The sequence below is a fragment of the Odocoileus virginianus genome, chromosome 25, assembly GCF_023699985.2.
Source record: "Odocoileus virginianus isolate 20LAN1187 ecotype Illinois chromosome 25, Ovbor_1.2, whole genome shotgun sequence".
NCBI lineage: Eukaryota > Metazoa > Chordata > Mammalia > Artiodactyla > Cervidae > Odocoileus > Odocoileus virginianus.
Window position 1 is genome coordinate 19,992,701 of NC_069698.1, and position 72,089 is coordinate 20,064,789.

Here is a 72,089-nt window from a genome sequence, read left to right on the forward strand (position 1 = left end):
TGGTGTGGTTGGCAGGATTGCATTTCTTCTAGAGACCCCTGGGGAGCCTACTTCATGCCTTTTCCAGCTTTTAGAGGCCGTGTACTTCTTGGTTCATGTTTCTTTTCCATCTTCCAAGTCAAAGATGGTCTGGAGAGTCTTTCTCACTTCCTGTCAATAGGACACTGAGTCTTCTGCCTCCTGCCTATCTTCTTAAAAAGACCCTTGTGATTACTTACACTGGGCTCACCCAGATAACCTGGGTTTTTCTATCTTAAAATCTATTCATTAGTAGCCTAAATTCCACTGCAATCTTAACTCTTTTGCTGTATAAGATAAACATATCCATAGGAATTATTCTGCCTAGAACACCTATGTTTTTGTACTCAAGGGTTGACAGCTTCCTGAGTAGATGAACCAAGTGTACTTCCTCAGAGCCATACTTTCTAGAGCAGGCTGCATTATCAGTGGGCTCAGCTGAGGCCAGAGGGCTGGCTGAGAATCAACTCTTTATACCCTAGGAAGAATGTTTGGATACACATGCTGAGTCATCCAACACTTGCACTGCAGATCTCATTTGTTTTTCCACACTAAGACTCTAAGCTAAAGACAAGCCTAGTTGTCATCCTTCTAAAAGAAAAGGCAGCTCCCACTTTGCCCTATCTTACCCCAAGAGATATTGGGGAAATCCACTTCGTGTTACCCCTCCAAATGAAACTGATTTGCGGAGTTCACCTCATTAAATTCCAGCTGGAAAATTTGGAAATATTCTGGGAAACTTGGTGGGTGGTTTCAAAACTATAGTGACTGTAAATCCCTGACTCAGAGAGTTGGAAACATTGAAAGTCATCTAAGTATTCTATAGGTGGTTTCCCCGGTGGTACAGTGGTAAAGAACATGCCTGCCAATGCAGGAGATAAAAGAGATGTGGGTTCGTTCCCTGGGTTGGGAGGATCCTCTGGGGTAGGAAATGGCAATCTGCTCCAACATTCTTGCTTGGAAAGTTCCATAGCCAGAGGAGCCTGGTGGGCTACGTCCATGGGGTTGCAAAGAGTCACATACAGCTGAGCATACACACATACAAGTATTACATTAGAACCACAGTGGCTGGGATATAGAACAGTAGGAGTATAAGCACCAGGTAGGTTTGAGTTTCACATCACTCAACCAGAAGAGGAGTGGAGCAGACTGAAAGAAGAAAATAAAGATAAATGAGTAATTTTTGAGGAACTTGAACTCAGAAATGCAAATCATCAAATTCCATCCCATTACTATGTTATTCCAAATAATTGTGACACCTCTGCATGACAGATATGAAAATGAGTACATCATTGGTCAGATTGAAATCTCTGGTCTGGATGACTCACTACTGTCAAATGCAATCAGCCTACATTCCCCCCAACCCACTCCTTTTTCACAACTCGAAGTTCACCAAAAGATGATTTCATCTAAAACCTCTGCTTATATGCATAAATGAATATGCATGAACAGGTACATGTATGCACACCCACATATATATGTGTGCATGTAAATATGTATGTGCATGTAAATATATATGCATGTGTGTGTGTGTGTGTGCATGCATGTGTATTGTGGGTGGTAGAAAACTGAACTAAGACTCCAGAGACCAGGAGGCTTTGATTTTAGTTCTGCCTCCATTTCCTTTGTTGTTGTTTGGTCGTTCAGTCATGTCTGACTCTTTGTGACCCCATGGACTGTAGCACATCAGGCTTCCCTGTCCTTCACCATCTCCCAGAGCTTGCTCAAGCTCATGTCCATTGAGTCGGTGATGCCATCCAGCCATCCCATCCTCTGTCCCCCACTTCTATCTGCCTTCAATCTTTCCCAGCATCAGGGTCTTTTCTAATGAGGAGGCTATTCCCATCAGGTGGCCAAAAGAATTGGAATTTCAGATGAGCATCAGTCCTTCTGATGAATATTCAGGATGGATTTCCTTTAGGATTGACTGGTTTGATCTCTTTGCAGTCCAAGGGACTCTCAATAGTCTTTTCCAACACCACAGTTCAGAAACATCAATTCTTCGGCATTCAGCCTTCTTTGTGGTCCAACTCTCACATCCATACATGACCACTGGAAAAACCATAGCTTTGGCCAGATGGACCTTTGTTGGCAAAGTAATGTCTCTGCTTTTTAATATGCTGTCTAGGTTGGTCATAGCTTTTCTTCCAAGAAGCAAGTGTCTTTTAATTTCATGGCTGTAGTCACCATCTGCAGTGATTTGGGAGCCCAAGAAAATAAAGTCTCTCACTGTTTCCATTGTTTCCCCATCTATTTGCCATGAAGTGAAGTGACTGGATGACAGGATCTTTTTTTGAATGTTGGGTTTTAAACCAGCTTTTTCACTCTCCTCTTTCACTTTTATCAAGAGGCTCTTTAGTTCTTCTTTGCTTTCTGCCATAAGGGTGGTGTCCTCTGAATATCTGAGATTATTGATATTCCTCCACGCAATCTTGATTCCAGTTTGTGCTTTGTCTAGTCCAGCATTTCGCATGATGTACTCTGCATATAAGTTAAATAAACAGGGTGACAATATACAGCCTTGATGTACTCCTTTCCCAATTTTGAACCAGTCCGTTGTTCCATGTCTGGTTCTAACTGTTGCTTCTTGCCCTGCATACAGGTTTCTCAAGAGGCAGGTAAGGTGATCTGGTATTTCCATCTCTTGAAGAATTTTCCACAGTTTGTTGTAATCCACACAAAGGCTTTAGCATAGTTAATGAACCAGAAGTAGATGCTTTTCTGGAATTCTCTTACTTTAGATCACTTGTTTGCTTATCTTTGAAAGAATATGTTGTAGACTAGGTGATCTTTCTTATTCTTTTCTATTCTAAAACCCTAAATTTATACCTAGGGAAAGTCAGACATATCTCCTTTCCTATGAGAACTCCAACTTAGCTTTCCTTAATAGGAATTATCCTACTTCTCTGTCTGGGCATAATTTATCTTCATTTTCTCCTATCAGTGCAGGATAGGGAGGAAGAAAGACACCAAAACATATATTTTTCATTATAGAAAATTTTGCCAAATACCTCCAGACTTTTGAGTCTATGACATTAGTGTCCGAGAACTACATCTTTGTCATACATTAAATATTTGCAACATACTAAACAGAGGCTCTATGGGGCACGAGGAAGATGCAGAAATTGGAGCATGAACAAGTTTGAGCTAGTTCTGCCTTTATTTTCTAAGTCAACAAATAGAACCTGAAAACCTTCTAAATGTTAGATATACGGGATATACATGATTCAGCAGTAGTCTAGTGGAGAAGACATATCGCACACATAATTGTACAAAAATAATCAGTTATAGATATATTATCTGAAGATAAAGTTAGAAGTGTTAAGTGACTACACTTCTTCCTAGAAAGGGAGGTCTCAATTCAGATGACTGAATGGACAGTTGCAGGAGATGGTGACATAGGTAAGAGCTAAAATTTGAATGTTAAAGAGTTGAGACTGCAGACTGTCAAGAGCTCCTGGGGAAATTTTTCTAAAAGGAAGGGTAAGCATCATTACTTTGTTGGATTTGCAGTGACTGAAATGGAAGAGAATAGGACAAATGGATCAGAAGAGGTTTGAACTTGGGGCCTGGAAATCAGTTAGGTGCCTCTTACAGGATTCTGGGTGAGAGATCTCCTAGTGAACTAAGGATTATAGCGTCATAGATAAAGAGATTAGGGGAGAGAGTCAGTAGAAAGGTATAAGTGGGGATGAAATGAGCTCCAAGACCATATGTGGAGCCTGTGATGTTAGATGAGTCCCAGATTTCCAGCTCAGTAACTGGTGATGGACAGGGAGGCCTGGCATGCTGCTATTCATGGGGTCGCAAAGAGTTGGACACGACTGAGTGACTGAACTGAACTGAACTGAACTAGGATGGGAGTTTCAATACCTGAAATGGATATCAAAAGAGGAAAATCATGTCAGGGCTATGGGGACAATATTAGTGCTATTATGACTGAGGTACTATAGAACATCTGTGTGGAGCCACCCAGACAGAAGCTGAAAAGATGAAATCTGGAACAGAGAAGATGGGCATGACCAGTGGTTTTCAACTTGAGAAAAAGCAGTAATAAGTATTTTAAATAAAGTTATATATGTCTTACTTACTTACTTAAATATGTCACCCTATTTATTTAACTTATAGACAGACCACATCATGAGAAAGGCCCGGCTGGATGAGTTACAAGCTAGAATCAAGATTGCCAAGAGAAATATTGCCAACAGCCTCAGATATGCGGATGACACCACTCTAATGGTAGAAAGCAAAGAGTAACCGAAGAACCTGTTGATGAGGGTGAAGGAGAGTGAAACTAAATATTAAAAAAAACTAAGATCATGGCATCCAGCCCCATCGCTTTGTGGCAACTTGTTGCTGTTTTTCAGTCACTGTCATGTCCAACTCTTTGCGACCCCCATGGACTGCAGCCCCTCAGACTTCCATCCCTCCCTGTCTCCCAGAGATTATACAAATTCATGTCATGGAGTCAGTGATGCCATCCAACCATCTTGTCCTCTGTTGTCCCCTTCTCCTCCTGCCTTCAATCTTTCCCAGCATCAGGGTCTTTTCCAGTGAGTTGGCTCTTCGCATCAGGTGGCTGAAGTATTGGAGCTTCAGCTTCAGCATCAGTCCTTCCAGTGAATATTCAGCATAGATTTCCTTTAGGATTGACTGGTTTGATCTCCTTGCCGGCCAAGGAACTCTCAAGAGTCTTCTCCAACAACACAGTTCAAAAGGATCAATTCTTTGGCGTTCAGCCATCCAACTCTCACACCCATACATGACTACTGGAAAGACCATAGTGTTGACTATAGGGACCTTATATTTCATGGCAAATAGAAAGAAGAAAGGTGGAAGCAGTGCAGATTTCCTCTTCTTGGACTCTGAAATCACCGCAGATGTTGACAGCAGCCACGATACAAGAATATGATTGCTTGACGGCAGGAAAGCTATGAGAAACCTAGACAGTATGTTAAAAAGGAAAGGCATCACTTTGCTGATCAAGGTCCATATTGTCAAGACTATGGTCTTTCCAGTAGTCACGTATGATTGTGAAAGGTAGACCATAAAGAAGGCAGAGCACCAGAGAACTGGTGCTTTTGAACTGTGGTGCTGGAGAAGACTCTTGAGAGTCCCTTGGACAGCAAGGAGATCAAACCAGACAATCTTAAAGGAAATCAGCCCTGAATACTCATTGGATGGACTGATGCTCAAGCTCCAATCTTTTGGTCACCTGATGTGAACAGCTGATTCATTGAGAAAGACCCTGATGTTGGAAAAGATTGAAGGCAGAAGAAGAAGAAGGGGACAGAGAATGAGATGGTTGGTTGGTATCACCGATGTGATGGACATGAACTTGAGCAAACTCCCGGACATGGTGAGGAACAGGGAGATCTGGCATGCTGCAATCCATGGGGTTGCAAAGAGTCAGACATGAGTAGGCGACTGAAGAACAACAACAACTGATAGGAACATATCCTCTGTTACAGAGAGCACAAAGTCTAAGTGGTGATAGCCTTAATAAATATATTTTTAATATTCAATTAATCAGAGAATGAGCAAGTGAATAGGAGCTACTATGAGTAGCTACCAATTCTTATCCAGTTACCATAGTTTGTGTATTTGCATGTATGAGGGAGGGCATGTGTGAGGGTATATGTGTTGATATATTTGTGTGTCTGGCTAGTTATACATAACCATATACACATTTATATTTATAATTTTATAAAAATTAGTAATCTAAACAGTATATTAGTACTATACATCTGTATTAGTCTGCTAGGGCCTCCATAACAAAACGTCACAGACAGTGTGGCTTAAACATAGAAATTATTTTGTCACAGTTATGGAGGCTAAAAATTCAAAGTACCCACAGAGTTAGTTTCTGGTGAGGCTTCTCTTCCTGACTTGCTTCTCACTAGGTGTTACAAGCCTGCCAAAGCAGACAGACTCCTGGCATCTCTTCCTCTTCTTATAAACACAGTGATCCTAGCTTAGGACCCTGTCTTCATGACCTCTATTAACCTTAATAATCTCCTGATAGACTGTGTCTCCAAGTACAGTCTCATTGGGCATTAGGCTTCAGCATGTGAATTTTAGGAGGCCACGTCTGTCCGGAACATCAGTACATTTGACATCCAGATTAACTTCTCAAAGTCTAGTTCCTGCAAACACAAAGAGATTGTTCTGTGTTACATATAGAGGGAGGGATATACTTGGTCAGAGACTTTCCTTATTTACAAAATAAGTATAATTCTTTTCTACTAGACTTGATTATATTGAAATACAATTATATTGGAGAAGATTGTAAATCACTTGCAATTAAATCTTTAAACAGCTGGATGGGTTTAATCGCATGTCACTGTTTCTTATTTTATGGAAACCAGACTGAAAAGGCCAGAAGAGGTTGACATCCCACAGGAGGTCATATCATGAAGGTGTAAACTTAAAGCGGAGATTGTAGGGACCTGGGCTGCCTTCTTGGCATGTGAGCTCTTGCAACGAAGTTAGCACTTATGGTTATATTTAATGTAGGAGCTAATCCCACTTCATTTTGCGCCTGCTTTGTTTTACCTCTTAGTACACTTGGCCTTCATTTAGCCTCGGCCTCTACGTTGGTGTTCCTGTAAAATCTCGGGGCTGGGAAGCCCTCGCCCCGGCGGCCAGGTGACAGGAGATGGGCTGGGAACCCGCGGAGCTTTCCAAGGGCGTGGAGCCTCTCGCATACCATTCCCTCCCACCGCCACCCCACTGCCGGGAGGCGGAGAGGGCTTCCAACTTCGCTCCAATCCGCGGCCGGTCCTCCCCGGGGTCCCCCTGCTGGGCGACCGGCCCGCCGCCGGCCGAGTTGGAGGAACTTCGCCGAGCTCCGCGTCAGCCCCGGAGAGGAGAGCGCTCGCTGTCCTCCCGGGCCAGCCCCCTCCGTGCGCCCCCGCCTCCCGGTCCTCGCCCAGCCGGGAGCGCCGGTGATAGGACGAGCCCCGGGCGTGCATTGTGTATATGCAAAGCAGAGCCCGGCTCCCCACGTCTGCCCACCCCGGGCCGGCGCTCGGCAGCGGCTGGCGCGGCCGTGGGCGCCCGAACCCCGCGCTGTCATGTCCCCGCCGCGCGGCGGGCCATCGCGTCCCCGAGTCGCTATATAAGCGCAGGCCAGGGGACACCCGGAGGGGCTGAAGATGAGGGTGCCCGCGCATGGGCCCCCGCTAACTGCCAACGCCTCCCGAGCCGGCGCGGCGCGCGGAGCCCGCGGCCGCCAAGGACCCGCCTCGGCCGCAGTAGCAGCTGGAGCTGCGACAGAGGCGGCGGCGGCGCCCGTCGCTCCAGCGCGTAGAGCCGCGGCCGCAGCCCCGGGGCCGCCGCTGCCCCGGCTGCCATGAGTTGTGCGGAGGTGATGTATCACCCCCAGCCGTATGGAGCGCCCCAGTATCTGCCCAACCCCGTGGCAGCTGCAACCTGCCCCACAGCCTGTTACCACCCGGCGCCCCAACCTGGCCAGCAGGTGAGTCACCGACCGGGCAGCCTGCCGGGGGCGGGGGCGAGGGGCACGGGGAGTATCGGTCTGGGGCTCCCGCGACGACGTCCCTCTGGGATGGGTGGCGCGGAGGATGCTCCGAGAGTTGCGGGAGCGCCCTGGAACAGAAAGCCATCGGAAGAGAAGAGCAGAGCAGTTTCGGGAAGGAGGAGCAGCCAGGTGGACGGGTGGGGATTCCGAGTGAGACGTTACCTGGCTCGGGGCTTCAGCGAGCTGTGGTCATAGCCACCCTAGCTCTTAGGGCTCAGTTCTTTGAAGCTCTCCAAGGGCACCTGTTTTAAGAATATGTGAGTAAACTTCCTTTAAACCAAATATTTTGTTTCCTTTGAAGAGGTGGAGTGTACTAGGGTTTTCTTGATTAAAAGGATGAAATGTGTCACTGACATAGGGGAGGCTGTCCGGATAGTGAGCCCATGGAATGTCTCTTCTGGGACTTTTCTGGTGGAAGATGGGTCTAGTATGATATTCGTCAAATGTTATTAGAAGTTCTCGTAAAGTCTGTCTTCTTCCATGCTGTGACTTAGGGGGCAAGGATTGATCCCCAAATCCCTCATCTATTTTTAATCCCATCAAAGCACAGAGGTGCTATGGTTCAGTCTATTGGACAGAACCCTTTCCTTTCCCAGCCAAGAAGTAACCTTGGATCACTGGATGCTGGATCTCCTCCATGCCAAGAGTGACTGAATGTTGTTAGATAAGAAGGGTTCAGGAACTAGGGAGATGATAGCGTTCCTTTAGAAGGGCGAATAGGGTTCTGGGGAATTTAGCACTCGGTATCCCTGGATGTTCCTTTCTGGATGCCAACAGAGTGTCAAGGCTTAGTCAGCCTACATAAAGCACATATGTGAGCACGTGGCCAGGGTGTACCAAAATGGGGTCCTCAGACTCTGGGAGTTAGGGTGGGTTGATTTGGTGAGACTTAAAAAAATGTGATTTATGTACTCTGAGGTGGAGATACCTATCAGGGATCTAGGTACGTTTCTAATAATAACATCCACAGTTTTTATTGATTTTTAAAAAAAATTTCTTAAAAACCCTGTGTTTTATTGTGGTCTTCAGGGTTTGGCTCTTTAATTAATCTGGTCATTTAATTTATTTCCTCTACTTCTGTCTCTTTACTAGATTTATTGTGCTACTCTTTGGAAAGAAATGATAACTTCTGCGTATAATTTAGGGACTGAAATTCAGCTGATTCTGGAAGGGTACATGCTCTAGATTCATCTGCCGAACAGTGTGAGCTTAACCAGGACAGCTAGGGCAAAAGAGGAAGGAGCCTTACTCTGTGGCTTCTTATTTATTTATTTTTTTAATATTCATCAGCTTCAGCACTTAAAAGCAAGATTACTTTTAGGGAGGGGAATGGGAAAGCTTTGTAATTTGTGGTCAAGGGTAATAGGTTAAAACATTTTGCTTAGGCTCTTTGTTTACATTCTTTGGTTTTAATATAAAAGATACAAGTAATGGAGAAAACCATTTAAATCCAAGTCAGGCAAGTGATGCAAAGAGACATTGGATATGTTTTGTGTGTTTTATGAACACTCTGTTCCAGATGAACCACCCTCTTCTTCTTTCCTTTCTTCCATCTCAGACACTGTAGAGGCCTTCAGTTATCAATTGTAACATAGATGAGCAATAAACTCAAACTTTACTAAGCATTCATAAAAGTATTTTTCCCCATCAAAAATAACTTTAGCAGACTACTTTTGAATGAGATTTTATTTTCTAGAATTGTGGAAATAGTTGCATTAAAATATGAATATCTAGTGGGGATTAGAATTGGAATAATTTTTTGAGCTAGAAAAATAAAGTTTGGTACCAGAAAAACTGTAAATAACTAATCATGAAATATAGTTTTTAATAAAAAATGACTCCAATGCCTTATCTAACTTTTGCAGTAGCCCCGGAACTCAGTTCCTAAATTGCATTCTTTTGCTAAGACCATCAACAAATCAAAAAATGAGCTTTCTTTTTCACTTGAAATGTCTACCTTGAGGAGTATCACATATTAGTAAATAGTAATTTCTGCTACCCTTTGGGCTTCTGTAGATATTGTTTAAGTAGGTGTTAGGCTGAGTTGAGCTTAAGAACTTAGTTGAGAAGTGTGCTTGAAGTTTTCATGTTGCTTTTACTACATTGGCTTGTTTGAGATTATTTTGTTTTGTGGGGTAAAGAAACTATTTGACTATAACTGGCTAGCAAAATAAAAGACAGTAGTGTAGCTACTGTTCTTTTACTGTCAAGAGTTTATTTTGATGACCTATATTTTCTGTTGGAAAAAAGATTAAATCAGGAAATTGTTATCAAGCTGACAACAGTTTTAGACTATGTGGTGCGTGGGTGAAGTGGGACTAATATTGACTTGGCCTCAACGTAGTCATCTGAGAATACATATTTTGGTTGTTTTTGCATTCCATAAGGTTTTATCATTATTATCCATGAAGATTGTTTTCTCTGTACATGGGAAGTGACCCCTAGTAGCATCTTGCCTGAGAGACAAAAATAAGAGCTACAAGCCCTACTACATTTAAAAAATTGATTTGTTGAGGACAAGAAGCAGAAAAAGTGATAGAGTGACAAAATTTAATCATCATTTAGAAAATGTTAGAAAAGATAGCATTAAAGTTTTTCTGTCACTTCTGTATATTCAATTATTGTAGTGTATCTTTGAACTAATTTTTTTGTCCTCAAAGTCATATAGCTCTGAAGTCCTTGTAAATTATTATGTCATAATGGTTTATTACACTGGATTTTAAACTTAAGTATAGTTCCCTTTTAATGTGTGATTATATAGCAGAAAATTCATTTTGAAATAGTAGAACTTCATACTCCAGGCACATGTACTCTCAGCTTTTCCCCTAAAAGCTCAGTGTATATTTGAAATTTTAAGTTTTATTTTTTTTATTTGCACATACTGTACATTGTGGTGGGTAATAGGTTAGCACCTTATGTAAATATACCTGTAGGGTCAATTTTATAGTCCTTGGCGTTACTTCCTAGAAACTGCATGGGCTGTGCATAAATTTTACAGTGTGGTTTCTAGAGCCAGGATTTGTTGAGGGCTGCTAAGCTCTCTGGTCCCCGTGCCCACCATTTCTTCCTAGCTCAAAAGCATCAGCCCCTACTATCTCCTCAGGAGAACTCCTCTATCTCCTCAGTCTCTCAGCACATGCTCCAAAGGCATGATGACACTGCAGAACATGTACAAAAAGGAATGTATTTATATCCTAATAGTGAGAGTAGGAAAAAAGAAAAAAAAATTCAAGATATGTGTTAGGAAAAACTGAGGGAAATAATGTGAAATCATAAATTCCCTTCATACTCTGTGGATTCCTCATCTTAAATGCGGGCAATCTGCGGTTGTCTAAAATCTCCCACCCCCTCCCCCATACTTCCATAATGTTAACATTAGGGAGATTCTTAAAGCAGAGCTTTCAGAACTGGGTAGTTCATAGACGAGGCAGTAAAAACAGAGAATAACCCTTGTTCACTAATTGTGCATAGGGGTTTTTAACAGTCACACTTTGGGCTTCATGTATGAGTATTTAATCTCCCCTCTTCCAGGGTAACAGCTGGGTGACTATACATGCAAGCTTCCACTTAAGAGAATTAAAAGTCTTGGGAGACAGAACTCCAGTTATAAGTTTATAAGGGATTTTTCAAGCTCTTTTTCTGGCCTCTGCCACCTTGGTTAGGTCATAAAATCTCTCTGAGATTCTGTTTGTTAGGGAAAAACCCCTGGAAAAACACACTTCAACCCCTCCTTTTCCAGATAGAGAGATGCATGTTTATAGGGCTGAAATGCCTGAGTAAAGATTTCAAAGCTAATGGGTGACAAAATTAGGACCACAGAATCCCCTGCTCCCTAGTATAGCATCTTTCCACCATACCATGTGGTCCCCTAAGATTTTTTTTTTTTGCTATTGCACAATAGGCTTATTTTTGTCTTTAGTGCTCCAAATCAACTTTTTGATAAAGAAGATTAATATGCAGTAGATTCTTTGGCCTTGGGGCTTGAAATTCTTTCCAAGTCCTTGGTAGTGTACGTTTTTAGTTTAGGCATTCCAAAGTCCTTTGCAAGCATTTGTAATATGCTAATGACTTTTGCTATCCATGTTGCATCCTTTGTTGATGAAGCAGAATATCAGTTAGCAAATGAACATGTATTTGTTTGAAAATAATATTCAGGAAGTGGTATTAACAGTCAACTTTAAGTGCCTTATATATCATTGCTATTCTAACATAAGCTTAGATTCATAAGAGGAAAGCATACAATTACATTCTAAATAGTTTCAATACACAGGCCACTTATTTAAGTGGGAGGATCTAATTTTCTTACAAGTGTAAGCAAGGACTTAAGTGGATTTCTAAGAGTTCATACAGGACTTCTTTGAGAAAGAACAGCCTCTCTGATTCCATACTACACAAAATAACTTGACTGTAGAGACTGAGAAACTTCAAGTGCCTCAGAGCTTTATGCTCCCAATAACTTTCCAGCCAGAAAATTCAAAGCCAGAAGGAAAATTAAACTTTAAACTAACTAAACTGAACTGTTGTCTCTGGCAATCAACCAAAATGGAGATTACAATACCGATAGTACGGGCAGGCTGGAAATCCATAAAATCACATGCAGTAAGGCTTCATTCACCAGAAAACCAAATGCCAGGACAAGGAAGCATTCTGTGGAAATTTAAGTTGAGGATATTTTCTCTCCATGCATGGAAGTCCTTCTTTACCTAGTGCTTGGTAGAGGTTCGCATCTCAGGGGATGGAATGATCCTTCATGGTACCTCTTTGGGCAACTACAGGAGAGATGCTGTGCTGACCCAGTTGGGCAGATATGTACATTTCTGTCTTATATCTTTCTGTGCAAAGGGGATTTCAGTAAGACGAAAAATATTATGCTCGGCTATTCTACAGAGTGAAGTCAGAAAGAGAAGAACAAATATTGTATATTAAAGCATATATATGGAATCCAGAAAGATGGTACTGATGAACCCATTTGCAGGGCAACAGTGGAGATGCAGACATAGAGAACAGGCTTGTGGTCACAGGGAGTGGGGAAGGAGGGGGTGGAATGAATGGAGATAGCATGGAAACGTATACACTACCATATATAAAATAGCCAGTGGGAATCTGCTGATGACGCAGGGAACTCAGACCCAGGCTCTGTGATGGGGCGGGAGGTGGAAGGGAGGTTCTAGGGGGAGGGGACAAATGTATACCTACGGGCTGATTCACACTGATGTATGGCAGAAACACAATATGGTAAAGCCATTATCCTTCAATTAAAAATAAATACATTAAAAAACAAAACAAAAAACTATTATGCTTGGAATGCTTAAGTCAGATTCTAAAGCGAATTTGAGAAGTTAAGTGACTGCTGTTCTAAACCTGGACACTTAACTTGAATCTCATTCTCATAGGCCCTATTTCCAGCTGGCTTTAAAAAGAAATCTCAGAACTGATAAATCTAGTAATATATAACAATTTATGGTATTATCTCTAGGAAAAACATTTTCATTCAAGAAACAAAGCTCTCTAATACTTAAGTTTCCCAACTCTGGCAGAGACCAGTGAAGGAAATAATTTTGGTCAAAACTTTGCCCTGAATTTTTCAAAAAGCACCTCTTTCAGCATCTGGTTTTCTACTTTAACTATTCATTTAGGAAGACCCTAAGAATGCCTTGAACCATTAGATACAAACATTTGCTGCTAGAAGTAAGTCATAAATGCCATATTTATAGATAGTTCAGTGGATATCAGATTTATGCCAGTAATTTACAAGTATGACCTGAACTAGGGTAACTGAACTATTTTTCACTTGTCTCCTACTTTAGTAAAGAAAAAAAAAACGAAAGAAAGGAGAGGAAGAAGGGCCTGAAGTGAACAGGTGTCCTTTTCTCTTAAAACTGTATTATTTTAGTATGCCAAAACACTTGTCCTTAGTGGATGGGGTGAAAGGATTCGAAGGATGCCTCCTTTCCGGTTCCTGTGAAGATAGCTAAAAGAATTACCCAAACTAATTCCTAGGAATTGAGCTAGATGACCTACGTCTGCAAAAGAATTAGTCTTCACTGATCTGTCGGGTTTTTTGGCCAGAGTCCTGAAAAATCAGAAGAGGCAGCCAATGTAAGAAACAAAATTAAGTGTGAGTTTGTCTAGAGCTCCAGCATGTTGCTTATTAGGACACAGAATTGTACACGAACTCTCAGATAATCAAGTCAAAATTCCTCATTTTCAGAAAAGGAAGTTCAGGGCCTGAGGTTTCAGTTCTTCACCCAGGTTTATGGACTAGTTTTGGTCAAATCTCCTTAACCATCCTTGTTCTTCTTTCTACTGTGTTCCCTTCCCATCTGGACTTCTTTAGAAGTAAGAAAAGCAATTAGTAATTTACCCAGTGTTACTTTGTCTTATTTTCTCATATAAAATTTTTTGAATATTTGCTACTTGGAGAAATTAGACAATTAGCCAGGTAGATAAAGCCTCAAGTTCTCTTTATCATTTTCCTTGCAACCCTCTCTCAAATGCTGTGACCATCATTTCTGCGGCTCTGAGTCTTTGCACAATGACTGACACAAAGTAGGAATTCACTGACAATTCCATGAATAATAGATAAATTTTTAAAAGTGAAATCATGCCCTAAATCTAGTAATAGGATTATACAAACATACCAGAAATTTATACATCAGAAATGTTTCATTCAAAGCAGTCAGTTTGAGAGAGAACACATACCCTCATGATGTGATCATTGCTTAAAACATTTTGGGAATGCAAATTTTGAAATTCTCTCTCAGCCTGTGGCACATTTTTTTGGACATCTTCAAAACTGGAAAATTTTCGTCCTTTCAGGGGGTGGGTTTGATTTTTTGATAATGACCAGAATCATTGACCAGCAAGTGTGCTCAGAAAGAGCCAGTGTTATTTTTGGTTTGCTTCTCCTACTGTTAAGATAAATAAAAGCAAACACATAAAGCTAGCAAACAAGTTTGAGGTATGAATGTATCTTGTAAATTGACTCTGCTCATATTTCCAAAATAGTATTTTCAGAAAAACTTTACTTTGTTTCTGACTTGCTAAGGGGACAACACATTTCTAGATATAGAAGGGCAGTTCCTCTAGGTATACATATATTTTGAAAAACAATGCTTTATTTAATAATCATATTTTTATATGTTCATATTCCTAATTTTTAAATGTTATAACTAACTTTTGACTTTTCTTAGCATATGATACCATGCTGCCTGTGGGCTTCTGTTTGTTTATTCAATTAAATATTATATAGAGCTCATTTTCTTTAATCTGTTTTCTTGGCAGATGCTTTCTAGTCAGACAGGAATAAGTTCTAATCCCATGCCTGCCATTTACTAGTTAGATGCTGGTCAAATAAATCAGCTTTTGCATATGTAAATTGAGAATAATTATTTAGACTGAATATATGTGCACCAGTGAGAGTTAGTGAAACAAAATACATCAGAGTTCTGTGCACTATCTTCCTTATCCTGATCCTCATTCTGACCTCCCTCCACCTGATTCCCCCTCCTCCAAATAGACTAAGAGCCAAAACTTCAAGTCTCTCTGAGATAGATTTAAAAATCTGTTATTCAAATACATTCAGAAAAATATGATCAAAGAACAATGCACTGCTTTATGGGGTTTATAGTTTTGAAACATTGACTAGGGGTTAGTGGTCCTTTCTTATAGGCCTTAACCATGTCTGTCAGGATGAAAGAACCATTGCCTTAGAGAAGATAGTCAGTATAAATTTTTTTTTTAAGTTATTTCTAAATATTCAGTGATTCATTAAAATATTTTTGTTTCCTTAGGAAAAAGTTTCCACATATGCACACTAATCATTTGGCATTTTGTAGGCTTAAGCCTTGGGGAGCTAGTGGTATTTGGCTCCTGACATGGAAGTCTTTCTCTTGTCAGACAAATCCTTTCCCCGGCACATTCCTGTGAGAGTTTGTTTCTGTTGTTTCTGATGGCAGTGTGTGAGGTGGTTTGGTATGGTTTGCGCTGCCTCGCCAGACTTCCTTCACACTGCTGCCTTCCAGTCTTTCAGAGTTAATTTTAACTTTGGGGCTGTTAGCTCAGTCATTGTTTCATCTAACTGAGGCTTATTTTACCTGAAGAAAACTTTAGTTATTATTCTGCAATGAGGGGTACATTCAATAAGCCAACTTGCAGTCTTTGAAATTCCTCCTGATGACTTATTTTTGTTAACAATTCTTAAGTGTCTAGTAAGAAAAGCATGAATACTTCTGACAGACTGGGCTATTTTTAGGGAGTGATAGTGCATTTTAAGAAAAATATGAACCACTTTGCCTTTCAGCTTTGATTCAGGAAATCTAGGTTCTGATGATTTGAGATTTATTTTCAACATTTTGAATTCTGTATATTCTTTTCAAGAACAAAGATAATGCTAGGGAAGTTTCATTCCAAGGAGCATACACCAAGTAAATACAGAATATGGCAACAGTGTACATAAGTAACATACTTAGTTGTTTGTTTTTTTTTTAAGGCAAAGGATTGATTTACAGTCACAGAACAGATAACAGAAGGTAGTCGGGGCTTAAGAATCAATGGGGTGGAAGATTAGGATGGTGTGAATGTCAGCATTTCAATCAATTGCTGTTTTAATTTTGTGTTCCCGTTTTCTTCGTGCTCACACTTAATGTTTAAGAAATGTGTGTAAGTTCAGTGTTGGCCTTTTAGGAAGCTATCTGGCTAATCAGATACTTTAGAATTCTTATTTTAACCAGTGATGTTGATAGTGAGGTCATAAATGTGCTTGTGTTGTAAATGTAAATATTTAATTGGTTCACTAAAATTTGTGAAAATTGATGCAACTTTATCTCAAAAAAAGTGCAAGAGGTGACAATAAATATGTTTTATGTCTTGTCCATTGGTCAATATGTCATAGGTTCCTTTTCTATTTTATTTGTTTGATAGTCTCTAGTAAATTCATTTAATTAGTAGATCTGCCCCTAAAAGCTAGGAGAGAGAAAAAAAAATATTTTATAATCATCCCCCAAGTGTATTTAAATAAAGACATATAATATAGATATTTATGTAGTATTGTGTGTATTTGAAAGGAATATTTCAACATATATTTATATAAAACTATATGTATATATATAGATGTACATCATATATAGGAAATATAAAGTTTGTAGAGAATCAATGCATCCATTGACAGAGAACTGAATTTTAGAAAATAGACAAATAAAAGGTATTTTGATACAATGGAAGATTTTGCTTATCTTTCCCTATTTCATAGTGAAAAATGTGCAAATTTTAGATTAATTTATTTGTATCCAATCACTTAACAATTGGTCAAAAAAAACCATGAAAAATTACATAGCAGTTAGAAAATTGTGTAATCTTTAATAGACTGAAAATGTATACCTTAAATTCATTGCCATCAATGTAAAAATTAATATATTTTATTATCATCATTATTGATCATAATACTATGCTATATTTGGACACAAACGGAAATTACATTTGTATTTGATTTGGAGCTCTCAAGTCTTTTACATATAACTTATTTTATTTAAGTATCAATTGCTAATTGGGATAAAATAAATAATTGCCTTTCTTTGGATAATTAACATAGCCAGGGCTCTTTCATTTAAGGAATAAATGCTAAAATTAAGCAAATGAAACAAGTAGATGCAAAGCCTGACTCTCACAAACTGATTCTGTGCTGAACATTAGCAGGGAAGAAGAAATCGATTTAATAGATAATACTGAACACTTGTGGCAGTGAAGCCACTCTGTAGCGGTTTTAATTTTCTCCCCCATATAAAAACAGTGCTTCTTTCTAACAGGCCTGAGAATTCGGCAGAGTGTGTGCATTTGCTCAAAGTCATGTAACTTCGGTAAATGCACATGTGAATAGAGAGATAGTGCCATCAAGAAATTCTATTATTTGTTTAACTTCAGAATGGAGTTTATAGTCAGGAGTAACTTTAGAGGTCAGTTAGCTCGATATTCTCATTTTATATATAACCTATGTTACTATGGTGTTTTTATTATGGAAGTTAAACATAAACATGTTCAAATCTGTGCAAAACAGATTGTAAGAATTTTGTAACCATTCAGTCATGACAATCACTTATTCATCAGCAAGGCATGCTCACTCACAGGGAATGAACTATCTATTCATCATGAATTGATAACCCTACTGAAACAAACTAAATAAAAAGGCATATATATATATATATATATATATATATATATATATATATATATATATGTACTTATGTATGTATATGTAGGTACACACACACACGTGCACACACACATATACATAATAGCCCTAAATAATAACCAACAGCTTGTAATGTGCCTGAACATTTCAGAGCCTACCTCACATAAGAACAACATATTCATTGCTGGGGAAAAGGGTTCAGTTTTTTGAATGATGCATTTATAATTTGTGGCTATAGATTTTGAAGCTGGTAGTTACCATTAGAAACATTAAGAGTCTGGGTTAGGTGTTTTGATAACATTTGACAATCTATGCTTACTGATATTCTAGAACGATCCACTTCTTATCTACTCGCATTCACTTTCCAGCATGCATTTTTCTCTGAAATAAGAACAAAGGCATAACAAATGGTCAGGTTTTGTAGGTATACAGATGATAGGATGCTCATTTTGTCATTAAAATAATGAATTTTATAATATTTTAGCAATATCTTTTAATACATAATTTATAGTGAAATTGTTGATTATATTTAGCCTCCAACTAATAAAAATAAATGGAAAAAAATAGTGATATGTGCTCAATGGAAAATATTTGGAAATATTGGAAAGCAGGAATACGAAAATAACAACTGTAAGCTTACCACCCAGAGAAAGAATACAAAGTATAACATTTTAGTGATTTTTTTTCCACACTCCATATCCTTCCCTGCCCTCCTCTGACACGCATGCACATGCATATGTACATCTGTATATTTTTTGTATTCATTCTGGGCCCACCGCTTGTACATTCTGTGACCTTTTGCAAGTTACTTCACTTCTCTGTGCCTCAGTTTTTTGATCTTTAAAATGTGAAGAGTAATAATAACAATGTTTGTTATAGGATTGTAAAGATTAAATGGGGTAATAAATATGAGTATCAGTCATAATATAAAGTATTTCTATAGCTATGATTATGTATTTTGAAAATATTTTAAAATTATCAAGCGTTTTTCATTTTGATTTGAAAGCCATAGTGGCCATTGCTAGTACTTGTATTATTTTCAGTAAGTCATCATAATACCTTTTTTCCCTCCTTTTATGATAATGGTGGTAAGTGGAACATTTAAAAAATATGTTCCATGCAAAATGGATCTTCACACAGGCTTATTTTGTCATTTTAGTTTGATTTTTGAGAAATGAGTTCAGCACATCTGCCAAATCCTTTATAAGATGCTACATTCCTGTTTTTATTTTAGTGTATTTCCTTTATGAAAAGCTCTTTTCTTCTCCACCCCACCCCCAGGCAGTGAGGCCTCCTTCTCTATTTCTCCCCATCCTCATAATGTTGCTGTACATTAAATCTTTAAAATAGAAAACGGGAACAAAAGTGGAAGGGATCTGTCACTTTCTTTTTTTAAAATTCCTTCTCCTTTTGGTATACCTAGGTTGAGAAAAACAATGACAACAGCTACCTTTCACAGTCTGAGAATATGCCATGGGATAAAGGACACCTTTTTCCCACCAAATCTGAAATAACAGTCTTTTTTTTTCAGGGTGGGAAGCAGAAAGCGGGTTTGGGGAGAGGGGTGGGGGAGATGGAGTAAGCAAATGAAGAAGAATCCGTTTGCGAACATATGTTAATATTTAGATCCTTTTTTTTTTTAAGTGAACAGTTAACTAGTTAATGCTTTTTTTTTACAAATTGTCTTTGATACTGTGTTTTGTTTATTCCATCCCAGAAGAAGTTAGCGGTATACAGCAAGATGCAGGACTCTCTGGAAGTCACCCTTCCCAGCAAACAAGAGGAGGAGGATGAGGATGAGGATGAGGATGAGGAGGAGAAAGACCAGCCTGCCGAGATGGAGTACCTTAACTCTCGCTGTGTCCTTTTCACTTATTTCCAGGGAGACATTGGGTCAGTAGTGGATGAACACTTCTCAAGAGCTTTGGGCCAAGCCAGCACCCTTCATCCAGAATCTGCCATTTCAAAAAGCAAGATGGGGCTAACCCCCTTATGGCGAGGTAAGAATTCCAGAGCAGATGCTCTCCAGGCCACTGGCTGTGTTTCGCAACCGTCTGTACCAGGTTCCAGCTGGAGACCTGCCCCTGGAGGACGGATATCCACTCGCTTTTTAATTTTTAAGGACAGCAAGGAATTTCTTTCAGACAAACAGCTGGATCAGTTTTGTCACATGTGGAATGCAGGGTTGGAAAGGATGCAGTCACACCCCTTAAATTCCTCATGGAAAGTAGTGATGCAACCGGCCTGAGTTTATAGTGGCAGGACTGAGCTGTGAAGCACCATTCCTTAAGCCCCGATGGCCCAATTTGGATCTCTAAACAATGGGCGTGCCTGGATCAGTGTTTAAAAATTAGCCCTTGCTCATTCCACTAGGTGCTATGTGGTGACATAGCAGAGATCTGAGTCTGCCCCAGGAATACAGACTTTGAAAGCCTTCTGTGTTTGCTTGATGGCTTACTCTGTCCCACTCTGTTGTGATGTTAACTCTTTGCAGTGTACAATCCAGATATCAGTGACTGTATCTGCCTGGTTTCTGCGATTTTTTTTTTTTTTAACCTCAGTAAAGCAAAGCAGTAGATTGGGCTTCTTCTCCTTTATTTCCCTCTCCATAGAGGTCACAGAAGTGTGTTCAAATCTGATTTCTGACTCACAGAAAATCATCAGGTGACACCTTATTTGGGATAATTACAACATTAGAGAAAAAAACAATCCATCATTCCAATGATTGTTTTAGAGAAATGCATTATGAACATTTCTTCTGAACTCACCTGGTTCCAAGAAGAATCTAGTGAAATGGTCCTCAAAGTGTGGTTTCCAGGACTGGGAACATGAGCATCATAAGGGAACTTGATAGATATGCAAATTCTTGGGCTAAGCCCCAGATCCACTGAATCAGAAACTCAGAGGTAAAGTAACCTGTGTTTTAACCAGCCCTCCCAGGGATTCAGGTGCAGGCTCAGGTTTGATAGTTGTAGATCTAGTGCTGTGAAAATCACAGATTGCCACCTCCTAACTAAGACCTTTGAATCAGATAGAGGGTCCAGAAGGAGGCTCTGGGAGTTACTGTAGCAAGTGCCCCAGGCGATCCTGTCGATGAGGAGAGGCTGGACATCTGTGTTAGGGGCAGGTGAGAGATGATGAGTGGCCCCTTCCTTCTCAGCATCATTAGAAGGGTTTTTAAAAACTGTGGAGGGTGAAATTAGGAAAAGTTCAGTGACTTAGATGGCTTTAATAAGTGTTTGATATATCAATAATAAATGCTATCATGACAGCCAGTCCTGGGAGAGTGAGTGAAACTATCAGTCACTCAGTTGTGTCCAACTCTATGCAACCCCGTGGACTATAGTCTGCCAGGTTCCTCTGTCCATGGAATTCTCCAGGCGAGAATACTGGATTGGGATGCCATTCCTCTCTCCAGGGGAAAATGCAATGCCTAATTCTTTTAGCATACTGACATATTCAGCCCAGTGACCACTGAACTTGGAATATAGGAATGAAAGTTCCAAATTACAAATAGATGTAAGAGTGATTGTCTAAAGCATCATAACCAGAATAGTTTTAAGTGAAGTGTTGTGTAAATGTAACAACTCTACAATTCAGTGTTTTCCCATAATCTGCATGACTTAATGGAGAGGACCTTTAGAAAGATGTCAAATTTTAGCGTCAAAAGGGTGGATAATGGTAGTGTTAGTATTATTAGAATTTTCTTGGCATTATCTTGAATTTTGCCTACAAATCTATCTCCTGTTTCATTCATTGACATTGACTTATGCAGCAGATATTTATTAAAGTCCTGCTATGTTCTAGGTAGTGGGAATATATCAGTGGACAGGAGAGTCTAAACTTGTACACTCATGAAGCTTTCTAAGGAGACAGACAGTAAATATATCAATATATTGAGATGCAAGGTATTGTTTTACCTTGTTTTATTTAGAGTGACAATAGGTGGTCTAAGATTTTTATTTCAGTACATACCCAAAGGAAATAAGAGTGCTTCTCATCACACAAATATCTAGAGGAAGATTACTGAAGATAGATGAAACAGCCAGTGCAAAGGACCTGAGGAAGGATTGAACTTGAATGTTCAATGAGAAGCCAAAATGCTGGTGTAAGTGAAGTGAAAGAAAAAGGTGTAGGTAGAGACCAGAATTTTTAGAGCTTTGTAAGTTAGTTTATCAGAGCAGCACAGGCAAACACAGCATGCTCTTCAGTCTTCATCTCTCCCTCTTCAGCTAAGACTATATGTGTCCTATTTAGTTATCTCATATCATTTCCCCAATACTCAGGATAATGCATTTCTATATGAAAAATATGGAATATAAATTGAATGAGCAATTGATTAAATTAATTGAACCAAATCCATACCATGTACCCAGGATAAGAAAACAAAAAAAGTCCTTAATACAGAATTTATAGTAATAAGTTGTATGAAATCTTTGGGTACTGTTTTATTTATAAAATAAGGGATTTGAATTAAGGGATTGTTGAAATCTTTTCTCCATGAAGTTGTGATTTCAGATGTATTATTTACTATCTGATTGTAAATAAAACTTTGCCATAGTTGTGAATTGGTGTTTTTAGGTAAGTGTACATAAGTTGAATAAGATGCATAGGAAATCCACAACATAAAATTAAGGATTTAGTAACTATGTTATAGAAAAGTGTAATAGGGATTCCCATGTCTAGTGAAGAGAGTTGCTTAAAATATATTAACTGCCAAAGCAACACCAGTTTGCATAATGCTGTCTTTGGTTGAATTATGTTTGCTTGGAATTCAAGATTGGGCCTTATTATTGCCTGGTGGCAATGTTATCCTCGATGCTCGAAGTATCTCTGAGAGTAACTTCAGCTATAATGTGTATTTATTAATACACATCTCCTAGTGTTGTTGTAAAGATTTTTTGATTATATATATATGAATAATTTAGCATAGGGTTGATGCAATGCATTAACTGAAGGTCAGATGACTTTTCTCTCTTAAGTTAAGTTTTCACTCATTTGGCACACAGAAAACCAACCTTGTGTCTTTATTCAGAAACATTGTTTTCTGGAAGTTGGTATTCCTGACAAAAAGCACAGTGTCTTGAACATACAAGATACTGAAGGCTATTGACAATTTTGATGGCCATGGCGGTAATATTTTATGAGGAGCTGTTGACCAGCTGCGTTAAATTAAAGGGTCTAATTTATGGCATGAGGTTTTTCACAGTGCTGCACAAGTGCCACAGTGCTTCAAAGGAATTTAAAATTGAATTATGTTTGATTGCAGAATACATTTCCACAGTAAATCTTCAGGCAAATGATAGAGTGTCAGCTAATGATGGAATCGTGGTCATACTTTGAGCTTGTATCTTGATGGACTTAGGAAAGTCCTCTTTAGGTGTTTTGTGGCTTTTCCTGTCAAAAAATTGACAGGAAATATTTCTTCTTTATTAGGCACATCACATGAACCACCTTATCTCCCACCATATCTTTTAATGGATTATATAGGGCTTCTCAGTTAAGTAAACCTAATGAATCTGATTGTCTCATCCCATCCAAATAGAAACATCAGCTTCAAATATGTCTATTCACTGATTTCAGTGCTTAAGTTTTATTACAGAACGTGTGTATGTGTGTGTTTGTGTGTGTAGGAAAAGGCAGTAGTTAAGTCAAGACATAGCCAAATAGATCACTGACTTAAAACCTATGATGGATGGTAAACTTGATTTTTTTTTTCTTTTTGTAGTTGCAAAACAAATATATTCTGCATAATTGATCTACACAGTGTCTTCTTGGAGCAACATTCTCATGAGAAAGATCTCTCAAAATGAGCATTAAACTTAGCAAAAAGGAAGAAGGGGAAGGAGGGCCTGTCTCTTGGGTCAGGTGACAGAGGGAAGGAGAGAGTTGCGCGGCCTCTCCAGGAGGCCCTTGGAAGTGATCACTGTGGGGAAGTTTAAAATAAACACTTTGGAGAAAATTGAGGCCTGGTTTATCTCAGATACCTGCCTTCAAGGATTATGGGCATCTGATAGCACCCCGTGAAATTCTCATTTTACAGTCACAAGGACTATTTGGAGCAACTCTAGAACAAAATAAGTGGAGGGCAATCTTTGTACATAATGGTAATGCTCAATTACTGAGTGATAGGTAACACTGGAACACATATTATTTCACCTCTGACCCCCCAAATTTATTTTTATAGAAAGTAGAACATGAGGAAGAGAATTGTAGACTGAGGATGGAGAAGCATTGTTTTTCGCTAAGGTTAATTAAAAAGGTAAATATTATCTTTTAGCATGGATGTTTTCAGTCAGTATTAATTCTAAGAATATGTTTTCTGGAAATTTTTAAGATCTGAAGAACCTATTTTTCATTGTAATATAGTCTTCATTTTTGGTGGGTCAGACAATAAAGAATTTGCCTGCAATGCCAGAGACCTGGGTTCAATCCCTCACTTGCGTAGATCCCCTGGAGAAGGGAATGGCTCCTCACTCCAGTAATCTTGCATGGAGAATTCTATGGACAGAGGAGTCTGGCGGTCCCCAGTCCATAGGGTCACAAAGAATCAGACATGACTGAGGGGCTAATACTTTTACTTTCATTTTTTTTCAAAATTAATAAAATATTTTAAAGAATTATATGTTTAATTTTCTCTTGCATAAAATGTTTACCTTTAGATCTTTTTCAGAGAAACTGAATGTTAATGTAAAATGTATCCCAGCTACTGTTAAATTGAAAAGAACCTCTTGATGTACCATGTTAAGCTCTTTTATGTCTCTAAGACATATTTCTGCTAAAAATCACACCAGTGAGATTACCGGATATGCACTGGGTGGGTTGTATTAGACAATTTTTTCCCCCATTTTTGTTGTTGTTTAGAAATAGGGTATGTATGTTTGTAATATTTTTTAATCCCAAATGCAAACTGAACCAACAAATATCTAGACATTTTGTACGTGTTAGATTCAGTGTGAATGTCATCCAAATATCGTGTCATTGAGCCCAAAGTCACCATAGGGTGTTAATATCACATAGTTCTGAATTGCTGGAAAGTAATATTGCATGGAAATACTGTGTGCAGTTTTTCATAAGCTTTTTCATCCAAAAAATGTGGCTGTGATTAAATACTTGTAAGCAGAGTCATGTAATAAAAAAAATTTACATATATATGAAATAAGCATACTGATTCCCAGGCATGAAACAAAGAATATCATCTGCTTCTTTGTATCAAGAATTTCTTTTTTAACAATCAAGATACCAGATAGTGATTTTGAAATGTAGACTTGCCCATAAACATATTTTCTGTTCAATATCTTTTCATTTATTTGTAGAATGCAACATTGTTTTCTCAAAACACTGCGTTGATCTCTGCAAACTTTATGTTAATCTCAGGAGACACACTGACTGGGAAATTACTAAGTTACCTCTAATTTGATTTTTCCCTGGCACATTTTACAGCTTTGTTCAGCCTTTATGGGGTGCGTTTTTTAGAACAGATTTCTACTTTCAATGATAACACGTTCCCTAATCACAATATAATATGTAATAAAGAGGATAATATTTTTGTAAGGAATTTTTTCATTATTCACATTTCCTCATGCATATCCAAAATGTGCAAACATCTGCAAAATAAAATTAGGTCCATGGACATGAAGGAAAAGAAACAAAAGGAAAGCATCCAGGAAAATGACATATACTCTCTGTACTTTTGACATTTTAATGGGAGATATTAATAAGGAGAACTCTATCTCTGGCACACACCTGTGGCTTGAGTTCAGCTGTTTTTATAATGGGATTCTGGTCCCATAAGAGATAAAACTTATGAGCAGAATGAAGGGTTTGGTACCAAAGATTGGACCTCTGAGAGCAAAGGAGCAGATTGGCGGTGGCAAAGCTGCACTATGTAATTTAAGAAGCCTTTATAAACTCTCTTATGAGTTTTAAACTTTAAATGTTGACAGCTTTCACTGTGAGTATGATAGAAATATTCTACAAATGTCCGTCATTTATAGGCTTCCTGGGTGGCGCTAGTAGTAAAGAACCTGCCTGCCAATGCAAGAGACACAAGAGACGTGGGTTCAATCCCTGGGTCAGGAAGATCCTCTGGAGGAGGGCATGGCAACCTACTCTGGGTATTCTTGCCTGGAGAATTCCATGGACAGAGAAGCCTGGCAGGCTACAGTCCATGGGGTCGCAAACAGTCGGAAATGACTGAAGCGACTTAGCACTGCCATCATCTAAGGCAAATTGAATTTTCTTCCTACACCTTACACAATTTTCCTTCTTGTCATTAGCAGCTAGGTTTCATATGTCAGAGGAGGACAATGCTTAAATAGATCACATTTGCCCAATGCCAGTAGGCTTGACTTTAAGTGCTATTTTCTAACAGATTGTCATTGTGACAAAACTAAGTCATTCAAGTAAAACTTTGCTAGGTCTGCTGGAAGGTTTGAAGACTAGTTTGCTTTTCATCCTTTGCCTCTACAAGGCCATCATCAAGGTTTTCTCAAGGGTTTGAGATCCAGGGAGATGCTGGGCAGAAGCTAGGGGGAGACTTGAATTGAGACACTGAAAATCTGTCTGTCTGTGGATGGGGCGGATGATAGCTCTGCCGTGAGGCTGATGGGGAGAAAGGAAGAGCTTACAGTGTAGTGACTTAGCCTTTAGTGACGCTAAAGAAAGAAAATATTTGAAACAACCCAGTGATATCCTAATTATGTTCATCAAATTACATATATGGAGGTTGAGTCAAGTTACTTAAAATTTCCCTGAGGTAAAAAAAAAAAACAAAAAAACTATGTCCTGGAAGTTTATGAAGTAAGAACATGGACATGTCAGATTTCTGAATACGTTTATTTCACAATACTTCTTGGGATATCCTTCATTCCATGGAGATATCTAGCAAGGTTCTTTTATGTGGAACCCAGTATAAAAAATACTGTTGTACTGTACATGCATAACTAATGCACTAACAACTTTATCTTTATAGATAGAAATAATCCATAGGACATTTCCCAGAATGGCTAGAAGCATGGGGCCAGAAGATATTTGGAATTAAATGAGCTCAAATGCCTATTTGATTGGAAGACACTAAACCACAGACAAGCCAATAGATCACTTGGGGTCTTACAATAAGAGAGGATGATTGCTGGATGCCAGCTCTCAACCTGGGCTCTCCAGACTCCCAGGCCAGGGCTTGCTCAGTTACCTATGCCAGAGGCAACAGGCTATGGCTGGAATAGCTATCTCTGTAAACACAGATCTGACCATAACCCTTCCTAGGAACTGTACTACATAAAAATTAATTTAAAAAGTAAAAATAAAACTCTTTAAGCTCACTGGACCCCTCAGGATAGTACCCACATTTAGTGCATGGCTTGTAAGGCTATGAAAAGCCAACCTAGACAGCATATTAAAAAGCAGAGACATTACTTTGCCAACAAAGGTCCATCTAGTCAAAGCTATGCTATTTCCAGTAGTCATGTATGGATGTGAGAGTTGGACTATAAAGGAAACTGAGCACTGAAGAATTGATGATTTTGAACTGTGGTGCTGGAGAAGACTCTTGAGAGTCCCTTGGACTGCAAGGAGATCCAGCCAGTCCATCCTAAAGGAAATCAGTCCTGAATATTCATTGAAAGGACAGATGCCGAAGCTGAAGCTCCAATACTTTGGCCATCTGATGCGAAGAACTGACTGACTGGAGAAGACCCTGATGCTGGGAAAGATTGAAGGCAGAAGATGAAGAAGAGGACAGAGGATGAGATGGCTGGATGGCATCACCAACTCAATGGACATGAGTTTGAGTAAACTCCAGGTTTGGTGATGGACAGGGAGGCCTGGCATGCTGGAGTCCGTGGGGTCACAAAGAGTTGGACATGACTGAGCGACTGAACTGAACTGAACTGTAAGGCCATACCTATGTGGGTCCTTCTTGGACCATAGTATGTTTGCCACCATCTGCCCACTGAGTCCTTTTTTGATCCCTCAAATGCTGCTTTGTGCAAGTACGTGTACTTTTGGCCTTTCTCCACATACTTTTTCATTAGCCTAAAATACTCTTCCTTAACTCTTCATGTGGCTAGCCCTCCTGACCCTTTTGATTTTGCTATTACTTTCTAAGCCAGTTTCAATGCCCTGTCTGTGTATTTCCCCTCCTGAGAGCACAATCTAAGTTACATTGCTCATGTCTGTTTACTTCTCTGTTCCCTGCCAGATGTGACTGAAGAGGACATCTGTCCAATCATCTCTAGTCACCCCATGTTTCACACATAGTAGGTCATCTATAAATGTGTCATGAACATTGAGTGGAGAAATTGAAGCAAAGCTGGGAATTGTTCTCGCTCTTGCTTATTTATCTCCAAGTGCTAGTCTTTGATATCATTACCCCCTTCTCAATATCTCCTCCAATCCATAACCCACCTGAATCTCCTCCACTCATGATTTCCACAGAATTTCCACCAAATTCTGGGTGTTCAGGTTATAGTTACAAGTGTGCTGACATGTGGCACAGTTGCAATGAGTGACAGCCATTCCTTGCCTCAACTTCCACATCTCTAAAAGACGGATAATAGTAACTACCTCATAAGTTTGGAGTGTGTATCCAATGAGATCAATCCATGAAAAGCTCCTGGCCTGTATCTGGTACTGGGTCACTGACATTAAATGTCAGTATTATTTTCAGTCCAGAAACTCCCAGACCTCTACAGAAAAACTAAGCTGGGAATACATCCTTCTTGATGTAAAGTGAGTGTTGGCAAGCATCCTTAAGTATGATCTTACTTCCGTTTGTTAGTTTTGGCATTAAAATGGTTTGAGTGAAAATTGTATTTGCCTTTAAAACAAGTTGGTAAACATTATTTGCAATTTACCTGAATCATGTCTATGGCATAAGCTTTTTCTTTTTTTTAACCTGTGACGTATGTACCCGTGACCTCTGCTCAGACCTAACGGCATTAAGACACACAGGAGAAAGCTAAGTTTTCCAGTCCTAGACTTGTCCACCTCAGCCTAAACAGTGACCTCCTAAACTAAGCCAGCAACGCTAGGGACTCGTTCATCATCTGGGCCACCGTGCACTGGCTTGGCGTGAAACCTCACTATCTGGTATCATTCACCTCTGTGTGGGGGAGAAAAAGAGTGCATACTCATTAGCTTGCTTGAAAATACTGGACAAGTAGACGCAAGTCCATCCCAGAACGGAATCTTATGTAAATAATGTTATTTTTCTGTCTTCTCAGACAGCTCAGCTCTGTCAAGCCAGCGGACTAGTTTCCCGACTTCCTTTTGGACCAGCTCTTACCAGCCCCCACCCGCACCCTGTCTGGGGGGCGTTCATCCTGACTTCCAGGTCACGGCACCCCCGGGCAGCTTCGCGGCCGCCGACCCCAGCCCCTGGCCGGGCCACGGGCTGCACCAGACTGGCTCCGGCCCCGCACCGCCCGCGTCGGAGCCCTGGCCCTACCCGCTGGCTTCTCAGGTGAGCCCGTCCTACGGCCACGTGCACGACGTGTACCTGCGGCCCCACCCCCCGCACGCGCACCGCCGCCATCACCACCATCACCATCACCACCTCCCGGCGGCGGGCTCCGCGCTGGAGCCGCCTTACGGGCCCCTGCTGATGCCCTCCGTGCGCGCGGCCCGGATCGCCGCGCCCCCGTGTGACGTCACGAAGGCCGATCCCGCGACCGTCACCTCCGCTACCTCAGCGTGGGCCGGAGCCTTCCACGGAGCCCTGGACGTGGTGCCGAGTGTGGGCTTTGACGCAGGTGAGCCCGGCGCTTTCCTCCTTTCCGTAAAGAAGGAAAATCCCTGAAACGAATCGTTGAAAATGGAGGATGTTTTAAACATTTTGAAAAAAAAAAAATTTTTTTTTCTCTTACATAGAAAGTTAAACTTTGTCCATATGGTTTTCAATTCGCCGTCTTTGCAACGATTCCTGCATTCCTGCAGAAATGGGTGTGACTACCCGAGAGAGGTCTCAGAGCTTTTCTCCCATTTCTTAAGCTAGTAATCTGTTTATTTGAATTGGAATCTCTGGTACCTTATGTTCACAAAGATTTAAGCACCTTGATTAAATCTCCCATGCCTCTGTACTCTCTAAGGGTGATGTGTAATGCCAGACCATTCAGAAATAGTATGTTTCAATAATTTTCCCTTCTCCCTTTTTGTCAGACCTTATTTATGATTTATAAACCAAACTGCTTTCTGAAATGCAATTCATGGAATATAATCATGGTCTTTGAAAAGAATTAGGAAATGAATTTTAAAGGAATGGATTTCTCTTCTCTTCCTACCTCTTTCTTTCCTTTTCATTTGTCTTTTGTTATTTCCCTCCTTCCCTCCTTTCCTTCCTTCCTCCTCCTCCTCTTTCCTTTTTGTCTCTCTCTTATTTTAAAGCATCAAACTTAAGAGGCTACTCCAAAGTTTATATTCAATAGATTTGGGGAAGAAATAACGGTAAAGGAAATATTTCTTCAAAGTACATTCAGCTCCTCTCTGGAATTCACTAGTTCTGAAAGCCATGGTGTCAAAATGCTTGAGCTTGGTTTTTTGACCAGACTACTCATATTAATAGTGTTATTAGTTCCAGGTTCACAAAAGTCACAAACATCAGAGGCTAAAAAAACAAATCAAGTCTGTGATTATATCCCCAGAAACTACATTCTAAAGTCAGCCACCACCACTTCCAATCCCAGGTTCTTTTCTGAGAATCCCTTGTGAAACATTAGGACTTTCTTTCCAGAGTTTTAAGGAAACACACTTTTTTATTTTTTATAAATTTTAATCATTTTCCTTATTTTCCCTTGCAGTGAGAGAACTCACTTTTTTCATAGTATTCCTTAGTTTCCCTTTTAGTGTAGTTGTTCATTCACTGAGTCGTGTCTGACTCTTTGTGACACTGTGGACTGCAGCATGCTAAGTTCCTCTGTCCCGCACCACACCGCCTCCCTGAGTTTGCTCAAATTCTTGTCTATTGAGTCAGTTATGCTAACCATCTCATCCTTTGCCACCCCCTACTCCTTTTGCCTTTGGTCTTCCCATCATTAGGGTCTTTTCCAGTGAGTCAGCTCTTCCCACCTAAGTGGCCAGGGTATTGGAGCTTCTGCTTCAGCATCAGCCCTCCCTTATTCTTTGCGTGTTTTTCAGTCGCTCGGTCATGTCCAGCTCTTTGTGACCCCATGAACTGCAGCACACCAAGCTTTCCTGTCCTTTACTATCTCCCAGAGTTTGCTCAAACTCATATCCATTGAGTCAGTGATGCTATCTAACCATCTCAATCTCTGCTGGCTCCTCCTCTTGTGCCCCATCTTTCAGATCATCAGAGTCTTTTCCAATGGGTCGGCTCTTTGCATCAGGTGGCAAAAGTATTGGAACTTCACCTTCAGCATCGGTCCTTCCAATGAATATTCAGGGTTGATTTCCTTTAGGATTGACTGGTTTGAACTCCTTGCTGTCCAAGGGACCCTCAAATCTTCTCCAGCACAACAATTTGAAAGGATCAATTCTTTGGTACTTGGTCTTCGTTATGGTCTGGGCTTCCCAGGTAGTGGCAGTCATAAAGAACCTGCCTTCCAATGCTGGAGACATAAGACAGATTTGATCCCGGGATTGGGAAGATACCCTGGAGGAGGAAATGGCAGTCTACTTCAGTATTCTTGCCTAGAGGATTCCGTGGACGGAGGAGCCTGGCAGGCTATAGTCCGTAGGGTCACAAAGAGTCGAACAAGACTGAAGCAATTTAACACAGCTCACACTTCTTTATGGTTCAGTGCTGACATCTCATCTGTACATGACTACTGGAAAAACCATAACTTTGGTATATGGACCTTTGTTGGCAAAGTGATGTCTCTGCCTAGATTTTTAATATGTTGTCTAGATTTGTCATAGCTTTTCCTACAAGGAGCAAGTGTTTTTGAATTTCATCACTGTAGTAACTCTCCACAGTGATTTTGGAGCCCAAGAAAAATAATCTGTCTTTGTTTCCATAGATGTTTCCCCATCTATTTGCCATGAAGTGATGGGACGAGATGCCAAGATCATAGTTTTTTGAATGTTGAATTTTAAGCCAGCTTTTTCACTCTCCTCTTTTACATTCATCAAGAGACTGTTTAGTTCCTCTTTGCTTTCTGCCTTTAGAGTGGGATCATCTGCACATCTGAGGTTGTTGATTTTCTCTCAGCAATCTTGATTCCAGCTTGTGATTTATCCAGTTGGGCATTTCACATAATATACCCTGCATAATATACTCTGCATATAATGTACAGCCTTGATGCACTCCTTTCCCAAGTTTGAACCAATTCATTGTTCAATGTCTGCTTCTATTGCTTCTTGTCCTGCGTACAGGTTTCTCAGGAGGCAGGAAAGGTGATCTGGTATTCCTGTCTCTTTAAGTATATTTTTAGTGTACAGGATTTTAAATCTGAATGCCAATCACAGCAGAGAACTGCACAGAGTAACAAATGTTCAGCATCCATTTATGTTCATCCTAACCTAAGCAGAACATCCTTAGCTTGATTAACTGGTTCTCCGCTAAGCTTTTCAATGTTGGTCGTTGCCTAATGTCGCCAATTTCTGCTTCCTGTTTAGTCTTTGGGTTCAAGCTGCTTCTCTAAACTATCAGGCAAGAACTTGGCACTTCCTCTCTGTAAGAAGAGAATGTGATGAAACTAAACACCACAGGTTTGCCTCCATCCTTTGCCACATACTAGTAGTGTGAACTCTTGAGGCGTTTGATGCCTTGGGTCAGATCGAATGAGAGCCCCAGTGGGTAGGCTGCCATCATTGGCAGCCAGTCTCTGGAGGCTCTCAATTTCCCAGTACCTGTGTGGCCAGGGTTAATAATGCCTTTAGAAGCAAAGGGAACATTCTCTTCTTTCTTAGTTTGGGCTGCTTCAGCAGAATACTATATACTGGGTATGGTAAACAACAAATATTTAGTTCTCACAGTTAGTTCTCTGGGAAATCCAAGACCAAGGTGCCAACACATTCAGTGTCTGGTGAGGCCCACTTCCTGATTCATAGAGACTTTCTTTTCAGTGTGTCCTCATTTGAGGTGGAAGGGACAAAATGAGTTCTCTGCACTCTTATTTATAAGGGCATTAATCATATTTGTGAAGACTCCACCCTCATGACTTAATTTCCTTCTGAAGGCCTCACTTCTAAATACCATTACATTGAGGGTTAAGATCTAATACATGAACTTTTCAAGGATAAAAGTATTCTGGAAGTGGATGTGATTACCTTTGCTCTCTGTTTCTGTCACTGATTACCTACTTTTGTACTTGTTAATTTTGATGTGAGCCTGATTCACTGACTCATTGTTCAGAATTTTGGCTTGAAATAATCTCTTTGAAATGAAGTCATTCTCCTACCTTCAGGAAGTAGGAGAAGATTTTCATTCTCCATGAAGAATCTAGAGAGAAACCATGTGGATATATTATAAAATAGTTCTTAATGCTGAGCTATGAATTAATATGTATTGAGTACCCACTATATATTGCCAGAGATATTATATATATTAGTATTTATATTATAAATACATATACTATATTAAGTTATATATTATAATAAATATAAATATATAAGTAACACATGTATTATTATATATTATATACTAATATATATTAAAATATATTTATATATGTGTGTATATATATATCATTGCTTTTAATTCTTACACTAAATCTGAGATGGATCTTCTCCAGTTCAGTTACTAATAAGGATATAGCTTGGTTTTCCTATTTGAAAACATCTTCCTAACTCTCAAATGCCCAAGCTATATTTGACCCAAAATCTGCCCCAAACTAAGGCATTGCTAGGGTAGCATCTGCCTTTATTTGTAGGTGAATGAAACTATTGATTAAAACTGTTATATTAGACTGTAAATGATTAACATTAAGGAATGAAGATTTACCTACAGGACATATGTAGTGCTCCTTTTTGTCATTGTGGGTTTAGGATGATGATCATGATTCATTCCTATCCATAAGTTTAACCCAGTTGAACAAACAAAGACAAGGGAATCAAGAAGATAAAGGTAAAATCATAGCATGATTATCACCTGTGTGTGTTTAGTCACACAGTCGTGTCTGACTCTTTGTGACCCCATGGATTGTAGCTCTCCTGGCTCCTCTGTCCATGAGATTTTCCAGGCAAGAATATTTCCGTTGGTTGCCATTTCCTCCTTCAGAGGTTCTCCTGATCCAGGGATCAGACCGACTGAGCCATTGCATCAGTACAGGCTTAGGCCAAATTAGAGATCTTAAATTAGGCTTACTACCACAATTGAGCTTTCTAGAATCTTCATCTAAATTTGGATTCTGGTAGATCCAATCCTACTGAAATATTCTCTTCAGAGAAGATTCCCATAGACATCTTCCTTTTTGCAGCCATGAAATTAAAAGACGCTTACTCCTTGGGAGGAAAGTTATGACCAACCTGGACAGCATATTTAAAAGCAGAGACATTACTTTGCCAACAAAGGTCCGTCTGGTCAAGGCTATGGTTTTCCCAGTGGTCATGTATGGATGTGAGAGTTGGACTGTGAAGAAAGCTGAACGCTGAAGAATTGATGCTTTTGAACTGTGGTGTTGGAGAAGACTCTTGAGAGTCCCTTGGACTGCCAGGAGATCCAACCAGTCCATCCTGAAGGAGATCAGTCCTGGGTGATCATTTGAAGGACTGATGCTGAAGCTGAAACTCCAGTACTTTGGCCACCTCATGCGAAGAGTTGACTCATTTGAAAAGACCCTGATGCTGGGAGGGATTGGGGGCAGGAGGAGAAGGGGACGACAGAGGATGAGATGGCTGGATGGCATCACCAACTCCATGGACATGAGTTTGAGTAAACTCCAGGAGTTGGTGATGGACAGGGAGGCCTGGCGTGCTGCGATTCATGGGGTCACAAGGAGTCGGTCATGACTGGGCAACTGAACTGAACTGAGGAGTGTTGTAAGTCAGTTTCCCCAAGAAACAGACTCTAAGACACAATTTTGCTTGTAGAAAATTTGTGTAGTAGTGTTCTCAGGACAACATTTTTGTACAATAAGAGAAGAATTAACCAGCAGAAATATCACAATGAATAAGTTCAGCTGAAACTTAGTGGATGATACAGGGAGTTCTGGAGCTGGGATGGTCTTTTAAAATGATCCTGCCTTAAGTCAAGGTGGATGGACTTTTACGTTCTCACTTTGATCAGTTACTGTGTGTACTTGCCCTTGGAAAAATAGTCATTGCATTAGGCAAGGTGGCCTTGTTCAGCTGAAGGCAATTCCCAGAGAGAGACAACTGAAGGCTGTATGCTGCGGACATCAGGAAAATGAGTATCTCAACACAGAATACAGGGGGATCTGACAGCGCCCAGTGTCCACAAAGAGGGACAACAGAAGAGCAGTAGCAGCTCTTCCACTGCTCTAACTACTTGTTAAAGAACAGAAGTTTCTATATCATAATCCCAAGCTGGAAAGGTAAGATGGTTGAAAAGAATGAGAGTCCCTGTATATAATCTGTGCAATGTTGACCTAACCATGCCACCCAGAACAGCTCAGAACTCAACATCTGTGTTAGGTGGCTCTCGGGCAGCTGTGAAAAGAGCCTACATTCAGGTGATTTAGGCATGAAACTTTCCAAAGTCTAGGTTCTTAGGCCACCAAAGTGTAGGTCATTTTCACATTAGGAGGCAAATAAACTAATCCAACCATTTTGAAAGGTATTTGGTAAAGGATACACTTATTTCCTCAGGAGGGAAGAGATTTAATAATTATAGGTGCATTTTTATTTTGCAGTCATTTAATGAAGTTAAGAAGTCTAGGAGGTTGAATATTATGTAATGCTTAGTGACCTAAGAAAGTTTAGAGTACCTTGTATGGTATAATCCAAGGGGATCACACTGTTTTTATTGCCACTTCTCAATTCTGCTTTCATAATATAGAAGCTACCACAGACAAAAAATGAATAAATGATGTACCTATGCCCAATTAAACTTCGATGGAAACTGAAATTTGAATTTTGTATGCTTTTTGTGTGTCAATGAATATGATACTTATTTTTTTCATTCCTTCTTTCTCAACCATTTAAAAATATAAAATCCAGTCTTCCATTCTTAGCTCATGGATTATGTATAAACAGATGGTGGGCCTAATTTGATCTATGGGCTATAGTTTGCTGACCTCTAGTATATATAGTCCCATGTAAATACTTTTTAATCTATCTATATGCATACATATGCGTGTATGTGCCTGAAAGTGTATACCCTGACTTATAATGGTCATTGCTACTAGTAATTTGTGTACAACATGAGCTTTGAAGTTAAACTTCCTGGTTTTATAAGCCTGGCTCTGTTCCTTGCTAGCTACAGAATTTGGGGCAAATTTTTAAACTGCTTGGTGCCTTTAATTCTTTATCTTTAAAATAAGTCTCACTGGATGGTGTTGAGGATTAAGTAAGTTAATGAAGTTAAACATTTAAAGATGTGGCCTGCACATAATAGATAAAATATAAATTCTAGCTACATAAGAGAAAGTGATCAGACCCTCACTCATTTTAGCTTTAAAAAATTTATTACTGAACAATGTTTCACCTATCATATACTTCAGCATGTTAAAGCTTACAATTCAGTGGGTTTTAGTATGTTGATGATGTTCTACAAGTATCTCTAATTATAAAACATGTCTTTCACCTCCACAAGAAACCCATATCTGTAAGGAATCACTCCCAATTTCCTCCTTTCACTATCCCCTGGCAATCACTAATCTACTTTCTGCTTCTATGGGTTTTCTCACTATGGATATTTCATTTATAGAGAGTCATACAGTATGTGGTCATTTATGTCTGCCTTCTTTCCTTTCGCCTGGGTTTTCAGAATTCATCCGTGTAGCATGTATCAGAACATCATTCCTTTTTGGGGTGGACATTAGTCCACGTTTCGTGGGCTTCCCAGGTGGTGCTGACAGTGAAGAACGCACCTGCCAATGCAGGAAACATAAGAGAGGTGGGTTTGATCCTTCCCTTGGTTGGGAAGATCCCCTGGAGGGAAGGCATGACAGCATACTCCAGTATTTTTGCCTGGAGAATCCCATGGACAGAGGAGCTTGGTGGGCTATTATCCATAGGGTCACAAAGAGTCAAACATGACTGAAGTGACTTAGCATGCACATCTTGTGTATTCATTTATCTGTAGTTTTTTTTTTTTCTACTTTTTGGCTAATAAGGATGATGCTGTAATGGATACTCATAAGTTTGTGGGTGAACATATATTTTTAATTTTCTTGGGTATGTACATACATAGTAGAACTATGGGGTTGAGAGAACCTCACTTTATTTTGATACCTATTTCTTAAAGATATAAAGAGAATTTACTTTAACTGTAATTAATTTTTAATTAAAATTAATTTTTAGAAGATTTATTACAGAATATTGTAATATAGTAATAAGACAGAGTTCTGCAGTTTGGTAGACAAAATTCTTCACTAAGAAGAAGGAGAGATAGTCCATCTTTTCTGAAGGGCCCAAGGTAAGGTGAGGAGAGTGAGGTGCTGCAAAACAAAATTTAAAGAGATATTCACTTTCTGGGGCATGCAAGCACATAACTCCTTAAATTTTGCCTCACCTGCCCTGGTCCTACTTTCGCTATCACTTACTGCTCCCTCTGTTGAATGGATATTCCATATAGGTCTCTTGGAATGATCGGTGTGTTGATATAATCGTAGAGCATCTCTGTCTGCCCTCCTTGTGCAAAATACCCATCTTTACCAAAAGGCTGTTACCAGAATCTCACATCAAACTCTCCTCTTTTCGTTAGCAGTCACAGAACTGGTTCTGTTCCTTGAGAATGGTAGTTCCTAAATGTGATGAGAGACTTAATTGAAAAACAAAGATTTTTGGTGAAATGAATTTGTTAACATTGCCTTCTCTGTACATCCCATTGAGATCAGAACTCAGTTTATTATATAAAAGGCTACTATGCATTCTTTAGTAAAGAAACATCTTAAATTTTGCTTAATAGGAGATTTTTCCACCTGACTTTCTTTTGGGCACATTTAGGTTTTAGCATACATATTAACTTCTCATGGAATACTCTTTGGGAAATGCTATTACTGTTTTTTCCATCATAAAAGCCATGTGCTTTTCAACTTCTACTAGTAACTTTCACCTAACATGTAGCTACTGTGAAGAGGTATAGTTTAGAAAGGGTAGATTGGTCTGAAGAAAATACCTAGAAGGGCAAACTAACTGAAGAAGAGAGAACTCAGGATATGGAGGATTAAATTCAGTAATCTCAGAGTGTTGTATGGTACCCTTTGTATGTCAGGAAGAAGAGAGTTAAATGTGGAAATATTTGTGATTTTGATGCAATGCATTATTAGATATATATATCTGAATGCAAGAATATCATGCTCAGATTTTTTTAATGATGACATTAGGTAAATTCTGACTTACAATTCATCTTTTAGTGGCCATAACCAAAAAATGCATCTTATGGAAATGCTGTCATATTTTCTGTTACTAACAACAATTTCTCTGATGTAGGACATAAAATGTTGCATATTCCAGCCAGTTTGAATTAATTTTTCAAGTAAGATTTATTAATGAGGTCTTTTTTTACTGAAATACAAAGTTGACTTTATTTGTAAGTTCCATTTCATCCACTGTATTTAAATTTACAGAAAGGAAAAAGAGTCATGCTTTGTGACTCTTTTCCTGTAAACACAAACTGCTCAGGGCTTGAGATGGCTTTCATCTCTAGATTCACAGATTTATTTTCCTTAGCATCCCTTATGTTATTTTAGCTCCAATTTTGTTATAATTTTTTTTTTTACTTTGAGGAATGTCACAGTAATTCTATATAAAATCTACATGAACAGCTTAGAGTTGAGTTATACATGTTCTTGTTGCTAATGTATATTTAGGTAGCCTAAAATTTAATAAACCAAACAATAGTCAATAATGTTCTGGTTTCTCAAACATTTTGTCATGTAAGCATTAACTGTGTGTGTAGCTCTTCCCAGGTGGCATTAGTGGTAAAGAACCCATTTGCCAATGCAGGAGGCACAAATGTGACATGCGTTCAATCCCTGGGTCGGGAAGATCCCCTGGAGGAGGGATGGCAGCCCACTCCAGTATTCCTGCCTTGAGAATCCCATGGAGAGAGGAGCCTGGAGGGCTATAGTCCATGGGGTCACAAAGAGTCAGACACAACTGGAAGCGACTTAGCATGTGTGTGTGGCTGTGCATGTGCATGCAGCTGTCTCTGGCTCTTTGTGACCCAGTGGACTATAGACTGCCAGGCTCCTATGTCCTTTGAATTTTCCATGCAAGAATACTGGAGTGAGTTGCCATTTCCTACTCTAGGGGATCTTCCCAATCCAGGGATTGAACCCATGTCACATTTGTGTCTCCTGCTTTGGCAGGAAGATTCTTTACCACCAGTGCCACCTGGGAAGCTAAGCATTAACCATATGTTTGCTTAAGTAGTAGATTCAATGAGTGAGTCATTATATGATTCTGCCCCAAAGTATGATTATGGACAGATATCAAGCAGTCAGCTCTCATTAATGAATATAACTTCAGATATTGAAATCAAGATTACTCATCATAGAATGGGACAGAGTTCCTCCTAGACAGAGAAAAACTGTAACTACAACAGTTAATAGATATGAAAATTTCTTGCTAAGTGGAGGTTATGAATTCTGAAGAGAGTTTTATACCAATGGGCTTGATTAACCTGGGTATAGATATACTCTGTTAAGAAACCTGGTAAAAATATTTTTGAACTCCTAAATTGTGATAGTGGATAGGGAGCATTGGGCAACAATAGGGAAGTGAGAAGTTCACAAATGACCTTACCTTTTTTTTATTCTTCATAGACACTTTGTGTCTGAAAATATTATGAGTAAAATCACCTTAAATAGTTTTCTGAATTTTTTATGGTATAAGACCTGTAAACTACATATATATGTATGCATAACTATACTTTATAGTTATACATATATTTATACATATGTATATATACATAAATACAGAGGAGCCTGGTGGGCTGCAGTCCATGGGGTTGCTGAGTTGAACACGACTGGACGACTTCACTTTCACTTTTCACTTTCATGCATTGGAGAAGGAAATGGCAACCCACTCCACTGTTCTTGCCTAGAGAATCCCAGGGATGGTGGAACCTGGTGGGCTGCCGTCTGTGGGGTCGCACAGAGTTGGACATGAATGAGGCGACTTAGCAGCAGCAGCAGCAGCATATACATAAATATATATATGTATATATGCGGTGCTACCCTTAGTCGCTCAGTTGTATCCGACTCTTGAGACCCCATGGACTGTAGCCCACCATGCTCTTCTGTCCATGGGGATTTTCCAGGCAAGAATACCAGAATGGGTTGCCGTGCCCTGCTCCAGGTGATCTTCCCACCCCAGGGATCAAACCCAGATCTCCCGCATTGCAGGCGGATTCTTTACTGAGCCACCAGGGAAGCCCATATATATCAAGTTTAATCTGAATATTTTGTGAAAAAGACATCTTTCATAAATGAAAAAATGTATGCAATCTAAATTGTAATTATTGCTCACAGTTATTATATAGTGTTCCCTTAGAAATAGGCTAATTAAATTACTTCTTTGCTTAGGATCATGGTAGTCAATCTTGCTTAATACTATATGGATGCTTTACATTGAAATCCATTAGAAATATAAATATCTTTGTTTTATCAGATGCAGGAAATAAAAGACCAGAGTAAAAATAGTTCACTTACTAGAGCAGCAAATGGACAAGCAGTTTCTGTCTGTGAAAGAGAAATGGATATCAAGTTACAACTTGCTCTTTCATCCAGCCTGTAAGTTACCATCTCTCTAGATCACATCTCAAAACCATGCTATCTTGGAGGTGATCTGGTGCTGACAAGCCTGGGCAAAACTTATGCATGAAAGTTCTCAGAATAAACTTGCCAAACTATTTTAACATCTCATTTTAAAATGTCACATATTTTGGTATTTGGATTACTAAGGATATCAAAATCATGGAGCTTTGCATAAAATAACTTCTTTGAATTTGTTTCTCTCTATAATAGATATATACATTTATGAAAAAAGACTAAAGGAAACCTAGAGTTACCAACCTAAGACATTTGAATATTTACCTGATAACCTAATGCTCCAATTCCAGGCTTTACAGTGAAAGAGAGATGTACTAAATTTGGAGAGAAATCATCTCATTTCAGTTCAGTGCAGTTCAGTCGCTCAGTCGTGTCTGACTGTTTGCAAACCCGTGAACTGCAACACGCCAGGCCTCCCTGTCCATCACCAACTCCCAGAGTCCACCCAAACCCATGTCCATCGAGTCAGTGATGCCATCCAACCATCTCATCCTCTGTCATCCCCTTCTCCTGCCCTCAATCTTTGCCAGCATCAGGGCCTTTTCAAATGAGTCAGTTCTTCGCATCAGGTGGCCAAAGTATTGGAGTTTCAGCTTCAACATCAGTCCTTCCAATGAACACCCAGGACTGATCTCCTTTAGGATGGACTGGTTGGATCTCCTTGCAGTCCAAGGGACTCTCAAGAGTCTTCTCCAACACCACAGTTCAAAAGCATCAATTCTTTGGTGCTCAGTGTTCTTTATAGTCCAACTCTCACATCCATACATGACCACTGGAAAAGCCATAGCCTTGACTAGACGGACCTTTGTTCACAAGTGATGTCTCTGCTTTTTAATATGCTGTCTAGGTTGGTCCTAACTTTCCTTGCAAGGAGTAAGTGTCTTTTAATTTCATGGCTGCAATCACCATCTGCAGTGATTTTAGAGCCCAGATAAAGTCAGCCACTGTTTCCACTCTTTCCCCGTCTATTTGCTGTGAAGTGATGGGAATCATCTAGAGCCACAGTAATCATTAACAGGATAGTATGAATTATATAAAAATATTAACGCACTAAGACATTTTTCAGTATAAAGAAGAGAGTGAATTAAAGCAACATATATAATAAAGGCTCAACTACAAGCCATGTCACTCCTTCCTACTTTACCACTTCTTTTTTAGCTTAGTTATTACTCATTTAATACGTTTATGAAGACTGTGGGGTTGGTGATTCATTGTAGTATTTCCTAACATTATTAATGATTTTTACAAATAAGGAAATTAAGGAATTTTATTTAATAGTGTCATAAAATAGAATAGACAGAGAAGCTTACTTCTAATCATTTGATTTCAGCAGGGAGACACATTAAATGGCTTTTTAATATAGAAGCCAGCCCTAGGACTGTGATTTTTCAGTGACAGCTGTGCTGGTCGATAGAGATTTACAGATTTCTGGATACTTACCTTGAAGGCATTATCTTAATTAGGATAACTAAAATGCCACAAAGAAATAGTTGTGGATTAAAAAAAAATACTAGGAAGAATATTTGTAAACTAATACTTCCTATGGACTTTTACTATTTTTTGACAGTTTATTATGACTTGATAACATAAAGACTCTAGTAATTAACAGCTGATTGCTCCACTCTTTCTGCAAACCTTTGTTTTTCTTTTGGCCTGTGGCATAAGCCTATTTTCCACTGAAAGGAAAAAAAAAAAATGAAAGTATGTTACAGTATTTACACACTCTTGAATGGTGTTAGTTGTATAAGGCATATGTCCAGAATGACAGTTCTGTGACCAGAAGGGTAATGGAAACCGTCTTTGAGATGCGTGTAGAATGCCAGTAGATCCCAGCCAGAGAGTGAGATCTGTGTTAAAAGTAGCAGGATGGTGAATCAGAGGCAGAAATACATTCCAGAGCACGGCTGTCAGTTTCCAGCATCCAGGGCTAGGTTCTGCAGGACCTTGATGAAACTCCCCTGCTCTCCCCGAGTGCTGTAGATCTTCCCCATCCTCTGTCCTGGCCCTTCATCCAGAGGGGTGTGTGCGTGCGTGTGTGCACACGCGCGTGTGTGTGCTTAGTCATGTCCTACTCTCTGCAGCCCCATGGAGGCTCCTCTGTCTATAGGATTTCCCAGGCAAGAATATTGCAGTGGCATTGCCATTTCCTACTCCAGAGGATCTCCCAGACCCAGGGATCAAACCCATGTCTCTTGAATTTCCTGCATTGGCAGGTTGATGGTTCACCTAGGAGCCACCTGGGAAGCCCATCCTTAGGATGGTGCCGTAATGTTACAATGCCCAAAGCATGGAGGTTTCCTCTCAGAGATTCTCTTCCAGCCTTACAGGACAAATGCGGACACCTTCTGAGAGAATTCTGAATGTTTTAAGATGCATTTGTATAATAATAAAATAAAGCCTCTGTGTGTGTGTGTGTGTGTGTGTATGTATGTAAATCCTTGTAAAAGACACTTTGGTTAAGGGAAAATGCTATTTTTCATATATTGCTGTTACAAAATTAGAGAAGTATAAGCTTTTTTTTTTTTTAAGTAAACTGAAATATATACTACAGTTAAAAATTCTCCTAAATTTTGTCTCCTCTTGTGAGTCTGTACCACACAAATACAAGCAGCACCATGTGAAGACACGTACAAAAATGTTTACTGTGACAATGTTCATAATATCTCAGAAGTGGAATCAAGTGATTGCCATTAAGAGGGTATCTCTGAGTGACGTATGTTTTGTGTGATGCTGCTGACTAAAAAAAATAAAGATGAAGAAGCACATTTAGATGCCCTTTTCTTAAAAAGACAGATATGGACCGTTTTTAAAGTCTTTATTGAATTTGTTACAATACTGCTTCTGTTTTATGTTTTGGCTTTTTGGCCCCAAGGAATGTGGGATCAGGGATCCAACCTGCAAACCCCGCATTGAGAGGCAAAGTCTTAACCACTGGACCATTAGGGAAGACCCTGTATGCCTTTTTTTGGGAAAAAACAGATGGCAAGAAGTCCTGTATGTGTATTTATGCATTTCAGTGAAAGCGGAGAAGACTAGCTTCTTAATTTGTGTTTCCTTTTGGGACTGAAAGTATTGTGGTCACTAATGTGGTTTAAGGAGGAGAGAAGGAGGAATTTATAAGAGAAAAATATGTTGGAGTGTGCATATGTGTATTACTCTTCCTTCCAAACTTAGGGAGCTAAGATGAAGAATTGATGGTAAAATGATGGTAAATATACAGGGAACATTAATCTTTGCAATGTTTTTGGAAAAAGCAGAGGGCCAAATGATAGATTACTGGACCTGTATTTTCTGTTAGCTATTTTGTGCTGAGCAGATCTCATAATCTCTCCAGTCCTCTTTCTTAGATGCAAAATAGAGATGATACTTCCTACTCTGACATGACCAGGAGATTCCAATGAATGAATGCACATGGCCGTGTTTTCTAGATGGTGACACATAGTGCAGAACTAAAGTTCTCATTATTCTTCATACGTATGGTACTTTTCAAACAGAAAACAAAGTCACACTGGAGATGTGAGGCATCATGCATGATAGAGATGCAAACTTTAAATTCTTCCATCACTTCCTACTTCTAGTTTAATTTATTTCTGTTCTTGAAGAATAGCTGTATTATTTCTCAGAGCCAAATTTTCCAGTAGTGGTGTCAGCTGGTGTTGGCCATACAATGAAAACCGGGTACTTCTATATTATTAGGCAGGTTATGAGAAAAAGGAAGATAAAGAATCAAGAAGATAAGGATTTGAAGGGTCATCAGAATATTCTCACATTTTGAAATATAGTTTTCTCCATCTGGAACTCTCTACCATGTGGTGGTTCAGTTCAGTTCAGTTCAGTCGGTCGGTAATGTCTGACTCTTTGTGATGCCACAGACTGCAGCACACCAGGCCTCCCTGTCTATCACCAACTCCCGGAGTTTACTCAAACTCATGTCCATTGAGTCAGTGATACCATCCAACCATCTCATTCTCTGTCATCCCCTTCTCCTCCTCCTGCCTTCAATCTTTCCCAGCATCAGGGTCTTTTCAAATGAGTCAGTTCTTTGCATCAGGTGGCCAAAGTATTGGAGTTTCAGCTTTAGCATCAGTCCTTCTAATGAACACCCAGGACTGATCTCCTTTAGGATGGACTGGTTGGATCTCCTTGCAGTCCAAGGGACTCTCAAGAGTCTTCTCCAACACCATAGTTCAAAAGCATCAATTCTTCGGCACTCAACTTTCTTTATAGTCCAACTCTCACATCCCTACATGACCACTGGAAAAACCATAGCCTTGACTGGACGAACCTTTGTTGACAAAGTGATGTCTCTGCTTTTTAATATGCTGTCTAGGTTGGTCATAACTTTCCTTGCAAGGAGTAAGCATCTTTTAATTTCATGGCTGCAATCACCATCTGCAGTGATGTTGGAGCCCCCAAAAATAAAGTCAGCCTCTGTTTCCTGATCTATTTGCTATGAAGTGATGGGACTGGATGCCATGATCTTAGTTTCTTGAATGTTGAGCTTTAAGCCAACTTTTTCACTCTCCTCTTTCACTTTCATCAAGAGGCTCTTTAGTTCTTCTTCACTTTCTGCCATAAGGGTGGTGTCATCAGAGATTACTAAAAAATACATCCTATCTCATTATGATTATGGGTTATTGGGATATTTGTTCTTGTCACTCATGGATTGAAAGGAAATTTTATGTGCAGAACAAGGAAGTTAGATTATTCATGTAGTTAAATGCACCAAAACTCCATTAATAAAATATTTGCTATCTTCAAAAGTTGTGAACTAAAATGTGTTCTTTTCCATTCTAGTATTAATTTTATGAACAAGTTTCTATGGGTAGCTATATAAATTGGGTGACATCTCTTGCTTTATGAAATGTTTTCTTAAAAATTGCAAGCAAAGGTGGGCTACAAAGTTTTCTTTTGTTTTCATGAAGGAGTTGTCATCAGCTCCCTGTCATTGGGATTGGCGATTTTGTCAAAGTACACAATGTCTTCCCGAGAGAAGTTTGCTTGCCTGGGAGAGGAGCTATAGAGATTGAAAAACTCCTATTTAATTATTACATGATTCCAAATAAATAACCACTCAAAGCATTCAAAGGCTTGTTTCAGGGGTTAGAATATTTTATATCCACAAATTATATTTTCAGTTCAGTTCAGTTGCTCAGTCGTGTCCGACTCTTTGCGACCCCATGAGTCACAGCACGCCAGGCCTCCCTGTCCATCACCAACTCCCGGAGTTTACTCAAACTCATGCCACTGTATCACATATAGTGGTACATCTAAAAGAAACAGCGTGAATGACAAAATCTGTTTCATAACTTATATCCAGGCAATTTTATATTAACTTTCAAATAGCCTATAAAGATTCTATACAAAATTTTATGTGGCCTGTGGAATTGACAGGTTCTTTTTATTCACTTTCTGGCTAACTCTTCTCTTATTGTGTTTATCAACAATATAATGTTTCACAAACAGTTGTCTGTGGCCAACATGTTCTGAATTCCTTGGCAAAAAGATGACCAAAAAAATTCTTGCAAGAGACTGATGAGAGGCCAAAATATGCCATTTTTTTGTTTGTTTGTTTGTTTGGTTACAGCCTGATATAGTAGGGATTTAATTTTGTCAACCGCAAGCATGTGTTATAATGCTTATTTTCATAGCTGCCTTGTTTGAACACTATCAGATGACACTTAGCATCTTCACAGTCATTGAAGCCCTATTTATGTTTGCTTTGATTGGACAGAGGTTTCTGGAATATGTCAGAGAGCACCCTTGTGTTCATGTCACAGAGAAGTGAGATGAAAAATTACTGATGTCAGTGAAGAATTGATCTATATGCAACATGTCTCATTCTTACTGAATATTTTCCAATATGGTTTGATTTAATGGGGAGAATGATTACTTAAACTAAGTAGGCATAAAAAATACATTGTACTTCTGCAGTTAAAATTTGAGAGTCCTTAAGTAACTCATAGTTTCAGGTAGAATACTTGCTGTGCTGATGTTGTGTCCGTAATTAAGGCTTTATGGATAAGCAGTGGATCCAGATTACCTCTTCCTCTGGTTGGATTATCTATTTTCTGGATCGTAAAGCTGTCACTGCATAACCTAGAAACCTTTTTAAAGATGCATGTTTGGCTGCATTTGTTATCCAGCAGATGTCTGGATAGTTAGAATCTCTTGAGAGTATTATAACTTGTGGTTTCAGTTACAATAAATGATCCAGGCGTTTCTTTTTTTTTTTTTTTTTGGTCTTGTTCCTCTCTAGTTCTGGGGGAAAGTCTGTAGAAGAAATTACAGGAGGTATTTTATTTCACTCTTCCCCATTCCTTTTTTCCTTTATTCTTTGTTTCTGTCTTCAAAGTTACTTTTTAATCTGCTTTTGAAATTGAGGTCACTGCTTGCTGAGCAGTGTCTCCACACCATGTTGCATCTCCTGGGCCCCAGCTTCTCTCAGCCCAGAGGTCATCACACTGGCATTCGTGTTTGAGCACGGTAAATTGCTGCTATGATCAGAAACTCTACGCAATGCTCTGTAGTGACCTAAGTGGGGAGGAAATTCAAAAAAGAGTAGATAATGTGTACGCATACCTGATTCACTTGCTGAAACAGCGGAAGCTAACAGCATTGTAAAGCAACTATACTCCAATGAAAATTTAAACACGAACAGCAGTAACAAAAAAACTATCAACTCTGTGATTTGTATTTTATACTTTTCCAAAAGGTCAGTTGTAGAATGACTGGTTCAGATTTGTAATTACATATCCTGATGCTTAAAGTACTTGCCAGTTCCCTCCCAGCTGAGGGTTTAAAGTGCAGGAATCTGAGGAAATGGATATTGGTAAGGGCAAAAGCCGGAGAGTCAGTGCAGGAGTTGGTTTTGGGCGGAGGAGGGTTCTGAGAAGGCAGACTAAGTGTGCTTGCCGCTTGGGCCAGGAGCAGAGGGAGACCCCTGGCAACTGAACTGCTAGTCACCTGCAATCTTGGCCTCACGTGTATGGGTCCCATGCTTCTTCCACTAATGTAGTAAATTACGGTCTACCAGTAACATCAAGTTCAATGGGCTTTAAATTTCTCCTCTTTTGAATATGAATTAAAGATATTTTGACAGGTTTAGACAGCTTTCACCTCATTGTTTATGACAAGACTACTACATGGAAATTTTAAGACAATTCTAAATATACCCAAGAAAATACCTCTATTCACTGAGGATGCTCCCTCTGCTAATAAATGATTATGCTATCATAGTTAAGTATATTTTGTCATTGTTTTAGTATGTAGGAGTTGTAATGATACGTGGATAATTGTAATTCAGTTTAACAATAAATTTAATCTTTGGTCTGGCTCAAAAATACATTCTTGTTTGTGATGACTTTTAAAATAATTATTATCCAAAGTTTAAGCATTAAGTATGGAGGTAGTGTTCATTAAATTGGCCAAAAATGTGTGTGATACATGAAAAAAAATACTAATATACCTAATAATACAAAAAGCATTTAGAAATCAATGAGGAAATTATTTTGTTATTAATCAAAGCATAGAAAGTCAGTCAAAAGATAAAACATAGAGGAAGAAATAGTAAATCATGTAATGTTCAGCTTCAGGAGAACTGAAGGAATGCAAATTGAAACAATTAGATACATTGAATCTATAATAATGATAATAGTAAAAATATGAATGTTGATGCAAACTTCCTGAAACATTTACCACTCACCATGAAATATGTAAGTATAAATATATTCATATGCTTGGGTTCAGCAATTATACAAATGTATTTTGAGGAAGCTATCTTATCTACCAAAATATTCACATAAGCAGCAAATATACTTTTATATGCACACACACACTATGTGTGTGTGTATATTCAAATGATGCATATCTATATGGAATTGAGTAATATATGGTATAGGGAAGAATGAGTATTGTGCATATTGAAGAATTAATATTCTTCAAAAGAGTTGATCGACATACACTGACATGAAATGGTTTTGCAAGTCAATATTTCTGATGAAATAAGCATTGTTGTCACATAGGATAAACAGTGGTGTATGTATGTACATCTGAAGTATACTCAGCAAGTTGTGTGATGACAGGGTACATTGTATAGAACTTTTACTTTCTAAATACTTCATAACTTGATCCTTAAACAACAAATCTATGATATTATGAGGGGTTTTTTTTTTTTTTGAAGTTTTAAAAACAAATGAAGGGAATTCTTCCTGATGCTTAAACATGATCTGTCTTGTTATTTACCTGCAGTGAAATCAGTTCCCAAATTGAATGGCCCCCACTCTTATTTTTACCCCTTATTAGTGTTAAGGTGTACTATCCCCATCTAGATCTTATTTAAACATTCTTCTGTAGCATTTAAACTGGTTGCCCAGGTGTTCAAACACATGCAGTTGTATAATAATTATCAGTGATAATTTTATAAAGTAGAAGAAGATAATGTGACTGTCTCTCATATCACGTAGCTTGTTATCATTTGACAATGTGTCAGTGTTAGATGTTAGGCTGTTGGTGAAGGCTTGGTATTTTGATATAGCATCCAATACAGCATCGTGTATATTTATATTTGTGATAACTATGGCTTTCTCTATTAAAGCAAGGATGAAGCAGGTATTTGTGTTTTAAATGTAGAAATAAACCACCAGTGTCTTTTCATGTAGTATCAAGCAGTCTGATCCACAGGGGTTTTCTAGACTCTTGATATCTATGAAACTAAGTTTTCATTTAAGTATTTTCTTTACTTTTCAGTCATAAAATATTCCACCTGCACATCCAGGTTTTATGTTCCTCTTTTTCTTCTCTTTTTTTCAACAGCATATTCACTGGTGCATGGTTACCACATTACCTCTTTTATCTCCAGCAATAAAATTAATTGGAATCATATTAAAGTTACTTAAGAGTGATAGTCAGTGATGTTGTCAAGGGATTATTCTTCTTTAGAAGTAGGATATGCTTTTCTAGTGGATATGACTGATGGTCACATGGTCTTAAAACTCAGGTGTGCTGGAGTATAACATTTTCAGTAAGTCAGTTTATTATTTACTTCTACCCAGTAGCAGAAAATTTAGCTTTTCAATTCATTTTCTCTAAATTTATTTTATTCAAGCATAGTTGATTTACAGTGTTGTTAATTTCTGCTACACAGCAAAGTGACTAAGTTGTGTATACATTCTTTTTCATACTCATTTCCTTTAGAGGATATTGATTATAGTTCCCTGTGCTATAATTACTTCATCAATTCTGAGTATTTGTGGTCCAGCCCAATGATTTCTTCATTGCTCAGTTTAAAACCCTGTCCCACTTCTGGTTGAACCCTCTTCTCAGATGCTTCCCTCACTCTCTCCCTAGGGATTGCCTCTGTTTTCCCAGTTAGTCATAGCATGAACATTGCCGCTTAAGTGGTTGCTTTGTCATTTCATTTCTGTCTTGCTTTTGTTTGCAGACGTATCCCCTCTCCCACCATTTCTCTGTGCGTTCTCCATACGGTGCTGCACTGATGACTGTTTACTCCATTTGGCTTCCTAAAGTCTGTGATGCCTCTGAGGTGCTGAGCTAGGGCGGCTCATATCCTTTCTTATGCCGTGGGGTACCCACATCACAGCTATGGGATAAAGAGGCAGGCCTGCAGAAATCTCTCTGAAGCAGCTTGTTTGAGGAGCTCATGGGGACTTTAAGATCTTTTCATCAGACACCTAGGAGCTGAAGGAAACAAGGGTGGGGGAAATTTATAGGCTTTCTCTGCTTAGGCACATCCTGCTGCCAAGTCCACTTCTTTATTCCCAGAGGTTTATTTGCAAGAGAAGAAATCTGTGAAGCAATAGGCTCCCAAAAATTTCAGCTAGAAATTGAGTTACAATGCCTTGTTATATAGTCAGATTCTTCAAATTTTAAAGGGAAGTCCTAATATGATCTCTTTTAACCAAAGCATCTTTCCTACTCCTAAGTATTCAGTGTATCTTTCCTGTGTTTGTACTTCAGTTGTTCTATCCCTGGATTTGGTTTTTCTTTTCTCTTTTGATGGTCAGGTGGTGGTGGTATTGGAACTGAAAGGAGAAACTGGGTCTGTGGGCTTGTGTTTTCTTTCAGGGTTTTCTCCTGACTTGATCTCAGACTCTCAAACTCTGAATCCAACAGTGTGATGTCTTTGTTCTTTGGTCCCATTTCTGACAAACACGTCTTGGGTCAGATGGCCAGCCTATGTCTTCAGTTTTCATACTGTGGCAGTTTATTTGGGTGGAGGCAGGGAGGACTGGTTACACATCTGTTCACAAAACATGTCCTATTACACGATCTGAAGGATAACAAACTACTGTGTAATCATCTTCTGTGACTTAGAAAAGCTTTGCAAATGTATAGTTTAAAAAAAACCACAGAGCTATTTTATTAACACTGGTATCAGTTCTGATAAATCAGGGTGTTTCTAAATAGTGCAAAAATCAATATTTAAAATGTATTGACTTTTCTTTGAATTGATTTAATGAAAGGATTTTGACTCAGGGAATTGCAAGAATACAGGCTAGTGTCACAGCCTACAGACAATATAATCCACAAAGACAATATAATCCACAAAAGGGGAGTCATATACATTGTGGTTAAAACCATTGACTCTGATATTAGACCACCAACTTTCAGTCCTGGTTCTACCACATAATAGTTGGCATAACCTTTCTTCTCTCAGTTTTCTCATTTGTAAAATGAATATATATATCCATAAAATATAAATATATATATATAGCATGATTGGAAACATTAAATGAGACATTTCACATAAAATAGCACAATGTCTAGTGTGTTCAGCCCTAAGAAAGTATTTGCTAACATTATCGTTGTGATGTTTATTTTACTTTCTCTGAACATATCACAGAGTAAACAATAAATCTAAAACTGAGTTACTAATATCAAGAGATAAACATGGGTGATTTCAGCAACCCAGTAAGTAGATTTCAAAATGTGTTATAAACTAATTTCATATAGGTTTGAGTTAGAGGAGTGAGAAGCAAAAAAAAAAAAAGCCTGAGTAGTAGCAAAATAATAGCAGGGTGAATTTTATGTTCTTGTAAGAAAATTTGGGGAACCCCCAAGTACCTGTAGATTGTGTAAGGATCATGGATTAAAGATACATGCATCCAGTTCCATCACTTCATGGCAAATGGACGGGGAAAAAGTGGACAGATTTTCTTTTCTTGGACTCTAAAATCACTGTGGGGGCTTCCCTGGTGGCTCAGCAGTAAGAATTTACCTGCAGTGCAGGAGACACAGGAGACTTAAGTTTGATCTCTGGGTTGGGAATATCCCCTGGAGGAGGGCATGACAACTCCTTCCAGTATTCTTGCCTGGAGAATCCCATGGACAGAGGAGCCTGGCAGGCTACAGCCCATACTGTCGCAAAGAGTTGGACACGACTAAAGCAACTGGAGCACAAAATCACTGTGGACAGTGACTCCAGCCATGAAATCAAGACTGTTGCTCCTTGGAAGGAAAGCTATGAGAAAACCTAGACAGCATATTAAAAAGAAAAGACATCACTTTGCCAACAAAGGTTTGTACAGTCAAAAGTATGGTTTTTACAGAAGTCATGTATGAGTGTGAAAGCTGGACCACAAAGAAGGCTGAGCACTGAAGAATTGATGCTTTCAAACTGTGGTGTTGGAGATGACTCTTGAGAGTTCCTTGGACAGCAAGGAGATCAAACCAGTCAATCCTAAAGGAAATCAACTCTGAATATTGGTTGAAAGGACTGGTGCTAAAGCTGAAGCTCCAGTAGTTTGGCCAGCTGATGTGAAGAGCTGACTCATTGAAATAGACTCTGATGTTGGGAAAGATTGAAGGCAAAGTAGAAGGGGGGTGGCAGAGGATGATATGGTTAGATAGCATCACTGACTCAATGAACAGGAATTTGAGCAAACTCTAGGAGATTGTGGAGGAGAGAGGATTCTGGCATGCTACAGTTCATGGGGTTAAAAAGAGTGGGGCATGTCTTAGTGACTGAACAACAAGACCACATTAAGAATCATGGGTTAATGATTTTGTCTTCTTTCACCACTGGGAAAACTAAGTGTACTGACTGATTCTTGAATATTTTGATCTTCCTTCAACAAGTGTTTAACAAGAAAAATCATAGCCCTGTTACAACTTAGTAGTAGTAGAGTCTTTTGTCTGTGGTGATTCCTTTTCTTTATACTTACTTTGAGATTTACAGGTATGGATACCTGGTAATCAAAGGAAAAGTTATATTTATGTCCCATCACTGAGAAGAAATAACGCCAAAAGGACAACATTAGCCATTTAATATGTTGTAGGCCATAGGTGAATTGGTTTTTTAAGGTTTGCTTTGGAGTAATGCAGACTTGGAAACAAAACAGTTGAAGAGCGAGAGTTACTCCAGCCACTATCTCTGATTAGGATATTTAGGACTATGTTAAGTAACATAATCCTGGTCCACAGAAAAAGGCTAACATGATTTTGGTGGAGTCATCTCTCTTTGCAAGGCAAACTAGGGATTGCTTTTGTTTAAGAAGAAAAAAAGACACTCAAACCACTTGATGATTCCAACACTATTCATGACTTGCAGTGCTGACATTCTATAGATTGATGGGGTCTTCAAGTGTGGAAAATACTGAGTCATACAGAAGATGAGACGTTCTAGTAATGAAAAAAATATTTATGCAGTCAGCAGATTGTCGGTTAAGGTGGTTTAGATTATAAAAGTCACCCAATGGAGACTTTGTCAGGTTGCAAATTATTCTGACCACAAAATTATTTGAAAATGAATAAAGCAAAGTTAGAGTGAGTGGATATGACCCAGATCCTCTTTATTTTTTTTTCTTCCTCCTCCTCTTCTTTTGAAATGGGAAAGGGAAACTGTGGACTCTCTGTCTAAACATAATGGTAATACACGAGATAAAACTTAAGATGGAACTAATCATTTGGCATTCAGAAAGAGTTGCTTTTTCCCAGTATACAAATGCTATAAAACCAAAGATCATGCCTTGTGGTTCGATGAGGTGCTTCTTTGACTCCCTTTTATTCTTTTTCATTTTATGTAATTTGTTTAGTGTCTTAATGACTCCCATAATGACTGACTAATTGTATCTGTTTTGTAATGACATCCATTGCTTTACTCAATTATTTGACAAATTGAAAGACAAGAAATAAAATCACTACAGATGCTTTAGTGGGGCTTCCCTGGTGGCTCAAATGGTAAAGAATCTGCTCACAACGGGAGAGACCTGGGTTCAATCCCTGCGTTGGGAAGATCCCCCGGAGAAGGGAATGGCTACCCCCTCCAGTATTCTTGCCTGGAGAATTCCATGGACAGAGGAGCCTGGCGGACTACAGTTGATGGGGTCACAAAGAGTTGGACATGACTGAATGCACACACACAGATATTTTCTGGGAGAGAGAACAATAAAAATAAGTAAATTTAGTTCACTACCTTAGTCCAAAACTACCATCTGATGTTTGCTGAAAAGTGTTAACTGAAGCGCTGCCTAAATGTGCCCCAGAGCTCAGTTGTATCATTTTTTTCCCCATATCAGTTCCTTTTGAGATCAGAAATAGGAAAGCTTCATTTATATTATTTTGTTTATTATTCACACCTACTGTAGTAAGATAAAAGCCACAGTAAAGAATGTGTCCTGTGCTGACAGCGCTGCTCCAGTCTCGAGTTTTCCTGGTCACTTAGTATTGGTTGGCTTTTTGAAACTTGGGAGCTCAGTTGTCACTTTGGTTTCTGTATCCAGGGCGTTGTAGAAAATGCCCATTCTCAAGTGCTACACATATTGATACTTTTCTATTTCTCACACCTTTTCTAGGTCTACAGCATCAGGACAAGGGCAAGGAATCACCGTGGTACTGAAACACACAGTGTTATCAAGTTAAATTGGAGCATGAATCCGTGGGCCCACTGGGAAAAGATGCTGCCAGGGACTGTCATTCTGCAGCGGGACATATTAGACGTGGAAGGAAAAGAGGAAGTGCTCTCCAGCTGACTTTGGTTTGGAGCCTTTTCTTGAGAAAGCAGAATGAGTCCTAGACATTGAAGAAAAGCATTTTTGTTTATTTCTTTCCCTCATCTGAGCCTTTGCCAACTGTGCAACTCTCTCTCTCTCTGTTTTTTGTCTTGCTTTTATCAATACATGTTTTAATTTTTGGTTTGACTTTTTTTTTTCCTTCTTTTTGAACCAATTACCTTGTCAGGAAACAATGAACCACAAAGAAAATGTTCATTCTTTCAGGAATACAATTTTGTATTTCTATGTTCTTCTATTTTTGTAAAAATATGGGAAGTTTGATTTAGCATTGATGGGCTATTTTTGAGGGATTTTTTTTTTTAATATTGTAAAAATTGTTAAGTTCTGTTTAAAGAACTTGCTCTCAGAGAAGCACTGGCTAAAGTGTTTAAAATGCTTGTCTCTAAGATATCTGTGATATGTTCTGTGCTCTAAGTTACCTCAAATGTTTGATAGTTTCTCCTTTTTACAAAAGTAGCACCATAGCCAAGCCAATATGGTATTGTTTTACATTAAGTCTCAGTGAAGATTTAATTCCATGATAGCTTACTTAGCTCTGAGTTACATGTGTAGCTTGAAAAGGAAGTTTTTTAATAATCACACTAAAGAAAAGCTATTCATTACTTTGATTTCTCCCAAAGACTGCTTGGAGGTTGACTAAGAAAGTTTTCATGAACTTTCAATCAGATGGAGAGTTTGCCTGAAGTATATAGTTATCTTTGTAGTCCATCCAACGTTGATAAAATGGAACCAGAATTTACAACCAGCTACTGGAGGGGAAAAAAAAAGCTTTTAACCATGCTATCTTTGAGTGCCAGTGACTTATTTTTCTTGTTTATAATTATTCATTAAGTGAGTTTTTTCTGAAGATAGTTTGAAAGGATTCTATTTGGGAAAGTACTAGACACATGACAAAACCTTCCACTCAGTGGCTGTTTCTGAGAGTTTTATCCATCATTATAAGTTGAAGGTTAATATATTTCATATGTACTGTTTTAAACAGGTTTTTGCAAGTCTTATTTGTTTAATTCTGGTTTTAATTGATCTGATTCTTTTTAAGAAAAAAATTGGGGGCAAGATATATTTAAATTGGGATTTATACTATAATTACTGAAATTAAATTAATAAATTAGCAATTTATTATTTGAAATTTATTACTGGGGACTCAGGATTCAACTTGACGTGGCCCTCAGGATCTAAATAAGAAAAAGTTGGGATTATCATTAAAATACTATTAGGAAAAGATTAGGATTATCAAATAGCAGTTATTGATATTTTAAAAACTTTCAATATAAAGTCCATTCTTTCAGATGCTTCCAGAGTTGGGTCATGTTAAAACAGTTGTGTTACATAGATGTTTTAGTTTGTTAAAAATGTTTCTCAAATTTTTTCCATCCCTGTCCTCATCCATGTGAAATTAAATGTTTAGTGAAATTTCATTTTCTATCTTAAATAGTATAACTTATATGTGTGAACATTTTAGGTATAAGAACAACACAGTCTGCTTAGCTAGGCAAAATTCTCACAGATCATTTTCAAATATTTCCCTGATGTTCCATAGTTTTCTTTCCTGGTGCATCTTATTAGTTATAAATTTATGCCCTCTCTTGTATTTTCATCACTATATTTCTTCTTAACCAGACTCTCTTTGACATGGTATACACGTTTACCTAATGTGAGGTCTAAACTTAAGGAATCGTCCACTTACTAATGATATGAACTTAGATATCTAGGGAGTGGCTTGATTAAATTATCAACATTTTGATCTGCAGTTTAATTTGATATAGTTATTTGTACTCTGCCTTTATCTGTGTAGCACAAGGTTTAATGAATCTTTAAAATGGGTTTATTTTCTATCCTCCTGAATTCTCAAAGGCCAGTGTTCAGCAGCTTCCATGGGATGGTTCAGTGGGGATTATTTATTTTTCTCTTCTTCCCTTGGAACATGTTAACTTTGCAGTTTCTCTTAGAATTGTGTGGTATTCCAGTTCATTCAGATCACTCAGTTGGATTTTCCCAATTTTGAGAAGAAATATTTCAACTCTCTGCTTCTTTCCTTACTCTCTAGTGAGTTGAGTTGAAGGAGAGAGAGCTGACAGGTAGCTTCACCCTAAATTTAGGGTGGCACTGGGCCCTGTGTCACTCCTGGTAGCTATCTAGTAAAATATTCCTCGGCTCTGAGGACCCAAAAAAAGCTTGGGACCTAAATTCTGCTGTATGCAGGAGAGATTTGTGAATAAGATCTCCCACTGAAAACAGGCCTGGGTGGTGTTGGCACTTTGCAAAGATTGGATCCTTGCATATACAGGGAGTGGATCCAAATCTGTCAAAGAAGAATGGGTGTGTCTCTGTGATTGTCTGACATGCCTTTGTTATCATTATATTACCAAAACCACCAGATGTCATACAAGGGATGAGTTGTAATTTAGTATGATAATCTGAGTTTAAAATGCTATCATTCTCTGGATGGATTTTCTCCCACCAAAATGATCCTGTTAATCTTGGAGGTTTCCAGACTGCATTATTGAGGGCTACCATTTCCCTCTCCAGTTTCATTTGAAAACATTTTGCTTTTGGTTATTTTACAAATTAGTCTTTATTCAAGCTTTCTAAAGGTCTATGAGCTAGACCCTAGGAAATTATCTCATTGATTTTCCATCTAATCTATGCTTTGACCACTAAGCTATCTTGATCTGAGGAACAGTAAAATAATGACTAGTTAGATCCTAACAAGTTATTTGGTTCCTCACTGTTTATTTGAAAAGCACCTCTAAATGTTTAAAAATCAATGTTTCTTCTTAATAAGGCTAACAATCCCTTCTTAACTTTCCCCTTTAATTTTTCTCCCCTCTTTCATCTTAAGTGCATTATTATTTTAAGCAAAAAGTAACAGGGATTGCTCTACATTTTGCCATGAGAACAAGTGGATTGCAAGTAACTGAGAAATTAATTTCTTGCATGTTGTAACAACCTTTAAAAAAAAACAACACAATTCCAGGTACTGGCATAAAATGTGCCCTTATGAAGCTCCTTATTTATTATGCAAATAGCAATCAGATACTGTATTTTAAGAAACTGCATTCTGTCCCTTACTGAGTAGCCCTTGGTTACATAATATATGCCAAATTAAGAAAATGGGTCAGTGACACTAAGCAGTAGAAAAGGACAGTATTTATGTTACAATTCTGACCGGAGGGTGAACACAGAAGCAGTGAATCAGTGAAAAAAAATTGACTCGGACATTGGTCATTTTCTGAATTCTGGTTTAGCCACAATTAGATGTGTGTTTTGGGGCTTCATTTATTTATCTCATGAGTAAAGTAGGATAATAATACCTAACTGGCAGGCTAGGAAGGTTGGAAATTATATTACACACACACACATATATACACTCAATAACATGGCTCATAGTAGACATTCAGTTAGTGACAGATTCCTCAAGTATCTGTCAGCTGAGTAAGTAAATAATCAAATTGCGCTCCCAAGTGTCCCTTTTCTTTACATACCCATATCTATAGAAAGTTGATATACAGCTGTGCTTTTATGTAAGAAATCGTTGCAAGAGAATCTTTGTCTTCTACTAGATGGTGAAGATAAAATGTAAATTTCTTAATTATTTCTGATATTTTAATGTGCTGTTTATGAAGGAAAATAAATTAAGTTCTTAGTGGTATATAGGTCCAACTCTTGAGTTTTCTTAGATTTCAGACTTATATTCATCCAGAACCCTGTGATTATTGTCTCCAAAATGAAAGTGACAGTTTCATGAAATCACCAAAGTTTTTATTATTTTTTTTATTATATTTTGGGCTTTCTTAGCACCTAGAATAAAAACATCTCCTTTGAAGTTATCCGTTTTTTTTTTTAACTTGGAGGAAAAATTGCAAAATATGGTGGAAAAAAATTTTTCCGCATGAAAAGAGGAGGAAAAAAAAAAACCCAGCTCTTTACAGTCTCAGTCAGCAGATTTATTTGACTTGAGAAAAAAGGAACAACTTCATTGGAAGCAGATGTTGACACTGTGTCAGTTGTTGAAGATGGAAGGGGTTCGCTTGAGCCATTGTGGTTACAAGGGAGGTATTGATGGCCATTAGAATTCTTGTGATTGAGCATCTTCACAGCAGATAAGACACTGGAAAAGCCAAAACTGTGATACCAAGACTGAAATCAGCCTGCCAGTTGTAATTTACTGGACCCTAAAGACTCAGCTGTTTTATTTTTTCCTCCTCCAGAATAGAAGACATATCTTTCAAAAGATTTAAGGTGGCTTTTGAGAGAGAAATTAAAATATATTCTCTAAAAACATGGCCCGAGAGCCCTTTATTATTAAAGATTAAAACTAATATTTAAGTCATTTTAGAAGAATCATGATAAAACTTTGGTTTAATAGTATATGTTGAAGAAATAGCCTCACAGACATAGAGAACAGACTTCTGGTTGCCAAGGGGGAGGGGAGGTGAGGTGAGGGAAGTAAGGATTGGGAGTTTAGGATTAGCAGGTGGAAACGAGTATACTTAGGACTGATAAACAACAAGGTCCTACTGTGTAGCACAGGGAACTGTATCCAATATCCTGTGATAAATCATAATGGAAAACAACATGAAAAGGACATATACATATATATGTGTGTGTGTGTGTATGTATATGTATATAAATATATGAACTGAGTCACTTTGCTGTACCATTGTATTGAAAAAATTAATACAACATTGTAAATCAACTATACTTCAATACAATTAGAAAAAATAATGTATATTGAAGAAGGATGTGTAAACTGTACACAAATGGAAGGCTCTAGAAAGTGAGGAAAAGGTGAGGTCCACGAAGAAACCTCACATCCTAATAGCTTCACAATGTTAATTAATTGGTGACTTGATCTTAGAGATTGGGCACAGAACAGACTTCAGAATTTTTCAGTAGGTTTTTTTCTTTTTATTGCTCTCTTGGAATTTCCCTCTGTACACTTTTCCAAAGTATAGAAATAGCCGTAATTAAAATATCTTAATTCTGTTATTTCTTGTATTGTCCATTGTGTGTGCTTGCTTGAAAAATATTTTTATGGTTTCAAATAATTGATCAAACTAGTGTTCTCTTGAAATTGTAAATTAATTTGATCCAATTCAATTATCCAAATCTTCTTTTAAAATTTTAAGAAATGGTAAGTAAAATTTACCATTTCTCTTGTGTAAATAAACAGTCACACCTTCTAGAAAATGACAGGTCATCATCAGTTAGCTTCCTTGTTAACAATTACTGGACTACTAAATTTTGACCTAAGAATAACTCTTTTAGAATACAAGATTCTTTAATTAGTTGTTTGGTATATGTATAAGATGTGAACTCTTCTATGATGTCTTTTTATATTGATAGAGCTGTATATTTTTTTCTTTGCTATGACTAGGGCAAAATTTAATGATTATTTACACACTTGATTTAATTTTTTAGACTGTTTACAATCTTGGATACGGTATCTGATTTAAAATCACTATTCCATACATGTTTCTGGGTACGCAATTAAGGAAGGGTTTTCATGTGAATTCTTTGTATATTTTAAAATGAGTATATTGAAAGGGAAAACATAAACTCTGTTTTCATCACATAAATTTAGATCAGGTGAAAGCTTTTGTAAAAATACATAGTACAATGAGCTTTATATTTGTCACTTGATTAAGTGAACTGAAAACATAATAGAAATGTTATCTTACAACCCTTAAATAAAAAAAAAATCCAGATTTATTAGTTTGATGAGCAATTTTATGCTATCTTCATTTTAGATGCCCAGAAAGAGAAATTAATCTTAGCTCTATTGTCATTCTTAATTTAGCAAATATATATAACTCATAAAATTTTAGCTTTATAAGCTAACTATAAAATCACACACACACACACACACACACACACACACACACATATTTGTTGTTTTTCATCAGGTTGGAGGAAGAGGCATTTTTGTATTTCTATTCACTCTTCAAATAGGTCTCATAACTATGTGTTGATGATATAAAATGATGGAGGACTTTGTAGTTAAAACAAATGTCATCTTCAGTTTATTCAATAAATAACTTAATGTGAACTCAATGCTTATATTTTAATGTAGCAGTTTGGTTTTGTCCACATTTCTTGACAGTTAACTAAAGCTCTCTGTTTTCTTCTTACTCAGTTAAGCAACTTACAAGTATCTTTAGAAATTAAAACACTTTAGGTGTTTTGTTTTGTTTTTTAATGAGGTTAATTTTACAGCCAAGGGATTTATGTGTTGTAGTAAGAATTGTATGGTTACAAAACAAGGGTCATAATAGAACAGCAAGTGAAATGGGCAGTATCAGTTACGTAATAACAGGCTTGGGAACTTTGTAATACAGTGCTTCTGAAGTTACCAATTAACTCTGCCGCAGAGGTGTACTTGGTCGTTTTGCTTTTGCATTTGTTAATGTGGAACTTGCTCTAAGTCCTGTGGACAACTTTCTTGACACTTCATTGACATTGAAGAAATAGGCCTAGAAAGGAGAAGTCCAAGACCATATATTTGTAAAGGAAGCTGGAGGTTCGCTACATGGGCCCTCTATTTTCTTGTTAAATAAATTTCTGATGTGTAAATGCAGAGCCTGGAAATCAGCATTTCAGTTAGTAGACATTCATCATCACTGTGAAAATAACGTGACACAGCCTTCTTAACTATTTGCCATATTCAGACTAGACAAGTGTAATGAGTTTTCTGTGGTTACTGTAAAAAGTTACCAATCTTAATGGCTAAAAGCAACACAAATTTATCCGGTGGCTCTGTAAGTCCAATATCCAGTACTGATCTCAGTGGGCTAGAAGCAAGTTGTCAGCCACGTTCTTTCTGGGAGAAATGTTTCTTTGATGTTTCCAGAGTCCTTAGCTCATGGCCTCTTCCTCCATCTTCAATGCCAAGAACCACTGGTCAAGTCTTTCTCATATGGTGTCACTCTGACCCTCTTTTTTGCTTCCCTTTTACAAGTTTAAGGATCTTTGTAATTGCATTGGCCCTGCCTGGATAATCTAGAATAATCTCTCCATCTCAAGTTCTTCATTTTAAGATAAGTCCTTAGATGTGAGGTAACATATTCACAGGTTCTGGGGGTTAGGAAGTGAACATTTTGAGGGTGTTATTCAACCTACCACAGTTGTTATTGGATTTCAGTTAATTGTCATCAGCCTTTTCATCTAAGAGGGTTTAATGTATCACTGTAACTAGCAAGGCACGTTCCGTGTTTACAGTGGTCATCTATGTAAGGATTCATCTACATTCACTTAAATAATTGCACATAAAGGAAATTCTTGTTATTTCAAACATTTATGTGGTTCTTATAGTGCCTTGGAATTCAAAGGGTTACATTGTATTTATGTCAGAGAGGCACTCAAGGGGGTGGAGACCAGGACATCTGGTGCAGATTCTTCCTAGCTGAAGTGTGTTTTCTCTGGGGACAGTCATCTACCACTTAATTGTTTTGCTTCCTTTTTTGGGAATATATGCCCATCCTGTGATGTCCTAAGTCTTCAAGCATCTTATTTGACCTGTTTATACTCATTTGACTAACTATCCATATATGACTACATTGACGTGGTAAAGCTTTTACATTCCTGTCCAGATTGAATCCTTCCATCTGTTATCAGTTAAGCAGTGGAAAAACTGCTATGGAAAGCAAATATGTTTTGATACATTTAATGTGTAAAGTAGGAACCTAGATTCTGGAATGCTGTTGATCAATAAATGAACTAGAATCTCTTCAAAACAACACTTGAGCCCCACTGTTTTACTTTCCATACCAAGTTTGGCTGTGGCTGAATGAAGAACACCAGCATTGATCTTTGCTTTGCACTTGTGCAAGAGACTATTTGCAGGGAGCCAAATATAGCCACAGAGGATTTAATATCTTGCCAAAAAATACAAAATCTGTTCCCCTTTAAGCACGACATTCTATCCTTTTCTTGTGGATCTTGCTAAAAGGAAAATATAACTTTCAACTAGCCCATTCCTTCTGCTGGAAGTTCCCTAATCTTTTTCAAATGGGCTATGTGTGGTTTTCAGATTTATGTTGCCAAAAAAAAAAAGGGGGGGGGTGCTATATGAGAAATCCATTTAGTGTTATCATTTTTCTTACAAAAAACAACCCCTAAATCAAGAATGAGAGTAACATTAAGGAGGAAAATCACACTTGCGTGGTTTCAGGACTAATGAAGGATCACTGGGTGATCTTTGTGTTTCATATTGTATTGAAACAAAAGTAATAATAAAAAATTGGCTTCAACCAAACAGGTGCTTTCTCTGCCTTAGAATACCGATGTTTCACACTGAATGTTGTCTGATGGGTAGATGGACAAGTCGAACTTTCTCTGTAATATGGGTAATGACAGTGCCTGTTTGGTCTCTTATGTTGTATATACAGAAATTTGAAAGCAGTTTTGCAAATATCACCATGAAAATAAGTTTTGCTCAGTGACAGCTTTCCCAGACATCTCCGTGTGGGATTTTAAAACAAACACAAGGCTGTTTGGAAATACTTTGTATATGTAAATATGCAAAATATGCTGATGAGTGCCAACAGCTGTATGGTGTACTCTCTTAGCCTTGAGCAGAATGTTTTGGTGGCAGTAGTTATTTTTTTCCATCTTTACTTGTCATTTCCCCCTTTTGTCTCCACCCACTCACCCATCCACTACCTCTTAAAATACACTTAACACCCTTCCCCCCATTCCTTCACACTGCACCCAAGAGAGTCATTTCAGTAGATTCCCACTGGAAAAGGTGGGTGGTGCCTTGAAGGAATGTTTGGCTTGTACTATGTTGTAAAGGTTGAGCTTCAGGGAACTTGCTTGCACTTGCTCTGACACCAGCCCCGCACACAACCCAGACACTCTGCAGGCCAGATTCCATTAAGGCTCGTCATTGCCCAGGGAGGGAAAGTCCTGTTGAGAGTGGCCTTCCTGCCGTGAAGATTCCAAATATCAGTGTAATCACTTTAAGTGTGCGTTATCAAGTTCTGTAACATCAAGGCACTCATCCATTTATGAAAATAAGCAAATGCCTTTCAGTCCAAAGCCTTAAAAGGGAGGGAGGGAGGACTCAACAGAAGTTAAAAATGAAAGCCACTTCTTACAGGATTTTGAAAGTTCTGGAGAGGAGAAAAGGTGACATGTAAAAGGAAAAACCCTGGGTTCCTAGGACCAGTTCCATGAGAAATGTGTTGATATTGCTGAGTCCCAAATTTCCAGTTTTTCTGTCAGTTGAAGATCAAATGAAATAAAAGACGCAAACTGCTTTGAGAAAACTAAAAGTAGATACAAAGAGACAGGAAGTGATATTTACTAAAAGTCCTCTGTATCCCTTGACCATTACATGAATTTATCCCAAGGAATTTTCACAAATAGCAACATGTAGATAGCATTATTTGTGAGGCTGTTAGCAATATTTTTAAAATGGGGATTTGAGTTTTAGTGATGCTGGTTAGGATCTACATGTCCTTGAACAATTTCCTCAGCCTTTTTAAGTCTCTGTGTTCGCCCTTAAGATGAAGATATTTAAAGTAACTACTTCAAAGAGTCATGAAGATTAATAAAGTATGTAAATAGTTTAATACCAGGTAAACACTATGGATTTCTTATTAATCTTATTTTTCTCGATTCTGAGTACTTTAGGAAATCACTAGGGAAGGCTTTGCCCAAGGGCACTTGGCCACAAGTAAAAGTCAGGATTCAACTCCCTCAAATAGAATCTTAGAACACCACATTGCCCAATGTCTTTGCTATTGTCACATCTAAATGTATTTGTTGTGAACATATTTTAATCATCTCTTAGCCAACTGGAATAAAAGAGACAATAAGAGGAACTAAAAATGTCCAGAAATAGCTAGGTTCTTTAAAAGAGTGAGAGTAATGTGGCTTTCAGGAGCCAAATAGAGTTCCGACAGATGTTGCAGTTGTGGAGCATTATTTGTAACTTGGGAATACAGAATCAGTTCACTCAACATATTCTTCTGGTCTGAGGACACTGATTACTTTTCTACTTAGGTCAACCTCAAGTCTCAGTAAAATAGTGAATAATGGGTTGGAAGAATTATAACTTCTTTCTGCTGACATCTTGTCATAGTTTTCATCTGAAGATGTCAACTCCCTAATCTCTTTAGGGATGAGCTCTCACTGTGCTGAAAGAATCAATGTTACATTTTAATCCTGATTTTTTAAAATAATTCAGGTAATGTTTATGAAGTATTCTCATTTCTCATAACCTGAGTGTGCCTTGGGTCAGGAGTAATGGTGGTGAAATAAATCATTTAAAAATACACAGTATCTTAACTTGCAGATTCTCTGTTAGAAAGGTAAGAAATTATAAGATTTGGTTTTGATCTTTTTTACTCTCTAATTGTTAGTTGTTTGATGTGTGGAAAGTACTCTTCCTCATCATTAAAAAAAATGCTAATCCCTACTTTGTAAAGTAGACATGTGGATTAAATGAGATAATGTATAAGTGCCTAATACAGACTTCTCAGAGGGGTATAATTTCCTGTATCAGTTACAAATGGCAGCAATTTACTAGGCATTTGTAACAAGGACATTTACAACAGTCACCCCGCCGAATCCTCACACAACTTTCCAAGGTGGGTTTTTAATTCCCACATTACAGAGGAAAAAGCTGAGTTGTAGAGATTTTAGATCACTTTCCAAAGCAAAATTAGGATTGTATCCTCTGTCTGCATACTTAAAAAACTCACATCTTTCCCACCGCACTGGTTTGCTTCTCAATCTACTTAAAGATTAAAACTGAGTGCTTGCTGTTTGCTCAAGTTCACATGCAAAATATAAGAATGAGTATAAACACCCTACTCTGGGTGATGGGATGCTTGGCTTCTAAACAGCTTATATTGCAAACTAGCTGTGCTCCCTGAACTAAATTACTGCACAGCTAATTTCATGACTGGGACACTATGATGAATAATCGAAAGTCTAGTCAAAGTTTGCATCAGAAATCAGATTATCACAAACTTGTGCAAGAGGGAAATAATTCCCATTTTCTCCCTTCTCCAAATCCCATAAAGACAGAACAGAAGAAATATCCCTCTCCCAGAACCCAAGAACTTGTGTGTGTATATGTGTACAACATATTTTTCAACTATATATACTAAAAATACGAATACAAGTAAAACAAAGTACTGATTTCAATCCCTAGGGACTGTGGTCTTGAAGTATGCATGTGTTAAATCTTTTTCCTTTGACAATTGTCAGTGAACATAGCATGTGTACTGACTATTTGAAATAAGCCAAAATACTCTCCTATTAGGCAGTGCACATTCATAAAAACAGGTCTTAGAAATGTCAGCTTTTTCATGGAAATGTTCTTTGGTGCAACCACTGCTCATTACTCTGCAGTACAACTGGGCCTGTGAAACTTCTGAACCTCTGTTTCCTGGCACCATGATGATCCCCTTAGACTTGTCAACAGTCTCTGATGTTGATCTTTTTATTGCACTTCTCAGAAGAGGTTTTTACCTGTTTTGATTTCTTTGGTTGCTCATAATAGCTCTTTCCTGCCCCCACCTAGGCTCAGTTCTGGCTCCAGGAACGAGCCAGGATCAGGCTGTGCTGAAACCCAAAAGAATTATCTTGGAAAGTTATTCACCTAAGGGCTGATTTATGATCTGTGGGGCTTGAAACATAAAAGTGGGGGGTTAGAGGGGCTCTTTAAAGAAAATACAAAATGATGCTAAATTATGAATGAAAGTGAATACTTAGAATGAGAAAGTACAAGTAATAGATTTTGAAAAACTGATAAATACCATAAACACAAAACTTAGAAAAATGATGGAAATTTGTATTAATACCTGCTTGACTCAGGAAACTGTGGAAAATTCTGAAAGAGATGGGAATATCAGACCACCTGACCAGACTCTTGAGAAACCCGTATGCAGGTCAGGAAGCAACAGTTAGAACTGGACATGGAACAACAGACTGGTTCCAAATAGGAAAAGGAGTACATCAAGGCTGTATATGGTCACCCTGCTTATTTAACTTATATGCAGAGTGTATCATGTGAAATGCCAAGCTGAAGGAAGCACAAGCTGGATTCAAGGTTGCCGGGAGAAAGAGCAATAACCTCAGATATGCAGATGACACCACCCTTATGGCAGAAAGTGATGAAAAACTAAAGAGCCTCTTGATGAAAGTAAAAGAGGAGAGAAAAAAATTTGGTTTAAAGCTCAACATTCAGAAAACTAAGATCATGGCATCTGGTCCCATCGCTTCATGGCAAATAGATGGGGAAACAGTGGAAACAGTGAGAGACTTTATTTTGGGGGGCTCCAAAATCACTGCAGATGGTGATTGCAGTCATGAAATTAAAAGACGCTTACTCCTTGGAAGGAAAAGTTATGACCAACCTAGATAGCATATTAAAAAGCAGAGACATTACTTTGTCAACAAAGGTCCAGCTAGTCAAGGCTATAGTTTTTCAAATAGTCATGTATGGATGTGAGAGTTGGACTGTGAAGGAAGCTGAGCACTGAATTGATGCTTTTGAACTGTGGTGTTGGAGAACACTCTGAGAGACCCTTGGACAGCAAGGAGATCCACCCAGTCCATCCTAAAGGTGATCAATCCTGGGTGTTCATTGGAAGGACTGATGTTGAAGCTGAAACTCCAATGTTTTGGCCACCTAATGCGAAGAGCTGACTCATTTGAAAAGACTCTGATGCTGGGAAAGATTGAGGGCAGGCGGAGAAGGGGACAACAGAGGATAAGATGGTTGGATGGCATCACTGATTCGATGGGTATGAGTTTGGGTAGTCTCTGGGAGTTGGTGTTGGACAGGGAGGCCTGGCGTTCTGCTGCTCATGGGGTTGCAGAGTCGGACACGACTGAGAGATTGAACTGAACTGAAGACTCAAGTGGCTTTCCTGGTAGCTCAGACAGTAAAGAGTCTGCCTGCAATGCAGGAGACCTGGGCTGGGTATTTCACTTTCACTTAAGACACAAGCCTGGTATAGCATGCTACTCTTCAAACAGCTAGTCTTTATTGCCACATTTCAAAAATGTTCCTTTTCCAGTACCTTCTTATATTTGGTAGTAGAGACTTTATAGGCCCTGTTCATAAAGTGATAAGCTCTCAGGACCTAGGTACAGCACAGTGAGAGGCTGAAGTATTCCTAGGAACCACTGATACATTCTCTCTCTAGTCGCTAAGTCGTGTCTGACTCTTGCGACCCCACGGACTGTAGCCTCCCCCCATGGACAGCTCCTCTGTCCATGGGCTTTTTGAAGGAAGAATACTGATACATTAGGGCATGGTTATTTATCTCTCCCTGGAAGTGTTTGAGAATACTACGAATATATACCATTCAGTCCAAATCCAAACTGTGTTTATCTACCAACTCAATTTTCACTTAGCTTAATTCCTACTACCCCACTCAAGGAAAGTGTAATATGGACATCTGAATTTAGAAAAAAAAAAGTATTCTGAAACAATTGTGGTTAAAATAGCTTATTTTTGGAAAAATTTCAAAAACATATGTCAACATGAATGCTGGGTCCATTCCAAGTCATTGGAGTGGGCCCTGAAGCTTTAGCTTCTTTAGCTTCAGGGCACATCCGTCTGTGTACATGCCACTTCAACAAGTCCCCCACATGTCATCCTTAAAAGACTATTGGTGTGTGGCTTTGCATTTTTTTCAGTTAACTGTGATCTTCTTTATTACTTAGCATGCATCTCAGCTTCCTTTGTGTATCATTAAATAATTCAAGGCCTCCTTTGCAAAGACTTTTCTTTCCATTCCCATCAAAAGATGCTAACCCATCCTCAACTGCTGTCTCTGACTTATTTTGAGGTAAAGCTGTGAAGGAAACATCTTCATGCCTTGGAGAGGAGGTCCTGCTCACTTGTGGACAGGTGTTCACACAGTGGATCGTCTCTCAGAGACCAGGTACTAAAGGACTCAAGGACAAAGTGTAGCTTTGAGTAGAATTCTGAGGGGGCCCTTTACACCACTCTGAAGCCACCACCTGATTCTCTCCATGGCTGCAGCATGTGTTCCAGGCAACATAGCACTGCCAATTCCAGGATGAGCTCTGACGCTGGGAATTGGCCCAACGGCACCTGAGGTTCTGGATGTTTCCTTCCCCAACCTTCCACAACACAGAGGACTCAGGTGTAATGTGTGGGGCATCTCAAGCTCAGTGCTACTGAGAATCAGCCTTCAGGAGCAGCAGCAGCAGCAACCTCACACTTGTTAAAGATGTCATTTCATGGGCCCTGCCGCAAACTTGCAGAATCATAACTTCTTAGAGGGGGGCCCTGATCCTCAAGAGATTTTCATACACCTTAAAGCAGCTTCAGAAGAAATACTGTTAAGTGGTTCCCATTAGTTTTCCGCTAGGATCACAGTTTTGAGAAATACCATCAAGTGTGCCCTCCCCCTCAGAGTCTGTCGATTGATCTGGGTGGAAGCATCAGTGCTATTTTAATTACGTGCTCTGGGTGATTCTAGAGTGAGGCCAGGATTAAGCCCAGAGGCTACTGGGTAGATCTGTGAGAGTTGCATCCAGCCTTTGGTCTAAGTTGGGGGTGACAGTATCTGCTCTGTATGTGTTTGAAAGGGGCAGGTCAGTGTAGCCAACATACTTCATGTTGGAGCTGAAATGTTAGGTGTCTGTGGGAGGGGAGAGGATGTGCAAACAGGAAAGAAAGCAAATCACGGTTTGGTTTTCCTGTAGGAGTTCCTTGTTCCTGAATTTCTCCTGAGACAATAAGCTGGAGAAGTTGGCATCTTCAGCGTTTCAGGGTCCTCCCATCTCTGGATGCAGTGGGAGCAGGTGAAGGCATTGTGCTGATGCCTTTGAAGGTATGTTCTCAAGATGTAGATGTGACTCCTCAACACAGCCTTGCCTGAGACCACAAACCCATGGAAGGGGAGAAGCGGGGCTAAATGGGAGGCTCACAGGTAAATACCCTGTCCCGGGTCAGAGGCTGTCTGCTTTTCCTCCTGAAATGCCATAGATTGAGGATCTGCAAACATTTAATTCTCTGCCTTCCCTGTTCCTGCCTATCAAGGTGGTTTTCAGTTACTTTTTATAAATTGAAGTATAGTTGATGTAAAATATTATGTTCAGATGTAGAATATAGTGATATACAATTTTAAAGGTTATATTCCATTTATAGCTGTTATAAAATGTTGGCTATATTCCCCATGTTGTATAATATATCCTTGTAGCTTATTTTATACATAATCATTTTTTCTTCTTAATCCCCTAGTCCTATATAGCCCTACCCACTTCTCCACACTGGTAGCCACTAGTTTGTTCTCTGTGACTCTTTCTTTTTGTTATATTCACTATTTTTTTTTTGATTCCACATATAAGTGATACCATACAGTATTTTTCTTTGTCTGACTAATTTCATTTAGCATAATACCCTACAAGTCCATCCTTATTGTTGCAAAGAGCAACATTTCATTTTTTTCTCTTTTATGACTGTAGTACTGTATGCATTTGCACATATTCTTTAACCAATCATCTGTTAATGGGCACTTTGGTCACTTCCACAACTTAACAATCGTATATAATGTTGCAATGTTCAGATGTATACCCAGGAGTGGAATTGCTGGGTCAAATGGTAGTTGCCTTTTTAGTCTTTGAGCATCATCCATTCTGTTTTCCACAATGTCTGTACTAATTTACATTCCCACCAACAGTGTACAAGGGTTCCTTTTCTCCACATCCTCGCTAACATTTATTTGATATTTGATGACAGCCATTCTGACAGGTGTGAGGTGATATCCCATTGTGATTTTGATTTGCATTTCCCCGATGATTAGGAATATTGAGCTTTTTCATGTGCCTGTTGGCCATCTGCATCTCCTCTTTGGAAAGTGTTTATTCGGGTATTCTGCCCATTTTGAAATTGTACTGTTTGGAGTTTTGATGTTGAGCTATATGAGCTGTTTGCATATGTTGGATATAAACCACTTATTAGTCATATCATTCACAAATAGTTTCTCCCCATTCAATAGATTGTCTTTTTATTTCATCACTGGTTTCCTTTGCTGTGCAAAAGCTTTTAAGTTTAATTAGGCCCAATTTAGTCATTTGTGCTTTTATTTCCCTTGCTTTAAAGAGATAGATCCAAAAAATACTGCTATAATTTGTGTTAAAAGAGTGTTCTGCATAAGTTTTTCTCTAGGAGTTTTATGATTTCTGGTTTTACATTTAGGTCTTTAATCCATTTTGAGTTTACTTTTGTATATGGTATTAGAGAATGTTCTAATTTTATTTTACCTATAGTTGTCCAGTTTTTCCAATACCAATTATTGAAGAGACTGTCTTTTCTCCATTGTATATTCATTCATGTGTCCTTTGTTGTAGATGAATTGACCATATATACCTGGGTTTATTTCTGGGCTGCTTTGGATTTGTGTTTTTAATGTTCGAGTTCCTATTTGTTGTAGTACACTGAACTATAAAGTGAAAAGATGATAAGAGAGTTCCATCTTGAATAGCCAAGATTAAAAATGGCTTCAGTTTGAGAGAGGGAGGCAGAAGCAAAAGCTAAAAATTTTTGGAAGAAATTCCACACAGGCAAACAAGGGGAAAACAGTTTATAAGATGATTCTGAACTGAAAAATTTATCTGCGAATAACCTGAAGCTGATAGCAATAAGGAATGAGTTATCCCCTGGATAAGCCAGTTTTGTTTACCTTCACAAATAAAAAATAAGTGTTTGTAATGTTTGTACCGACTCATAATTTTAAAGAAGAACTATATCACATGCTCTACCCTCACCAGTGAAGTCTTATCATCGGTTCAGTTCAGTCACTCAGTTGGGTTTGACTCTGCAACCCCATGGACTACAGCATGCCAGGCTTCCCTGTCCATTGCCAATGCCCGAAGCTTACTCAAACTCATGTCCATTGAGTCAGTGATAGCATCCAACCATCTCATTGTCTGTCGTCCCCTTCTCCTCCCACCTTCAATCTTTCCCAGCATCAGGGTCTTTTCTAAGTGAGTCAGTTCTTTGCATCAGGTAGAGTACTGGAGTTTTAGCTTCAGCATCTGTTCTTCCAGTGAATATTCAGGACTGATTTGCTTTATGATTTACTGTTTGGATCTGCTTGCTGCCCAAGGGACTCTCAAGATTCTTCTCCAACACCACAGTTCAAAAGCATCAATTCTTTGGCGATCAGCTTTATTTATAGTCCAACTCTCACATCCATACGTGACTACTGGAAAAACCGTAGCTTTGACTAGATGGACCTTTGTTAGCAAAGTAGTGTCTCTGCTTTTTAATATGCTGTCTAGGTTGGTCATAGCTTTTCTTCCAAGGAGCAGGTGTCTTTTAATTTCATGGCTGCAGTCACCATCTGCAGTGATTTTGCTGCTGCTGCCGCCAAGTTGCTCCAGTCGTGTCCGACTCTGTGCGACCCCGTAGATAGCAGCCCACCAGGCTCCGCCATCCCTGGGATTCT

General features: G+C 38.7%; 1 protein-coding gene and 1 long non-coding RNA gene across 5 annotated transcripts; one reads left to right on the plus strand and one right to left on the minus strand.

Annotated features, from left to right (window-relative positions):
- Positions 1 to 5,707: 5,707 nt before the first annotated feature.
- On the minus strand, positions 5,708 to 8,260 carry LOC110123537 (uncharacterized). The gene is made up of 3 exons (XR_002309539.2): positions 8,170 to 8,260; positions 7,724 to 7,803; positions 5,708 to 6,164 (listed from the first exon to the last, which is right to left on the minus strand). It is a non-coding gene; the product is annotated as an uncharacterized lncRNA (long non-coding RNA).
- Positions 6,844 to 60,696, plus strand: VGLL3 (vestigial like family member 3). 4 transcript variants are annotated; one of them, XM_020871557.2, is made up of 4 exons: positions 6,849 to 7,498; positions 19,465 to 19,747; positions 28,973 to 29,500; positions 54,421 to 60,696. In XM_020871557.2, exons 1-4 carry the CDS (start codon positions 7,373 to 7,375, stop codon positions 54,462 to 54,464), a joined length of 981 nt encoding a protein of 326 aa, XP_020727216.2. In that variant the 5' UTR covers positions 6,849 to 7,372; the 3' UTR covers positions 54,465 to 60,696. The 4 variants fall into 4 exon arrangements, with proteins under 4 accessions (XP_070311152.1, XP_070311153.1, XP_070311150.1 ...); XM_070455051.1 differs by lacking the exon at positions 54,421 to 60,696 and having other exon boundaries at positions 6,844 to 7,498; positions 19,468 to 19,747; positions 28,973 to 29,835; XM_070455052.1 differs by lacking the exon at positions 54,421 to 60,696 and having other exon boundaries at positions 6,844 to 7,498; positions 19,630 to 19,747; positions 28,973 to 29,835.
- Positions 60,697 to 72,089: the final 11,393 nt, after the last annotated feature.

Coding starts and splice junctions, on each gene's coding strand:
- VGLL3 (XM_070455049.1), top strand. CDS start 7,373: ATGAGTTGTGCGGAGGTGATGTATCACCCCCAGCCGTATGGAGCGCCC. Junction 7,499..19,464: donor CGCCCCAACCTGGCCAGCAG/GTGAGTCACCGA, acceptor ATTCCATCCCAG/AAGAAGTTAGCGGTATACAG. Junction 19,748..28,972: donor GCTAACCCCCTTATGGCGAG/GTAAGAATTCCA, acceptor CTGTCTTCTCAG/ACAGCTCAGCTCTGTCAAGC.